The following is a 72089-nucleotide window of genomic DNA, read 5'->3' as shown; positions in this document are numbered from 1 at the left end:
AGAGTTGTACAGCCATGAACACTATCTAATTTTGGAGTGTTTTCATTAATCCCTAGAAACACCCTACTCATTAGCAATCACTCCCAGTTGTCCCCTCCCTTCAGCCCATAGCAACCATTAATCTACGTTTTGTCTCCATGGATTTGCCTATTCTTAACATTTCAGATAAAAGGAGCTACACAACATATGGCCTTTGGTGACCAGCTTCTTTCACTTAGCATGATGTTGTCAAGGTTCATCCCTGTTGTAGCATGTATCACTTTATGTTCATCGGGGGTCATAGTCTGGTTTTTCTTACTTGTGTTGACTGTCTGGTTTTGGAATCAGGGTAATATTGGTTTCACAGAATGAGTTGGGGAGTGTCTCTTCTAATTTTTGGAAGAGTCTGCAAAGTATTGATGTTAATTCTTATTTAAACCTCTACTAGAATTTACCAGTGAAGCTATTAGGTTGGTGCAAAAGTAGTTAGGTTTTGCCACTGAAAGTCATGGCCAAAACCACAATTACCTTTGCAACAACTTATTATCTAAGCCTGACCTATTTTTCATGGGAAATTTCTGATTTCTAGTTTAACTTCTTTACTTATTGTAGATTTACTTGTGTGTCTCTATTTACCTATGTCTTTTGTATGTGGATATCCACATTATCTGATTTCTTGTCAGGCAATTGTTGATAGTATTTCCTCATACTTTGTTCTTTCTGTAAGAGTATTAGAAGGAACCCTCCTACTTTCATTCTTAACTTTAGTAATTTGAGCCTTCTACCAGCTAAAGTTTCATTGATTGTATTGATCTTTTCAAAGAAAATAACTGTATTTCATTTATGTTACTCTGTTATTTTTTATTCTCTATTTTATTTTTACTCTCATATTTAATATTTTTTCCTTCAACTTGCTTAGGTTTAATTTGATGTTTTTTTCTCTAGAGAATAAGAGTAAAAAATTAGGTTATTAATTTGAGATCTTTCTTCTTTTTTAGCATAAGCAGTTGCAGCTATAAATTTCCCTATAAACACTGCTTTAGCAGCATCTCATATGATGCTGTTATACGTGCTTTCATTTTCATTCATCTCAATGTATTTTCTAATTTTGCTGTAATTTTGTATTTGATTCATTGCTTATTTAATAATGTGTTGTTTGATTTTGTATATTTGTATATCTTCCTAATTTCTTCTTGTTAATAATTTTTAATTTTAATCCCTTGTAGTCAGAGAACATTGTATAATTTAATCATTTCAAATTTATTAAAGTTTATTTTGTGGCCTAACATCTAGTCTATCCTGAAGAATGTTTTGTGTGCACTTGAGGAAAATGTGTATTTTACTGTTGCTGAGTGGATTGTTTTAGATGTCTTTTAGGTCTAGTTTTTTTATAGTGCTGTTCAAGTCTTCTATTTCCTCGTTTTCTGCCTCATTATTCTACCTATTACTGAGAATGGGAAATTGGAGTCTGTAACTGTTATTAGTGAACGACCTATTGCTACTTTTATTTCTATCATTCCTAGTTTCCTGTATCTGGGGACTTTGTTGTTAGCTGCATATATATTTACAATTATTATGTCTTCCTTATAGACTGGTATGGTTTGGCTGTGTCCCCACCCAAATCTCATCTTGGATTGTAGTTTCCATAATTCCCATGTGTCGTGGGAGGGACCTGGTAGGAGGTAATTGAATCATGGGGGCGGGTTTTTCCTGTGCTGTTCTAGTGACAGTGAAAAATCTCATGAGATATGGTTGTCTTATAAAAGGCAGTTTCCCTGCACACTCTCTCTTGCCTGCTGCCATGTAAGACAAGACTTTGGCCTTCCTTTGTTTTCCTCCATGATTGTGAGGCCTCCCCAGCTATGTGGAATGCTGAGTTCATTAAACCTCGTTTTCTTTATAAATTACCAAATCTCAGCTATGTTCTTATTAACAGCATGAAAACAAACTAATACACAGAATTGACATGTTTATTATTGAGAAATGTTCTCCTTTGTTTCTAGTAATAATTTGTCTTAAAGTCTATTTTGTTTGATATTAGCATAGCCACCAAGCTCTCTGTGGTTGCTGTTTGCATGACGTATCTTTTTCCATCCTCTTGTTTTCAATATATTTTTGTCTTGGAATATAAAGCATAAAGTAGAAAGCACATAGTTGGATTTTTAAAAAATCCATTCTGTCATTCTGCCTTTTTATTAGAGTGTTTAGTCCATTTACATTTATTTATAAGGTAGGATTTATATCAGGCATTTTTGCTTGTTTAGCTTAGTGCTTAGTTAATAACTAGACAAATATCTCCTAACATTTCTTGAGCCAATAAGTCTCCCAGCCCTTGCCAAAGGACTCTGTGTGTTAGGGCACACCTTTAATACTTCAGTAGGCACTTTGTAATTCCATCTTCATCTTAAATCTCTGCCTGCTTGGTGCCCCAAAATCAGCCAGAGATGAGAAATTAGAGTTTTCTCATGTCTTTTCTGGAAACTTGTAATATCTGCACGTGCACATTCTTTTTGTAGATGCCCAGCTTTTAAACTCTAATTAATACCTTATCCCACAGGTTTATCTTTTAAGATTTTTAGTAAAACTTTTGTTTTGCCAACTTGTATTATAGCCTCAGGCAGATGCAATGTTAAATAATTGCCACTGATTGTTCTTGACACATGCTCAAGAATAAGGTGATTCACACGGAGTAAGTTTTAAATCAAGTCAAGTAAAGGCAGTTCCTGTGTATGAAATTTTTAATGGAGCTTCTAAGTGGGTAATATAGTGATAATTCATGGGAGATAAAAATTTTGAGAGCTCCAAATATGTCGTTCCTGTTCCTACAGCTTCTAGGCTGCTGATTTTCATAGCTACCATAGTTACAAGGCTACTATTAATACTATAAATTTTCAAGGGAACTACAGAACTGGGAAAAGAGAATGAGAATTAGTCAAGTTAAAACACAACAAAATTTGCTGTTCTTACTGAGAGTCAATAATTTTTCTTGAATAAGCATTGTTCAGATTGTTATATGCCTTTGTTAATCTTTACAGTTCTAACAAAGCTGAGTTTGATAATATTCGCCAGTATTTTTGTTGCTTTATGAAGAAGAGACTTTTCAGAGGTCCTTACCCCACAATTCTGAAAGTGTTTTTCCTGATTATACACACCTATACTATTGTGTATACCTCTTTTTAGTAACAAAAACATTTCTTAATATATTTTTAGAGCAGTCTTGGGTTCATGGAAAAATTGAGCAGAAAATACAGAGTTCTTATATACACCCTACCCACCACCACAGCTTCCCCCACTTTCAACATTCTATATCAGAGTGAACCATTTGCTCTAATTGATACATTTACATTGACACACCATTAGCACCTGAAGTTCGTATTTTATATTAGGTTGTAGTCTTGGTGTTGTACATTTTATGAGTTTTGACAAATGTACAATGACATGTATCTACCATTATACTATCAAACAGAACAGTTTTACTGCCTAAAAATACTCTGTGTTTCCCCATTCATTCTTCCCTCCACTCCAACTCTTGGCAACAACTGACTTTTTTACTTTCTCCATGGTTTTACCTTCTCTAGAATGGCATATAGCTGGGTTCATACACTACATAGTCTTTTCAGATTGGCTTCTTTCACTTAGTAATACGCACTTAAGGTTTTTCCTCATGATCTAAAAGCTCATTTGTTTTTAGAGTTGGATAATAATCCACAGTCTGAAGATACCATGGTTGATTTATCCATTTACCTACTGAAGAACACTTTGGTTGCTTCTGAGTTTTTACAGTAATGTAGAAAGCACCTAAAACATTCAAGTGCATATTTCTGTGTAGACCTAAGTTTTCAAATCATTTAGATCAATACCTGGGACTGTAATTGCTGGGTTGTATAGTAAGAATGTGTTTAATTTTGTAAGAAACTGCTAAACTGTCTTCCAAAGTGGCTATATCATTTTGTATTCCAGTAGGAAATGAGAATTTCTGTTGTTCTACATCCTTGCTAGTAGTTGTTGTTTTCAGTGTTTGTGTTTTGGTCAGTCTAATAGGTGTGTAGTGGTGTCTTACAGGTGTTCTAATTTTCAGTCTCCTAATGACATATAATGTTAAGCATCTTTTCACGTGCTTATTGACACGTGTATATTTTCTTTGGTGAGGCTTCCGTTCAGGTCTTTCGCCCATTTTTTAGTTGGGTGATTCATTTTCTTATTGTTGCATTTAAGAGTACTTTATATATTTTGTATAATAAAAGTCCTTTATGAGATGTGCCTTTTGCAAAATATTTTCTCCCACTCTGTGTCTTTTCTTATTCTTTTACTATGTCTTAAAATAACGTAACTTTTTAGTTCTAATGAAATCCAACTTATCAATTATTTCTTTTATGAATCAAGGCTTTGGTATTGTACCTAGAAAACTGTTGCCATGCTGAAGGTCACTTAGATTCTCTCCAACATTAGGTTCTAGGAGTTTTGTAGTTTTACAGTTCACATTTAGGTTTATTATATACTTTGTATTTGTATTAATTAGGTTTCTTCAGAGAACCGACACTGATAGGAAATAGATACATATAGATTAAATTTAGATAGAGTTATAGACGTATATATATGAGGGGCTTTATTATAGGCATTGGCTCACATGATTATGGAGGCTGGCAAATTCCACAAGCTCCTATCTACAAGCTGGAGAATAAGGAAAGCCAGTGGCATAATTCGATCAGAGTCCAAAGGCCTGAGAATGGGGCAGGGAGGGAGTGTGGCAATAATATAAATCCCAGTATGAGTCTGAAGGCCTGGGAACAAAGAGTGCCAGTGTCTGAAGGCAGGAGAAGATGGATGTCCCAGCTCAAACCGAGATAGAGCAAATTCACTCTTGCTCTGCTTTTCTGTTCTATTTGGGCTGTCAAAGGATTGGATGATATCTGCCCACATTGGTGAGGGCAATCTTCTATGCTCAGTCTATGAACTCAGTCTCTTCTGGAATATCCTCACAAACACACTCAGAAATAATGTTTTCCCACCTATCTGAGCATCCCTTAGCTCAGTAAAGTTGACACATAAAATTAAACACAGAGTTAATTTTTGTGAAGCGTATGAGGTCTGTGTTTAGATTTTTTTTTTTTTTTTTTTTTTTTTTTTTTGCATGTGGATGCCCAGTTGCTCCAGCACCATTTGTTGAAAAGACTATCTTTTCTCTATTGAATTGCCTTTGGTCCTTTGTCAAAGATCAGCTGACTATATGTATGTGTGTCTATTTCTGTGTTCTCTATTCTGCTGCATTGATCTATTTATCTATTAACAAAACACTTCCAAAGCACAATTTTAAGCCTCTATTATAAGCATGAATCGCAGTTATAATTTTACATAAAATTTGATATATATTGCTTACTTTCATTAAATGGAAGGTTTTTGTGGATCAGATATATTTACTTTAGTTACCATGATACCCCCAACTCTTTGCACTGTATCTGACACATAGCGGGAGCTCAATAATATTTGCTGATTTAATGAATAAATGGAAACCTCTCATGGGAACTCAAAGGTGGAACTGATGAAAGAAATACTGGAAGCATGAAACACAAGTAGGACCTATTGTTATATGGTGAAATAGATTTGGCAGAAAGGTCCAAAGTAATTCTCTCAGGAATCATAAAATGTCAGCAAGAGGCCTGCAGCTCTCTACTTTCCAGACATGTCCCAACTGCCGCAAGTAAAGATGCAGTGGGTCTCAATTCCTTGATCTCCTGCCCCTAAAGTTCCATAGAAGTCTCTATTATAGCAGTAAGAGTGGTGACAGCTTCTAATTTGCATAAAAAATGTGTTTCCAATATCACCTTCTTTTTCAGGTGAAAGGGATGGTAAAAGCAATTTGACATTGTAATCAGCTGAGAAAGGTGTTAGATTGAATAATGACATTGTAGTGAAGCAAAAACAAAACAAAAAACAACAACAACAACCAAAAAAACCAGTTACTATTTTAAGGGACTGGGATTGTGAGTTTGTTAATGATTTGCCATGGATTCATAAAGAAATACTGTCACTTGGGGAACCCCAAAGCCTTGTCTGCCCCACAGTGAGCCTCTCTGAAAAGGAAGGAGGTTCTCACCACAGGGAGACACGACTTCTCAGGTTTGTTTTAATTGCAAGCAAAGTCATTTACTGAGATGCATAAAAATTCCATTCATTTTGCAACTCCTCAAACACTCCAGCGTTGAGCAGAAATTTTTTTTTAGATTTTCATTCCATATAATAACTGTTGCATATTCAGCTCTTCAAGAAGCAAGGGGAACATTTGTCATGGTGCAGCTCTGAGTGAGTGAAAAGTAAAGGAAATACAAAAATGAAAGGAATTGTTCACACATTCTTAAAATACCTGCTAGGACCCTTTCTTCCATTCACTGGGAAAAGAAGGCAAAGCCAGCAGCATTTCAGGTAGCCCTAGAGCAACTTCATCCAGCAAGATATCTCCAGCAAAAGCTAGCTGATGCAGTGTTTTTTTCATAGATGAGATCTACAATACAGGCCAAGGTAGTGGTTATTAAATATAATTCTGCATCCCATTGGTGTGGAATAAGTAGCATGTGTTGTTAAAAGTAAAACACTCTGTTCTTAAAAATCATTAAACCTCTCTATATGTTGCAACTGATATTTTAAAATATAAATTAGACCAGATTCAAGACTATATCGATGATAATATCAGTCTTACCATGTTTCTGCCTATAAGGGTTACTTGGATTTAGAGAAGATATTTTATTTTCCTCTTTTCAAACTGTTTTGCATACTGTTTAGATACATTTTAATTATATGTATTTAACTATGACTTATGAGGCCATGCTATTCTGCTTGATTTCATCATTTGTCCTCAATTTTATCTAAAGCCAGAATGAGGTTATATTTGATGAATCTAACCCAAAGGATTAAAAATAAAAGACTTTGAGGGTTTCAAGTTACCATATTAAAGGGCATCACTAATTCTTATGTAAATATTTTTTTAAATTATTCAAACTATTTCTCAAAACGTTTATAATGGATCAGAAATGTATTTCTTTTAAATAAGAGCCCATGCCACCATCTAATTTGGAGTAAGATAAAGCAAATGGTCTGTTAGAGAGTAATCTTTAGTTGCTCTCTTCAAAATAACTTTTATTTACAGAGCTGTGTTGGGAAGGATGATAAGTGATATGGTTGCCAAGGGAAACTCTTTCCTGATTGGAAGAGAGGTCATCACAGGTTTTTACAAAGAAAGGAGAAGAGATGGCTTTATTTCCTAAGATTTTTTTTTTCTGCTCTTACAGTGGAAGAAAAAAGCAGCAGAAACAAAAATTGCGTTGTCTGCTCCTTATTCACTCTGAAATCACAGAAAGTCTCTAGGTAATGAGCCTCTAGAGGTGCAAACCCCCATGACAAGTTTTCTTAGCATTGCTTAAATTATTATTTGACTGTGATGTTGTTTACCCCTGTGTTTATGTTTGTTCTGTCCAATTAGAATGCATAGTAGGTATAGCTAAGGTTTACATTTCATAATTGGTGTGTTGCCCAAGTGCCTTGTGCATAGTTAGATACACAAAAAATGAATTAACTTTTATTTTATAGTACTTAATCCATAATAATCATAATATAGTTAGAATAATTTTAAATAGAATTACGAGACAGCGCTATGTCTCCCTATTAGTTGTTTAGAAAGGTTAATATATAATGGATCTAGAGACTCATAAACAGGCTCCACTGGGATGTATGCTCTCAGAGGGCAGGGTCTTTGTCTTATTCACTTGTATGCCAGCCCAGGGTCCCCTATCTGGCATATATATAAATACACACACACGCATGCACACACACACATATATTATACATGCTTAATAAATCACTGTTAAATAAATAGATCCCTCTGTTTTTGAGTATGATCAGTGTAAGTGCAAATACAGAATCAAGGACAAAATAACGTTTTATATCCAAGTAGTCTTTAAAAGAAAAAATAAAATTTAAGAAAGATAAATACCAATGCACTTTTAAAATATAGAAAATTTTGGAGGTGACTCAGAAACAAGATAGAGATTTTTTAAACAAGAACAGAAATATGTAGGTAGAAGTAATTCATTTGTAATCACATAGCATATGAATACCTGATAAGAGGCCATTAGGAGATGATTTCTTTAAAAAGATTCTAAGTGGTGGGTTTACCTAAGAACCTATCTTCGTGGTATGGAGACAGTTTGCTTTTTTACTCAACTGACTTTCTTTAGGAGCATTTCCTATCAAGCTGCTCTTTTGCCTTGAAGACAATGACTTGGCTCAAAGAACACCTGGCTGAAATCTAGTTTTCCGGTAGTCATACCCAGAGAATGAGCCCCAGAGAATGACTTTATTGAAGAGAATTCATCCAAAACATGGAAAATACAGTTTCTTATCTAAGTCCAATCCCAAGGCATGTAGGCTCAATAATGAAGACACCAACAGAACTTTAGCAATTGATGGACTAACAATAGGAAATGGCATCTCAGAGGCATGAAGTAACTTAGCTAATAAAACTTTGAAGTAATAGAGTTGACATTTATATTCATGTCTGTCTCACATAAATCCAGACGCCTGACCTCATCCCAGCCAGACCTTTGATCCTCTGTGACTGAGCCCATATTTTCACCCTATTCACAATTTTGACCAATTCTAGTTACTGCCTATTCAACCTCAGGTTTGCTTCACGCCAGCTGAGTCATCACTGAGCTCAACCGCTAACCATGGAAAATAGTAGCTTAGTGCTTGGCCCCAGTGAGTGTTTTTAGAGGGAGACTGGATAGCACAGCGAAAATAGCTTAGCCTTTGGGCTTCATGGCCAGATAGCACTGAATTTACATCTCCACTCAGTAACTTCAAAGCATCCTCAGTTAAGTCATTTCACGTCTCTGAGCCTTAATTTCTCCATCTATAAAATACATCTCTTCTGGAAGTCAGTCTCACTGTTGTTGCTTGTTGAAACCATGGCTGAAACATTGCAGAAGCCACAGAAATTCAGAGCCACCTGGCATTCCTGCAGCTAAGAATAAGGAGGCGGGGGGGCTGAGAGGTTGATGCTCTGACAAGGAGATAGCACATGGATTTCTGTCCCTAGTAACTACTATTCATTTTGGGGAAGGTCAATATCTATAACTTGAAATTGCCCCTGCCGATGATCCAGTGGTCAGTCTGATAATGTGATGCACTTTTTTTCTACCTAGAAATAGTTGGGGAAGATAGTGTTTGTAAGAAAAATGTAAGATTGACCGCTGTCATTGAACGTTAATTGCTGTCACAGAGGAACATGGAAACTAGATATTTAAGATTACACAAATAAATAAGATTTAAGAGACAAATGCATCTGTGACCTTTCTTAAAATACCTATTCATTTATGTGGCACCTCCCTAATCAGGAAACTAGTCATTTCTGTGGTTATAATGACCAACTCACAATGGCAAAAGTCAGATGGGGGATATATAATCCCAGGCATGTAAGTAAGTTTTCGTCAAGATTATTGAGTGTGTGAGAAAGAGCGTTTTAAGGGTTAGTAAAGGTCTCCCAGATGACCACATCCATATTTTAAAATAAGGAGACTTGAGGTAGCCTAATGCATATATAATATAAAATAAGATTTTTTTTTTTTTTTTAGAAAAAGAGAGACAGGAGAGTAATTGTTGTTGAAAGAAGGAGGAGAGCTAGAGTTACCACAAACCTATGATAAAACTATTAAAATTAGGCACTACACATGATGTGCCAAGGCAAGAGGAGAAGCTTAAAAAATGGGCCAAAGAGAATCATATGTTTTTCTTACTTGTTATAAATTGATTTTATTTTATTCACGAGAGAAGGAATCAGGGAGGTACTCTTGCTAAATGCTTACTGTCTGTTGGGAATTATCTCCTAACTTAGAAAATGGTAACAGATTTAATTTTCACAACAATCTAAAGAAATGAGCCTCAGAGGTCAGCAAACTACAGCCCGTGAAACCAGATAGCTGCCTGTTTTACTACGGTTTGTGAGCTAGGAATAGTTTTTACATTTTTAAATGGTTACCTTTTTAATGGTTAAATAAGTACCTACATAATATCCTCCATTTCACCTCTTGGCTGCAAAGCTTAAAATATGTATTATCTGATTCTTTTAGAAAAAGTTTCCCAGTTACTGGGCTATAGTATCATCCCTGTTTTACAGAAGAGAAATTTAGACATTTCTTCTCTTCTGCTTCCAAGCGGTAGGGCTAAGGTTTGAACTCAAGCAACCCATTCTAGATTGTGTATTCTTAACTGACGTATTGCACTGCTACTGAGGGATGAGGAGCATCTCTCTTTGACTATGGCTATAAGAGAAAAGGTCAGTTCAAAATTATGCCCACCACCTAAAGACTCAAAGTCACTTGGGAATTTAATTATAGATACTGACTTAGAGCTCCTGGTGAAAAGCTGAGCCTTGCCACAGGAAACAACTAGCTTTCAGAAAAGGCCAAAGATAGGTCCTAGAGAAACCTTGACTGGAAGGTATTGGTCAAGGGTTAGTCCCTTGACCAGAGGAGTGGGAATAGGGTAAAAATAGAACTCCCATAGGACACTCTAGAAAAAGGACAAAAGAAATGAAATGTGGTCAACACAGTATGGTCTGGACTTCGCTAAGTCTTGGGGATATTGAGAAATGTTCCTTTTTATTTCTAGGAGGTGAAGATCAAGACAATAATGAAGATGGCCCAATGAGACTGCATGGAGACAGTTCAAAGAAGCATGTTCTGACATTGCTGCCAACCCTCAGCTCAATGCCAATGAGAGATCTCCTCAAACAACCACTGAATATCTATGATTGGCTTCCAGACCAGTTCTGAAACCAACATCCAGTGAGCTTACCTCTTTTGAACCTGTATCCTTCATGTGTAAATATTTTTCTATCTTTGCACTTTATGCTACTTAGTTTAAGACCCTTGATTGCAAATACTGGAAATACATCTCTAGTTCCTTAAGCAAGAAGGGAGTTTATTAGAAGGATTCAAAGTTAGGGTGGCATGTGCTTTTAGAAACTAAAGAGGCTGAAGGTGGTGGCTCATGCCTGTTATTCCAGCACACTGGGAAACCTAGGAGTTTGAGACCAGCCTAGGCAATGTAGTGAGACCCTGTCTCTACAAAACCAGAAAAATTAGGCAGGTGGCAAGTGCCTGCAGTCCTAGCTACTTGGGAGGCTGGTGTGGGAGGCACCACTTATAGGTACCATTATAATCCTCCAAGAAATACTGGATTTGTGAAAGGGGAGAAACCAGTACTCTAGCACCTCTTTGAGTGCAGAGAGAGAACCTCTGAATAATTTTAATGCTGTAGACTGCAACTGTGGTGATCAATAAGCAAATCATAATTGGTTAAAGAAGCCAGTGCATAGCAGGATGACAGGAATGTGAGCCCGATTGGTGACTGCCTACCAACAGGACAGGTCACTCCCCAGTGCTTTCCATCAGGAAAACATGGCATCAGGGCTTCCAGCCATTAGGTCTAGACTGCCTGTTTCTAAAAGAAACCTCATGAGCTTTCACCTCTAAAGTGAAAGCAGACATTGATGGTGAGTAGACAGAAGCGGGGACAGGAAGACAGAAGTCTATTTCGTTGGTCACATGGTCATGTGATCTCTATCCCAGGGATTTTGCTATGATAAGAGTGAAATATTTTTGGTACTTTTCTGGGAATATAGAAGGAGCCTCATAAATGTTAAATTCATTATATCAAAATTCTTTTAGTAATTCCTTTTTTTCTTTTAAACACCTCCAAGAAAGATCACACGATTCACCTTAATAAGGCATTAATGGCATCCTAAGCTCTTTAAGATGCTCTGGAATGTGTTTGAGAATTAAATGGTACAGAAAATAAAAAAGGGTCCAAGTTGAAATCCCCTTATCTCTCAGAGTGTTCTGAAGCTAGCAAAGCACTGGTCTCCTCTGTAATGAAAGCCTGTTCTTTGGACCCAACTGTCGGATGCCTGCTTTTACCAACAAGGCAAGGAGAGGCTTTGATTTGCACCATTACTAACAGCTTTGGCAGGAGAATTTTTGTTTGAACTACACTTTAGAAAGGAAAAAAGGACAGTAAAGAAAAATCATGATTCCCCCCCTTCCCCCCTGTTAACCTCTTTCCTCTGTTTTTTCCCCCTTTGGACAAATAAAAATTAAAAAAGAGAAAAGAAGATCAATAAAATGCTGTAAGCTCAAAATTATTGATCTTTCTCCAGCATTTCATTTGGCATCAAAAGAAATTTATGACAGAGAGTAAAAAATTAAAGAAATAAAATAAAACAAGAGGAAAAATTCCTAAGTAGTTGAGGAAAATTAAATTCTATATAGTTTCTCATAGAAAAACCTCAATATTCTGGCTGAAGAAACTTAAAAAGTCTGTTTTCTGTTTAGTCTGTCCTGACTTCATTTTAGCTTTCAAGTACTTAGAAATATCTGGAAGTTTTTGGACCCCTGAACCACAAAACATAAATAAAATAATGCTGTATACATGTAGAGTCTTAAATAAGGCAAAGTTATTTTCTGGCTGAGATGATCTTCAAAGCCAGTTTTCTGCATGCCTGTCCTCCCCACTCCCTTTATAATTGAGACAATTTGCAACAGAAAAAGAACATGATGCCAGCATAAGACAGGGCAATTCAAGTTCGCATTCAACCTGGTAGTATGAAGGGAAGTTTTCTTTACTTGCTCACGGGTTCCCATTTTTCCTGAATATTCTTCCTGTGTTTCATGGCCAGTGAACGTGGTGGAAGCACATTTCCACCCTTTCGTTTGTCGTAGTGAGAGCAGCTTTCAGTAGGGGAGGAAGCCTTCTTTGTGTGCATGCCACACCTGTGTGCATGCCACAACTTTTTCCTAATTTCAAGAAACTTCCTCTGAAATTTGCTTTTTCTACTACTTGGTTGTTTTGTTGTTTTGTTTTTAGCACAGTTGTCACAAAACGGTTGTTCCTCTCAATGCTTTGCCATGTGTTGTGGTTTGGCTGATCCCTACAAGCCCAGCAACCCTATTTCCTTAAACATCACCACAGTGATTGTCAAGAATAGAGGGACAAGCCTGGACTGTGGCCCACGAACTCAGACATCCCTGAAAGACATGGAGTCTTGACTGCTGGTTTCAGGGAGGAGTTTGCTGCAGGGTAGCCCCTTATTTATTTTATTATTATTATTATTATTTTTTACAGCCGAGTTTCAAAAGTTCAGGGGACTTTTTGTGTTTTGTCCAAAATCACACACAAGTTTGGAAAAGAGAGGGAACTAGAACTCAAATCTCTCCAGTCTCTGTCTTCCTCTCTTCCCATGATGACAGAGGACCTCGGCCTTTCCCGCACAGGACCCTTGGATGCAAGTACACATGCACATACACACACTTTCTAGAATCAGCATTTTGCCTTCACAGACCTGGAAAGATTGCCCTTTGGTTTGTCACAGCAGAGCCTGTTGGCAGATGGTGAATCAGCCTCAGGCTCAACGTCAGCCTTTACTTAAAAAGAGCTCCCCTGGTATCCCTCCATCTTGCTCTCTGGAGGATGCCTGTCAGGCTGGTCCCATCTGCTCCCACTGTTTTCCAGGAACTGTGTATCTGGGTTTCACATAGGGCTGCTATGTGCCTGGGAGCATTTTTCCTGACTACATTGCATATGCTCATTTCCTTCTTTGGCTCTCTCTAGAGCAAATGTTTCAGTATATCCTCCGATTAAACTTTGAATAAGACAAGGACTTCATTTTCCCACCACCAAATCCACCAACCTCCCTTCCATTGGGACCATACTCCACCTTCCTTCCCGTTGCAATGACTGCACTACCTCTGTTCCCACAAAAGCCAAATCCACAACTTGAACATTGTACCTTCATCTCCTTGAGACTCCTCAAGTCCTTTGCTCTTGCAGTCATATCCTCTCTCTCATGCATCATCAAGTTGACACTCCCTAGCGTGCTTGTGGTCATTCCCAGCAGCACACTATCTTATACAGTGATATATAGTCCACTAGAAGAACACACCTACCCCTCTGCTTACCACCTGAAAACTTTATTCCCCTAATAGCAAAGCTCATAGAAGAGTGGTTTATACTCACTATTTGTACTTCCTTGCCCTAAATGTCTCTTTTTGGACTTATTCCACTTTATTCCCTGCCATTCTGTCAATGTCACTCCATCTTTTGTCAAGTTCACCAACTACATCTAGATTATAACACCAAACGGTCAATTTTCAATTCTCATCTTCCTTGGCCTCTCAGCAACATTGATCACGGCACATGTTCTTTCTTGTAACACTTTTTTTACCTGGCTTCTAGGCTTCTCCACCTAGAGAAGGTGCTATCTTATCACGTTGCTCTTTTTTTTTTTTTCTGTCTTCTTTTCTGCCTCCTCCCTTTCCTACCGACCTTAAAGATGTTGGTATTTCTCAAGTTTGTTCCTTGCTCTCCTTTTCTCCACTAAATGCTCTTCCCGAGTAATCTCATCCTGACCCATGGCTTTAAGTTACTCTCAGATATGTCTCTATCTCCAACTTCTCCCTGGAGCTCCAGGTATATATGTACTTCTTACCTGAAACTTGTCAAAAACAATTCTCACAACCACACCCTGCCCTCTAGTTGATTTCACTTCTAGCTTCCTCTATTTCAGTAAATGCTCTCTACATTCACCTAGTTGCTTAGGCCAAAAAAAAGGTACAATTTCTCTTTCCCTCCTGGCCCATATTCCAACCCATGAACAAGTCCTGTTAGTTGAAGCTTCAGAACATTTCCTGAACACAGGAAGAATACTTTTCATATCCTTTACAATTGTATCTTATTGAGAGCCAGCATTAAGGGTTTTCCAAAGTACTTTTACTTTTGTCCTGCTACAGTTTATTCTTCACACAGCAACTGGAGTACTCCTTTTATAGTCAAAATAGCAAAGAATCCTCCAATAGCTTTCCTTCACACATAGACTATAATCCTAAAATCGTGATCTCCAAGGCCCTATATTATCTCCTTTGCATTTGCTAGCTCCTCTGCAGAAAATATCCACTCCTGCTTTCAAATCTTTACATGGCGTGATCCCTCACTTCATTCAGAGACTTCCTCAAATTATATTCACTCAGAGAGCACTTCTGTAGCCCCCCCCATTCAAAACAGCCCCCATAAATGCCTTTATCCTGCCATTAAAAAATACTATCTGAAGTTATATTGTAATGTGTTTATCAATTAGTATATCAATTAGATTATATCAATTAGATGTTTATTTGCAAATTGAAAATATTCCTTCAGGAAAGAGACTCTTCTGTCTCTTTTTCACCCCTAAATCCTGGAGCTCAGAATGGTATTTAGCACCCTGGAAGTGTACTCAATTAGAACTTGTTTAGAGAAAAATAAACACATTTAAACACAGGTACTATGAGACACATGATAGATGATTCAATATGAAGTGCCTGGGTTGAGAATGAGCCTGCCAATCCAGTTGATGTTAAAGATAAGGGAATGATTATTGTGAGACGTCAGAGATTATGTTCACCCAATGTTCTCCTCCTAAATGATCCAGAAAAGTAAGTTGATTTTTCAAACAAATGTACATTAAAAAAACATATTCCTTGTGTATTGACCTGTGTTAATTTTCCCAAAATGCAATATAATTGATACTACTTTTATTTTATTTCCTAGTGTTCAGGTCACATTTTTCGGCCTGCCAGACCAAGTAAGACCATTGTCAAGTGACTATAACGTTCTTGTCTTTGGCTATTTCTCTTCTATCATCATTCCCCTTGTAAGTGACTCAGATTTTATATGGATGTGTATATACTTGAACTATGCCCTAAGTACCATATATCATCCTACTTCTTAAAAAACTGACAACATATCTCCTTTCTATTCTTTGTTCTAATAGCATACACCATAAAGACCTTCCCTGTTTCTGAATCTCAGAGCTTCCATAGCAACTTCTCTCTACTTCTTGTAAGTCACTTGTTATTTTCTGCTTAGTAATATAGACTAGTGTTATATTTTCTATTCAAGACTATATCTTTTTGAAAGCAGTATAATTGTATACCCATCAACTCGGAGGCTGTCTGGCAAATAGATGCTCAATGAATCACTATTAAATGAACAAATAAATCATTAAATACATAAAGAACTATTAAATAAAATAAGATTATTATCTGTAAGTAAAAGCTGAGACCAAAGAATAAAAAACTTGGTTATCATTTGGCAGTCTGGGTTGCCTCTGCAGAAGCTCGTGAATATGGTACTAACTACCAAGCAGTTCAGTAACCACACACTCTTCAACTGTGAAATGCCATCCATCCTCAGAAGTGTGTGTTAGTGTGCATGTAGGTATGTGTGTGTATGAGTGAGTAGTGGCGACAAAAACAGGGAGATCCTTGGTTTAATCATTTTTCCTTCTCATTTTTGGTGCAAGAAATGAATTCTATATCTGATTTCCTGATGAGCCCCTCTGCTTTCTCACACACTGATGAGGAATCGTGGAGTTTTTTTTTCAATTATTATTTTACTTTTAAGTTCTGGGATACGTGTGCAGAATGTGCAGGTTTGTTATATAAGTATCCATGTGCCATGGTGGTTTGCTGCACCTATCAACCGTCATCTAAGTTTGAAGCCCAGCATGCATTAGGTATTTGTCCTAACGCTCTCGCTCCCCTTTCCCCCCACCCCGCTACAGGCCCCGGTGTATGATGTTCCCCTCCCTGTTTCCATGTGTTCTCATTGCTCGACTCCCACTTATAAGTGAGAACATATGGTGTTTGGTTTTCTATTCCTGTGTTAGTTTGCTGAGAATGATGGTTTCCAGCTTCATCCATGTCCCTGCAAAGGACATGAACTCATTCTTTTTTATGGCTGCAGAGTTTTTTACAAAGAAAATCATCCCTTCTATGCATGGCTCTTGCCCAATAAGCTCCTTCATCAATTAGGAGAGGGCTTGACAACCTCTCCCATGATAAGGGTCTGCATCTGATTTCAGTGTTGCTCTAGGTTAAAGTCTCCTCCGCCCTGCACATCATGGAGAAGAGAGAAGATCTGAATTCTCTGGATTGATTTCTGTCCCAGGCCACAGATTTCCACTATTTGTTACTATTGTAAAGGCTGTGTTACTTTTGGGGGCTTATCCAGGTGTCTGAAATCCTAACAAGGGTCGCCGAGTAATGCATTTTAAACAACAAATACAAGTGTTGCAGATTGACTTCTTAAAGCATCTTACAATCTTACTTTACTCTATAAACTGGTAATATTTTTTGATATAGGAGCCATTTGTAATGATGCTAACCATTGTAGTTACAGATGAATTTGATATTTAATTTAAAATTTATACACCCTGACCTTGTGATCCACCTGCCTCGGCCTCCCAAAGTGCTAGGATTACAGGCGTGAGCCACTGCAGGAGACCGAGACCATCCTGGCTAACACGGTGAAACCCCGTCTCTACTAAAAATACAAAAAATTAGCCGGGCATGGTGGCGGGCGCCTGTAGTCCCAGCTACTCGGGAGGCTGAGGCAGGAGAATGGCATGAACCCGAGAGGCAGAGCTTGCAGTGAGCTGAGATCCCGCCACTGCACTCCAGCCTGGGCAACAGAGCAAGACTCCATCTCAAAAAAACAAAAAAAAATTTATACACCCAATAGTGAAATGTATGAAGTCAAAAAAGTAGATGGAACATTCTTCCAGCTACTTTGTGTGGTCTGTAATGTTTCAGTCCCTACCACCAGTGCCATGTATGATTTTTGGAAACACGTACTAAAGGGAAGCCATTGAGCTATTACCTTCACTTGGAATGGAAAGTGAAAATCCTGAACTAAAATAGAGGCACCAATTTACAAAATGGAATGACCCATGACAGGGAAGTCAGCTAACTAGTCCCTCTGGAAATTCCTGTCCTTGAAGTGTGAAGCTCAGGGCTGGTCTGAGCTCCACAACAGTAGATGAAGGGAGGCATCTTGCCCCATTCCGAAGGAATTTCACCATTTCAGTCATCATAGCACTTAGAATTGAGGGAGAAAAAAAAAGCACCATGGTCTTACTACAGGCAGCAAAATCCCTTCATTTCTTAAGGATTAATAGTAAATCTTTAACAAAGTGTTTCATATTCCCAGTTAATCTTAGAACACAGGTGTGCTTCCCCAAATGGCAAACCCGGACGTCTTCTGGCTGAGCTATATTTCATCTGTACATGGGCAAATATTTTTGTGTTGACAGATGCAGGCAGGCCTTGCAAGCAACCCCTTTTTGCCTTGGACAAGTCAACTATATATTGTTCTTCCAGAGTTTCTGGTGAGGGCTGTGAATGAAGAAGAAACGTACTTCCTAAATAGCTTGTTTTGAAAGGCCTCTATTTTTTCAGTTTAGAACCTGAAGATATTACTCCTCCTCCGTATGGGATTTTCATAATGGCGTATACTTAGGCAGTACTGAAGCCTGCCCTTGTTTAATAGGTTTGGAAATGGGAGGCTGACACAAAAGCGTCTTCTGAATATCTCCTATCCTAAATTTGCCTGCCGTTGTGGCAGGTGCCATCACATCATCGTGTGACCTCTGGGGCTTTGTGTAATTGTACAGCTTAACACAGAAGACAGAGAGAGGGAAGCTTGCACAATCAGAATGATATGGAGAAATACAATAACTTCTCTTAAATGCACTTTGTATTTTTCACACATGCATACATCTATATGTAAATTTCATGTGGTAGGTTCTTTTTGCTCTACATCCCCTAAAAGCTGTTATGAAATTAATGATTCATTTTAAAATCAATCATGTCTTGAAATCCAGGAAATATGGCATTATTCTATATTTAACAATCAAATTTATAGTAACAGATATGACAAAACATGTAATATAAATAAGGCTATTAAAAAAACAACTGTGCAAACTGTCTGACTAAACATAAACATCAAAATGGATCTTAATATAAATTTTGGAGTTATCCCCAAATATCTTGTGAGTTTACCTTCCCCTGTTTTTCTGCTCCACGGTTGGCAGAGCTTCTAAGAGATTCATTTGTTTGGATGCCACTATAATTTGCAGAAAACCTATTGCTTGGGAAAACTATTTCTGGCTTGTTCTTATGTTTCAGGCTTGGAGTCTTTCTATTAGCTTGTTTATTTGGCCTTAACTAGGATCAGAGTTGCTCCAATACCTTGGGCATTTGTGATCACAGATCCAGCTAAAGCTTCCCTTCATGCTCTAATGAGAACAAAAACAGCTGTGTGTCCTACTTCATTCCAAATGCAACTCCTCCTACTTCTTCAGTGTAGTAGCATTGGCCTTGTGATGCTTTAAGACAAAATTACTGGCCTGGCATGGTGGCTCACGTCTGTAATCTCAGCACTTTGGGAGGCCGAGGTGGGAGGATCACGAGGTCAAGATATCAAGGTCATCCTGGCCAACATGGTGAAACCCCGTCTCTACTAAAAATACAAAAATTAGCTGGGCATGGTGGTGGGTGCCTGTGGTCTCAGCTACTCAGGAGGCTGAGGCAGGATAATCACTTGAACCCCGGAAGCAGAGGTTACAGTGAGCCGAGATTGCACTGCTGCACTCCAGCCTGGTGAAAGAGCGAGACTCCATTTCAGAAAAAAAGAAAAAAAAGAAAAATTATAAAGGATGTTTTGTCTTCAGTGTGACCAGTCTCTGACTCTCTTTTTTTCCTGAGACTGACCCCACCCCTTCCCTTATATATGAATCACATTTATATTAAATAACTTTTGAGCATAAATCCCTTCAATAGGTAGTTGCATTTGAAGTTTTTTAACCTTAATTATAGAAATGGAAAATAGAATTAAAAACTATTTCCTTCTTAATGGAACTCCATGCATCAGCAGACCATGGAGAATTGGAAGAAATTGATTTTAACCTTAAAATCATAAATCAATATTTTGAATATGTAAATCCCATCTAGGCATAAATTTCTAAAAGCCTTTTTTTTGTGCAGTGGGTAAGAGTGAGTAGGAAAGAAATAAAAAATATGGTCCATTCTCACTCCTCTCCACATGTCCCAGTGTCTTCTTGCAGAAGACTAATGAAGTCAAACTGGCTGTGGCCACTTAAAGACTACATGTTCTTGGGAACTATTAAAGGAAAGGTAATACAAGTTGAATTAGGAGCTGCTTTCTCTTGCCCACCACCATCCAAACTCAATGATAGCTGAGAGATGAACCTGCCATTATCTGCCTCTCACCCCGTACTCTCCAAAGACACTGCAGCTTGCATTGGAATAACCAGGCCCCTTGAAAGGGGCATATTTCCTGGGGAGGAGCTCAGGAATCAGAATTTTAATAAGATAATTAGGTGATTATTAAGTACACTATTTTTCTTTTTTTTTTTTGGAGACAGAGTCTTACTCTGTCGCCCAGGCTGGAGTGGAGTGGTGCTATCTTGGCTCACTGCAACCTTCACCTCCCAGGTTCAAGCAATTCTCCTGCCTCAGACTCCTGAGTAGCTGGGATTACAGGCTCCCACCACCATGCCCGGCTAATTTTTGTGTTTTTAATAGAGATGGTATTTCACAACCAGGCTGCTCTGGAACCCCTGACCTCAGGTCATCCACCTGCCTCGGCCTCTCAAAGTGCTGGGATTGCAGGTGAGTCACTGCACCTGGCCAAATACACTAAATTTTGCAAACCTCTGCTTTGTGCCAGTTCCTAAATTTCCTAAGTTTTTCTCATAGTTTTCTTTCCTGTCTGTCTCTTAACCACTCTTGAGTTGACCATAACATTCTTAGGCTTACCCTATCACCAAATTTGGAGATATAAATTACGCAAAGCCCTTTTCTAATTTTGTCTGCTGCTTGTCCCATCCTTTCTTCTGACCCATCTGTGGAGGGAGATCACACCATCACTTCCAGCACAAATACAGACAGCTTTGTGATCTCAATGCCACAGAATCTAAGAAACTGTAAGCATGATAAACAGAGGAAGCCGAATGTGTTCCCCAAGATCATCTCTTAAACAGAAGTACACTACGAAATCCAAAATTCTTTGCTATAGCTGGTGGTTGCACGAGAGGTAAAATAAGGACCTGTGGCTATTGAGGTCTTAGATCCAGGGCATTTGTTCATACAGATGGTGAGTCAGGATGATGATGCACATAAGAATGATGGGAGAATTACTCTACATGTAGATAGTGTCTGAAAAAAAAGTGGTGAATACTGATGCTAATTTATATTAGGAAAGATTTGTTTTTTGAGCTGTAATTGTATGTTTGTTTATGTAAAATCAATGTTAATTACTGTCATCGATATCTACAGTTTACAATTTTGGCCTAATTGCTGTGTAGAATGATACTTATTATGCATATCACAATTATATATTTTTTTCATTTTCATTAGTATATTCATTTCTTAAGGGCAAGGACAACAGTTATGTTTTGTATTTCTGCACCCTCCAAGCCACTATAGCAGTAGCTCATATATTTTATTTTCAGTAAGTCATTTAATGAATTAATTAACATGTAAGTCTTACTCTTGTTACATTTGCATCTACGCATGTTTACCTAAGTGGCCTCAGGAAATTATTTAGTCTCCAAATCACCACCACAGATGCATAAATGCTTTTTCTAGCATTCCTGGTTATGTCAGAAGTAGAGGGTAGAGACCTTTACCTTAGATACTGCTGTAAGAAGGAGCCAGCAGAGGAGGAATACAGAGAGGAAGAGGATGGAAGGACATGGGGCCAAAAGGAAGGATGAAGAGAATTACGTTTGAAGTAGTAACTGACAGAAAATGCTATATAATGCGTACAGCAATTAATAAGCATATAGTTGCCCAAGTCCACACAAAAAGTCTTGGACCACCACAGCTGTGTATGTCCCTTCAAGCACATCAACACTCTGCTCGTCTCTCAAATTAGAATGTGAGACAGAATTGTGTTTTCTTCTCTGTTCAGGACACATTGTTTAACAGTCTCCCTCTAAGGACTGCAAATACTAATTTTAGTCTCCTTCAAGACCCATACGGGATATACCTTTCTAGTCTGTAGTCCCAGCTACTTGGGAGACTGAAGCAGGAGGATCACTTGGGCCCAGGAGTTGTAGGCTGCAGTGAACCATGATCATGACTGTGAATAGCCACTGCACTCCAACCTTGGCAACACTAGCCCTGTTTAGTGGCATATGTATGATATGTTTTTTTCTTTCTTCCTTACCACACATTCTCACAAGCTTTAAATAGCAAATCTTAGAAGAAGAAAAACAATGGAGGAGGATGAGGAGGAAAAAAAGGAAGAGGAGGAGGAGAAAGAGGAGAAGAGAAAGGAGAGCACAAGAGGGGAAGGGGGAGAGGAGGAGGAGAAAAGGAACACACACCATGCACACAACCACGCACACATACACAAAATCAAAAACAAACAACAAAAAAATTTCAACAAATTCTGATCCATCCCAACAAATAAAACCTAGTCATCAGGCGTTCTAATTATGAACTGCTCCTTATATATATTTCAGAAATTCAAATAATATATTGCTGGTTTTCCAGGGTCTCCATGTGGAAATTGAACGAGGGATTTTTGTTTCTGTTGAAAATTGTCATTGTCAATTTTTCCTTTATCCCTCACCACTAGCCACCCCTAAAATGCTTTATAACCGGGAGGCATTACTTCCACCCCTTTCAAATTCATTCATTTCCCAACAAATCCCAATTTCTTTGTCTCTGTATCTCCCATGATGCAAGACCCTGAGTTTTACGTTTACATGATTAGAGGACAAACTCTATTTATGGATGTTCAGAATTCAGAGATATTGCCCATATATGGATTTCTGTCCATAACTTGGATGAATGAATGAATGAATGAATGAAATAGGGTTTACGAATCTCTCTTTCCCAATCAGAGAAAATTTATTTTAGCTTCCTTAGCCACCAAAGTGTCAATCATTCTCTCCCCATGACAAATCCCTTCAGATTTCACATAGAGCAAGATTTTAAAAATAGAATTATTTCACAGTCTATTTAACTTCTAGAGTTTATTAACAACAAACTTTCTACCAAGTTGAATAGTTTCTTAAAGAAACATTTCTTTTTTTCTTCATGAACATTTTAAAGTTATTTGAATTGTACAAAACAATTGTGAAGTGCAATTTTAACCTAACAGGCATCTGAAAGATCTCAATTCCTCCAAAAAGGAGGATATAGCTTTCTTTCTATAAACAACACATTAAAAATTAAAATGTTAAAAAAACACAAGTTATTTTGTAAATATATTTTGTAAATTTACATTATATTTACTGATAGATATAAATATATGTATATAGATAAAGATAATAGAAGCATAGAGTATTGATATCAGGATTAGTCAACAATTTAATTACAAGATTAAAATGTTAATTACTTGAATACAAGCAAGTTGGTGTTGTTTTAAATCATAGGTGTAATAAACCATGCATAATGGGAAGATTGGAAGATCAGGAGCATGGACAAAGTGACAAAGAAAACTCACAAGTGCACTATGAGAAATAAGTAGTTGTAAGTTTTTAATATTTTTCCTCACATATATGTAACCATACTATAACACAGTTTTTCATCCTAATTTTGGATCGATGCTACACTGAATATTTTGATACCTAATATTAGTTCATTGCGTGGATTTTTAATTTTTTTCTCCATTTATTGCAGTTTTTTATTTATTTTTGTTATTGTTACAAGGTTGTTGGAGATATTTCATCTTGACAGATATTTTATTTATTTAGTTAGTTGGTATAGAGAAGTAGAAATATAATTCCTAGGCCTGTAGATATGAAATTTGAAATATTAGTACATTCTCGACTACATATTTTCCCCAAATATTTTTACTATTGATGCATTTTTGAGAGGCATGTGACTGTCTGAATAACTTCAACCTCACCAACAGTGGATATACTTCCATTTTCTCCAAATTTGATAGGGAAAAGAATATCAGATTGTGGATTTTCTTTTTTCATTTATTCATCTGATACCAACCCATTTTATATGATTTATAGCCATTACTATTTCTAATTCTGTGAATCAGATGTTAAATTTTTGTACTTTATTAAGAACTGCTTATTTATAATAATGAAACATTTTCTTTCTAAATAGTTGATATTCTAAATTTCTCTTGTGAAGGGAATTTTTTTCATAATTTTAAACTAGTTTTCCACATTTTTATTGGCCCTTTGAGATTCTTCTTTCATGATTTGCTCATACGAATGCTTTGATCCCTTTTATTTTGGCCTTTTATTTGTGATTTGTGTATTACATATTCATATTCTTTCTATGAATTCTTTATTGGCTATATACATTTCAAATGTGTTCTAGATAGTGACTTGGCATTTTTGTTTGTTTTGCTTGCTTAGGATATCTTTTCTGTACAGAAGTTTTAAAGTTTCATATACACAAAATATTCCATTTGGTTTAGTAAGATGTATTCTTTTTGCAATTTGTTTAAGAAATTAAATTTATTTGTTCTTCTTTGAAGGCTATAAGTTATTATAGTAAATACACATTTTTAAATGTTTTAAGTTTTCCTTCTAACATATGTCTTTAATTCACCTGATATTTATTTTGGTGTGGATATGAAGTATGTGGCTAATTAATTTTTTTTTTTTTACAAATAGATAATCAATTGGCCCAGCATTACTTACACTCTAGCCCCTCACTGATCAACAATTTATGCCTTTGGGGAGGCTGGGGTAGAAGGATTGCTCGACACCAGGAGTTCAAGACCAGCCTGGGCAAAATAGTGAGAACCCTATCTCAAAATAATAATAATATTATGTATTTATCAAGTTTTTGCATATATATGTTTTTCTACATGACATAGTTTCTATTTATTGATTCCCACATCAATGAGACACTGTTTCCATTAATAAAACACCAAAGTATTAATTTATAATATAACAAGTCTGATTTTTTTTTTCTCAAAAGTGCCTTGACTATGTTTAGCCCTTCCTCTTCTAGGTAAATTTTAGAACTAACTTTTCAAAGTCAACAACAGTAAACCACACATTGAACTTTAGAATAAATTAACTAAATTTACAGATTATTTTCAGAAAAATTGGTGTCTTCATGACATTGAATTATCTCTGACTCTCTAGACATGGTATATCTCTCAAGTCTCTTTTATTATCTTCAATAATATTTTACAATTTTCATCATAAACATCACATACATTCTTTTAGCTTTACATTATGCTCCGTTATAGATTTTTGTTGCTATAATTATTGGATTTTTTTTCTTAATATTCTGCAATTGTATATTACAGGTATATAGAAAAACTACTGATTTACTTATGTTGATATTGCATCTGTCAGGCCTCTGAGCCCAAGCTAAGCCATCATATCCCCTGTGACTTGCACAAACACATCCAGATGGCTGGTTCCTGCCTTAACTGATGACATTCCACCATAAAGGAAGTGAAAATGGCCTGTTCCTGCCTTAACTGATGACATTATCTTGTGAAATTCCTTATCCTGACTCAAAAGCTCCCCTACTGAGCACCTTGTGACCCCCACTCCTGCCTGCCAGAGAACAACCCCACTTTTTCCTTTACCTACCCAAATCCTATAAAACGGCCCCATCCCTATCTCCCTTCACTGACTCTCTTTTCGAACTCAGCCCGCCTGCACCCAGGTGAAATAAACAGCTTTATTGCTCACACAAAGCCTGTTTGGTGGTCTCTTCACACAGACGCGAGTGAAATTTGGTGCCGTGACTTGGATCAGAGGACTTCCCTTAAGAGATCAATCCCCTGTCCTCCTGCTCTTTGCTCTGTGAGAAAGATCCACCTATGACCTCAAGTCCTCAGACCAACCAGCCCAAGAAACATCTCACCAATTTCAAATCCAGTAAGTGGCCTCTTTTTACTCTCTTCTCCAACCTCCCTCACTATCCCTCAACCTCTTTGTCCTTTCAATCTTGGCACCACACGTCGATCTCTCCCTTCTCTTAATTTCATTTCCTTTCATTTTCTAGTAAAGACAAAGGAGACATGTTTTATCCGTGGACCCAAGACTCTGGCGCCCGTCACAGACTGAGGAAGGCAGCCTTCCCTTGGTGTTTAATCATTGCAAGGACACCTCTCTGATTATTCATCCAGGTTTCAGAGGTGTCAGACCACGTAGGGATGCCTGCCTTGGTCCTTCACCCTTAGCGACAAGTCCTGCTTTTCTGGAGGAGAGGCAAGAACCCCAACCCCTTCTCTCCATGTCTCTACCCCTTCTCTGCTTTTCTAGAAGAGAGGCAAGAACCCTTCAACCCCTTCTCCTTCACCCTTAGCGGCAAGTCCTGCTTTTCTAAAAGGCAAGAACCCCCCAATCCCTTATTTCTGCGCCCTGACCTCTTATCTCTGTGCCCCGATCCCTTATTTCCACACCCCGACCTCTTATCTCTGCACCCCAATCCCTTATTTCCATGCTCTGACCTCTTATCTCTGTGCCCCAACCCCTTCTCTGCTTTTCTGGAAGGCAAGAACCCCCCACCCCTTCTCCGTGTCTCTACTCTTTTTTCTCTGGGCTTGCCTCCTCCACTATAGGCAAGCTTCCACCTTCCATTCCTCCTTCTTCTCCCTTAGCCTGTGTTCTTAAGAACTTAAAACCTCTTCAACTCTCACCTGACCTAAAATCTAAGCATCTTATTTTCTTCTGCAATGCCGCTTGACATTACAACTCGACAGTAATTCCAAATACAAACTCGACAGTAGTTCCAAATAGCCGGAAAATGGCACTTTCAGTTTTTCCATCCTACAAGATCTAAATAATTCTTGTCATAAAATAGGCAAATAGTCTGAAGTGCCTGATGTCCAGGCATTCTTTTACACATCAGTCCCTCCCTAGTCTCTGTTCCCAATGCAACTCATCCCAAATCTTCCTTCTTTCCCTCCCACCTGTCCCCTCAGTCCCAAAGCCAAGCATAGCTAAGTCTTTCTAATCTTCCTTTTCTACAAACTCATCTGACCTCTCCCCTCCTCGCCAGGCCGAGCTAGGTCCCAATTCTTCCTCAGCCTCCGATCCTCCACCCTATAATCCTTTTATCACCTCCCCTCCTCACACCTGGTTACAGTTTCCTTCCATAACTAGCCCTCCCCCACCTGCCCAGCAATTTCCTCTTAAAAAGGTGGCTGGAGCTAAAGGCGTAGTCATGGTTAATGCTCCTTTTTCTTTATCCCAAATCAGATAGCATTTAGGCTCTTTTTCATCAAATATAAAAATCCAGCCCAGTTCATGGCTCATTTAGCAGCAACCCTGAGAAGCTTTACAGCCCTAGACCCTAAAAAGTCAAAAGGCCGTCTTATTCTCAATATACATCTTATTACCCAATCTGCTCCTGACATTAAATAAAACTCCAAAAATTAAATTCTGGCCCTCAAACCCCACAACAGGACTTAATTAACCTCACCTTCAAGGTGTACAATAATAAAGTAGAGGCAGCCAAGTAGCAACATATTTCTGAGTTGCAATTCCTTGCCTCCACTGTAAGACAAACCCCAGCCACATCTCCAGCATACAAGAACTTCCAAACGCCTAAACCACAGTGGCCAGGCATTCCTCCAGAACCGCCTCCCCCAGGAGTTTGCTACAAGTGCCAGAAATCTGGCCACCAGGCCAAGGAATGCCCACAGCCCAGGATTCCTCCTAAGCCATGTCCCATCTGTGCAGGACCCCACTGGAAATCGGACTGTTCAACTCACCTGGCAGCCACTCCCAGAGCCCCTAGAATTCTGGCCCAAGTGTCTCTGACTGACTCCTTCCCAGATCTTCTCAGCTTAGCAGCTGAAGACTGACACTGCCCGATCGCCTCAGAAGCCCCCTAGACAATCATGGATGCCGAGCTTTAAGTAACTCTCACAGTAGAAACTAAGTCCATCCCCTTCTTAATCAATACGGAGGCTACCCACACCACATTACCTTCTTTTCAAAGGCCTGTTTCCTTGCCTCCATAACTGTTGTGGGTATTGACAGCCAGGCTTCTAAACCTCTTAAAACTCCCCAACTCTAGTGCCAATTTAGACAATACTCTTTTAAGCACTCCTTTTTAGTTATCCCCACCTGCCCAGTTCCCTTATTAGGCCAAGACACTTTAACTAAATTATCTGCTTCCCTGACTATCCCTAGGCTACAGCCACACCTCATTGCTGCCTTTTCCCCCAATTCAAAGCCTCCTTCACATCCTCCCCTTGTATCTCCCCACCTTAACCCACAAGTATAAGACACCTCTACTCCCTCCTTAGCGACCATCATGCACCCCTTACCATCTCATTAAAACCTAATCACCCTTGCCCCGCTCAGTGCCAATATCCCATCCCACAGCATGCTTTGAAAGGATTAAAGCTTGTTATCACTCACCTGCTACAGCATGGCCTTTGAAAGCCTATAAACTCTCCTTACAATTCCTCCATTTTACCTGTCCTAAAACCAGACAAGCCTTACAAGTTAGTTCAGGATCTATGCCTTATCAACCAAATTGTTTTGCCCATCCACCCCATGGTGCCAAACCCATATACTCTGCTATCCTCAATACCTCCCTCCACAATCCATTATTCTGTTCTGGATCTCAAACATGCTTTCTTTACTATTCCTTTGCACCCTTCATCCCAGCCTCTCTTCGCTTTCACTTGGACTGGCTCAACAAATTACCTGGGCTATACTGCCGCAAAACTTCACAGACAGCCCCCATTACTTCAGTCAAGCCCAAATTTCTTCCTTATCTGTTACCTATCTCAGCATAATTCTCATAAAAACACACGTGCTCTCCCTGCCAATCGTGTCTGACTAATCTCTCAAACCCCAACCCCTTCTACAAAACAACAACTCCTTTCCTTCCTAGGCATACTTAGATACTTTCGCCTTTAGATACTTAGTTTTGCCATCCTAACAAAACCATTATATAAACTCACAAAAGGAAACCTAGCTGACCCCATAGATCCTAAATCCTTTCCCCACTCCTCTTTCCATTTCTTGAAGACAGCTTTAGAGACTGCCCCCACCTCAGCTCTCCCTGACTCATCCCAACCCTTTTCATTACACACAGCCAAAGTGCAGGGCTGTGCAGTCAGAATTCTTACACAAGGACTGGGATCGTGTCCTGTAGCCTTTTTGTCCAAACAACTTGACCTTACTGTTTTAGGCTGGCCATCATGTCTCTGTGCAGCAGCTGCTGCCGCCCTAATACTTTTAGAGGCCCTTAAAATCACAAACTATGCTCAACTCACTCTCTACAGCTCTCATAATTTCCAAAATTTGTTTTCTTCCTCACACCTGATGCATATACTTTCTGCTCCCCGGCTCCTTCAGCTGTACTCACTCTTCGTTGAGTCTCTCCCAATTACCATTGTTCCTGGCCCGGACTTCAATCCGGCCTCCCACATTATTCCTGATACCACACCTGACCCTCATGACGGCATCTCTCCGATCCACCTGATGTTCACCCCATTTCCCCACATTTCCATCTTCTGTGTTTCTTACCCTGATCACACTTGGTTTATTGATGGCAGTTCCACCAAGCCTCATTGCAACACACCAGCAAAGGCACGCTATGCTATAGTACAAGCCACTAGCCTGCCTCTTAGAACCTCTCATTTCCTTTCCATCGTAGAAATCTATCCTCAAGAAAATAACTTCTCAGTGTTCCATCTGCTATTCTGCTACTCCTCAGGGATTATTCAGGCCCCCTCCCTTCCCTACACATCAAGCTCAGGGATTTGCCCCCACCCAGGACTGGCAAATTAGCTTTACTCAACACGCCCCGAGTCAGGAAACTAAAATACCTCTTGGTCTAGGTAGACATTTTCACTAGCTAGGTAGAGGCCTTTCCCAAAAGGTCTAAGAAGGCCACCACGGTCATTTCTCCCCTTCTGTCAGACATAATTCCTCGGTTTGGCCTTCCCACCTCTATACAGTCCTATAGCAGACCGGCTTTTATTAGTCAAATCAGCCAAGCATTTTTTCAGGCTCTTAGTATTCAGTGAAACCTTTATATCCCTTACAGTCCTCAGTCTTCAGGAAAGGTAGAACAGACTAATGGTCTTTTAAAAACACAGCTCACCAAGCTCAGCCACCAACTTAAAAAGGACTGGACAATACTTTTACCACTTTCTGTTCTCAGAATTCAGGCCTCTCCTCGGAATGCTACAAGGTACAGCCCATTTGAGCTCGTGTATAGATGCTCCTTTTTATTAGGCCCCAGTCTCATTCCAGACACCAGACCAACTTGGACTGTACCCCAAAAAACTTGTCATCCCTACTATCTTCTGTCTAGTCATACTCCTATTTGCCATTCTCAACTATTCATACATGCCCTGCTCTTGTTTACACTGCCGGTTTACACTGTTTCTCCAAGCCATCGCAGCTGATATCTCCTGGTGCTATCCCCAAACCGCCACTCTTAACTCTTGAAGTAAATAAATAATCTTTGCTGGCAAGGCTATGCTGAATCTCCTTAGGCACTCTCTAATTAGATGTCCTCGGTCCTCCCAATTCTTAGTCCTTTAATACCTGTTTTTCTCCTTCTCTTATTCCGTTTAGTTTTTCAATTCATACAAAACTGTATCCAGGCCATCACCAATAATTCTAAATGACAAATGTTTCTTCTAACAACCCCACAATATCACCCCTTACCACAAAATCTTCCTTCAGCTTAATCTCTCCCACTCTAGCGATCTATTAATGTTTCTAAGAGTTTTCTTGTAGAGTCTTCACAGTTTTTCTACTTGAGGAAGCACAGTATTTGTCAGTGAGACAGCTTGCTCTCTTTTTCTTTTTTCTAATATCATGTTTTGTGCATGTTTGTCTTTTTGTTTGGGCTCAGTCTCCCAGATAATGTTCAGTGGAATCCTTGAAACCACATGTTTTTCTCTTATTACTAGCTTTTTAGCAAAAACATAATATTTACATTTTGATAGATGAGAACAAAATAAGAGTGAAATGCCACACTGAATTACAGGCTTGAGCAGAATTACCTAAAAGGTATGTCCAATATTCAGTATGGCCTTGAATACTGAAACATTAACCAATTAGCAAACCTTCAGCTGGTTTGAAATGTTAAGCATTCCTCTTCAGGTTAGGTGAGAAGAATAAGAATCCCAGGAATAAGTTAAAACTGAGAAATAGAATTAGAACCATAATTAGAATCAGATTGGAGATAAGACGGTACAAATTGTAATCTATGTGTTTTGATAAACAATTCATTGTATGGGCAGTACTGAATTTTGTAACTGTATCATGTTTCTGCTTTTTAAGATATGCTTTTGATAAAAGATATAGGAGAATCTGGTATGTCAGTCATCTAAAAATTTAAGTGCCTTAATTTATAAACATATTAAACATTTAAGAAAATATAAATTCATGTTTTGATTTGAAATTAGTGTTTGATTAGAATGTTGTTAAAGATAATAGACTATCAATCAGACAAAATCAAACAAAATAATCTTTATTTAGTAAATAATCTTTTCCTTACAAAATTGTCTAATAGTGTAGATTCTATCAATAACTTTTTTTCTTATGAACTCTCCATGTGCTTTGCACATTTGGCTATCCTGTTGTTACTATTTTTCTTCTTAAAAATATGAGCTTTCACAAATTTAAAAAATTAGCATTGTCCTTCATACATTGTTCAAAGATTTTCCCTCATCGCTGCTTGCCACTATACTCAGTTTTTAGCACTTTTGATAAACAGAAGATTTTGGGTTTCATTTGTCTTAAATGTTACAAAATCAACATTTTCATCCATTTTCTTTATGACTTTAATGCATTAAAGTTTATCAAATAACGTTTATTGACATTTCTCAATGATCAACAACAAAACCAAAATAATAGATTTTTCTTTATGTATGACAAATAAATAACTTCAGATCCTTGTGATGTTTCCTTATTCAAGTTTATTTATACTTAAAATTTGATATGAAATTAGTAGTTTATATTTAACATCTCATATCAAATGAATCTTGTTCACTCAGAGAAGGTAATTATTTCACAAATTTTCTTAGAAAATATGCACATTTGAATATTACCATTGCGCACCAAGGAGACTTTGGCTGGATATACAATTTTCAGATTATTAGCCATTTTATCTAAGTATTTAGAGATTGACATAGGTCTTACAGAAACTTGATATTATGAGAAGTCTGAAGTTAGTGTGTTTTGTTTAGTTTTTAAAAATTTTGTTATGCAATTCCATACAGGATTCTAAACTTTTATCATTAAAATTATAAAGAAAAAGCTAAGAAATATCTAGATGAGGTTTCTTTGATTAACTTTGCACAAGCAGCATTTCTTTTCTAATTGTAGCTTGGGTTTTTTTTTCAGTTTTGGAATTCTTTCTATGTCCTCTTTGATTATTGCCTCTCTTTATATTTCTTTGTGGATTTTTTCCACAAATACTTCTAATCGTTAAATTGCATCTCCTCTCTCTTGCCACTGTATTTATAATATTCTACTTTTTGTTCATATCTTTACCCTGCATTTTATGGGGGAACCACTGGTGTGTCCTGTGCATAGCTGATCTACTTGAAATAAGTATATTTCTACTATCATTTCAGAATTTCCCTTGTAGTCTTTTGTTTCATCACTTTCCTTGAACCACCATTTTCATCTGAGTGATTTCTCTTACTATATTTCCCTTTCACATTCTACAAAGGTCAAAATCTGTTTTACTACAAACTTCAAGTAAGAGTTTTATTTTATTTTCATTGATATTACATCTTTCAGATCCATTTTCCTGAAATATGTTCTTTTGGATTTTCTGGGCTATGCACTGTCTCTCCTTATGCCGCAATATGTTTTCCTAAATCCTAGACTATTTTTACTTTTCTCTGTTTAGTTATTATAGAAAGATGAAATATCTATTCAAGCTTGGCATTTTCCAAAACATTGTAAATGGGGATGGAGGGTTAGTTAGCGTCCTTATCTTCTTCCAATAGCCTCTTAGATGCTAGCACCGAACAGCTATCAGATTTAGATACAAAAGACACACACAATCCCTTGATAAATTATAGTTAGCATAATTTATTTGGAGTGAATCTACCACTACTTCCCTTACTACTACTATGTCTTGTAAGTAAGAGAATCAAAAGCGCATTGTGACATTTGTGTTATGCGAAATATAAAAGCCACTGTTCCCAGTAGGCATGCCCTTAGAGCTATTTTTCTCTTGCTGTCCTTGCCTTTAACACTTTACTGCAAATCATAAAAGATCCCAACATGGGAATAGCACTGCCTCCCTTTCCTCCCACCCCCAATTTTTGGTATGCCGTGTGTCAACACACGCAGAAAGAGAGATCCATTGATGAGAGCACAGATGTTGAGTTTCTGCCCATCTTGCCCCTCGCATGCACTCTATGGATGGAGTTTGGTGGCTTGTTTGCCTCCCTGTGAGATCCCTGCATTCTGGATTTAGGGGTGTAAAGATGAGAAAGTGATATGGTTTCTCCACCTTCTTGGGTACTCTCTGGGCTGTATTAGGTGAAAATGGGTTTCAATTGGCCAGTGGTACAAGGGCATATGCCTTGGGCAACCCCCATTAATATGGCAGCTAATAAAAAATTATCTAAGCATTGATATGTGATTTGTTCTTAATTTTAGTTTACAATTCTTTCGTTAAAAATAATTTTGCATTAGAAGGAGCAAGATTACAAAAATTTTTTCATTTCTATGAAATATTTTCATTAAAAAATTTCAAAGAGATATATTAGGCATGACCAACGTTAACCTAGAAACTAAACATAGACTATTCATATAAATGACAAAAATAATAATTGCAATTTTATACTGTATATTGACTTTGCAAAATTTGAAACTTCCAACAAAAGGAAATTACCAAAATTTCCCATTAATAACATGTCAGTTCACGAAAGCCATTTCAATGTGTGAGCCTTCTATGAAGGACCGCACTGAATTTTGAGTCCATTGAATGTAATGTTTTCCAAAGTAGGACCTTGGCATCCATTGTAGGTTTGGTATATTATCTAGGAGGTGTTTTTATCTGTGTTTGTACTGGATTGTGTGAATTAATGTGTGTGTTATTGAAATCAGTGCTATAATCCCCATTAATTCCAGTGGGATTTTTTTTTCTTTTTGAAGTAACAAGGGAGAGCAGGTGGGGTAAGTGTTCCATGGACTACAAATAGGAAATCACTTATTCAAAGGGCATAATGGAATATGTGAGCTGTGTATCAATGTTAACGTGATATTTTTCGACGCATAAAGTTAGGCAGTGTGGTGGAAATAACATAGAGTCAGAAATGTTGAATATTCAGCTCTTTCTTGTTGCCTTGGTTCTAGTAACACAGAGATAAAATATGTAGTTTTTCTCTTCAAGAAGCTTATCTTCTGTGTAGTGGCCATTACTTACAGTATGATAAGAATTTTAATGGAACTCACTTCAGGATCCAAAGGGAGTTTAAGGTGGCCAAATTCAATAACCCAAACTGAAGAGACCAGAGTTCACAAGGAAGATTGGGTAGAAAAGGGCTTTTTAAGTCTAAGAGAATAGCATGTTCAGAAAAAAGGAGATAAAACAAGAGTTTGGGAAGTGGGAGTGGTTGGTAAGCCTAAAGAAATAAGGGAAGGGACAAGGGGTAGCTGGTAAAAGCTTTATACACATGCAAAGGAGATATCAATAATTTAAATAGCAAAAAAATCTATAAACAATTCAAATGTCCATTAACAAGAGAATAATATGTAAATTGTGTTATATTTATTCAATGAAATACTATACTATACAGCAAGGGAAGTGAATGAGTTACAGCTATGTGCATCAACATAGATAAATTGCAGCCAGAGAAAGTTAAGTGAAAAAAGCAAATCATTAGTGACAGTAAAAATGCCTTTTTCCATTTAGGTCATTAAAAACATTCTGCCAAACAATTTTCTGATTAAGCATACATATATGATAAATGCACATACACACATACACATGCAAGAAAATCATAAACCCAACTTTTAAGTGATAGTTCTAAGAGAAGAGGCAAGGAGTTGGGAACCAGGAAGCAGCGAATTTCAAAAGCATTAGCTTTATTCTCTATCTTAGATAAGCTGGTAGGTATCTTGGAGTTAATTATGTTTATATTCTTTACTCTGTAAATATATATTAAAATACTTGTATATGTCTATTGAAAATTTAATAAAAGCAATGCAAAAATTTCTATCATAAAATTAATTATGCAAATTAGCTTTGCTATTTCAAGGAAAAATTATTGTGAGTTTTAAGTTTACTATAATAGACAATTTAATAATGTTAAAAATCTTTAGATTCCCAGAAACTTAATCTGAAGGTCCAAGAAATTTTTAAACCATTTTTTTAAAGCAGGAAATAGAAAAGTAAAGGAAAAATACTCAAGTGTCAAAGACAGCAAAGGCTGCATGGTTGAGAACTCTAAAGCCCTTGATTGTATTGTGGGTTCATAGCTTTGGTCACAGAGAAGACTTCACCTTTCCATTTAAAGGACAAAGCAAATGTAAATTTGTTCTCAATCACAATATACCCGGTATTAAATTTAGTAAGAGAAAATTGCACTAACAGCTGAATTTTAGGCTTAACTTTGTGACACTCTCTTTCTTGTATGGAATTGATCAGCTCAAACTGAGAGCTCATGACTGGGAAAATGACACAGTCTGTTCTTGCCTCGTTCTAAATTTTAATGGTACCAGGGCCCACTCTGACACTAATTTTACAGTCACTGTGCCCTCTGATTGTCTAGCAAGAACCAGCATTCTTCCTTTGCTTCCCTGTGAGCAAGGCAGCTGTAGGACCAAGTATGTTTAGTATTAATGATTGCTATTTCCCAGATAGCCCTGTGCAAATGAAATACGCTTTCCTCAGAATGAAGAAAAATGATTATTTGAGGGAAATGTGAAAATGTGAAGCTTTGTCTTGACTTATCCACTTTAGCAGATGTCTTCCCTGATGTTGGATCATCTTTCTTTTTCTTTTCTTGTATTGCTCTGGAAAAAGAAACAGGATTATGTGGATGTGGATGGTCCTTTCTATTTTCCCAAATAACTTATCCTAACCTCATCTTTTGTTAAATGATGTTTAAAAAATATTCTGAAAAGCACAGTAAATATGATATGTTCCACCTAAAATTGATTGCTGGATTAAAATTAAGTTCATGATGTGTGATTACAAGAATGCTTAATTACACTCACTTCAACATAGCTTTCACCACCGACATGATACTATTACCATCCAGATTTTTCAATATTGGTTGCCCTTTAAAACCTGTCACCCATGATCCGGCATATGCTAGAACCTTAGGGACTACAGAGAACAAAGATGATGGTCTGAACTAGCAGGAGCACATGCCAGAGCTCTTCACCCTGACTCAGTACAGAGTAAGCAGGCAAAAAACACCAGCTCCCATCTTCTCTCTAGGAAGGAAAATAATTGGGCCATGCATCCAAAGTCCCAAATTTTCTGGGTGCTATATGAGGAACTGACTTCTGTCTTGCTTGTCTTGGAACACTGATAGAACCTAGCATACGTTGGATCCCTGAGGGTGACAGAGACCAAGGATGGCAATTTGAAATAGTGTGTGGGCACTCACCACAGCTCCTCCCTTGGCTTGGCACGAAGTGAGTAGGCCAAAAGCCCCAGCCTATAAAAGTATAAAACTTGGTAAATTAAATATAAAGATAAATACCAAATACTGTCTTACTGTAATGATGACGGGTAAATCACCTTTAATTCTAGTATAAAAGTTAAAAGACAAAAATATTAAGAATAACTATAAATATAAAAGTATTAATCAATATACACTATAAATAGATGTAAATTATAGCACCAATGACATAAACTGTGAGGGGAAGAGAAGTAAAGTCATAGACAGCTTAACTATAAGATCTTTTTGGTAGTCTCATCATAACTACAAAGAAAATACCTGTAGTAGATACACAAAAGAAAAACAGAAATTAAAGCAGATTATTATAAAAAATAATGAAACACAAAGGAAGACAGCAGGGGGAAAAGGCTAAAATAAATACAAGACAAATTGAAAACAACAAAATGGCAATAGCAGATTCTTCCCTGTTGATAATTACTTTAAATATAAATGGTCACAACCAAAAGGCATTGAGTGGCTGAATGAATGAAAAAGCAAGATCAAGTGATATTCTATCTACAATTGACTCATTTTATTTTACTTCATTTTATTTTTCTCCTTTTTTTCTTTTTCTTTTTTTTTTTTTTTGAGACAGGGTCTTGCTCTCTTGCCCAGGATGGAGTACAGTGGCTTGAGCATAGCTCACTGCATCCTCAAACTCCTGGGCTCCAGTGATCCTCCTGCCTCAGCCTCCTGAATAGCTGGAACTACAGATATGACTCACCACACCTGGCTAATTTTTAAATCTTTAGTGGAGATAAGTTCTCACTATGTTGCTCAGGCTGGTCTTGAACTCCTGGCCTTAAGCAATCCTCCTGCCTCGGCCTCCCAAGTGCTGGGATTACAAGCATGAGCCACCATGCCCAGCCTACAAGGGACTCACTTTAGATTTAAGGATATATATAGGCTGAAATTTAAGAAATGCAAAAAGTTATCTCATGCAAATGGCAACCAAAAGACTATTCATATAAGACAAAATAGTTTAACTTGAAAATCATAACAAGAGACAAATAAAACATTGTGTAATGATAAAAGAATCAATTCATCAGAAAGATACAATAATTACAAATACATATGCACCTATCATCATAGAACATAAATATATGAAGCAAACCTTAACAGAACAGAAAAGAAAAACAGCAATACGATAATGGGAGGAGATTTTAATCCCCCATTTTCAATAATGAATAGAACAATCATACAGAAAATCAATAAGGAAAGAGCAGACTTGAAAACACTACAAACCAAATGGATCTAAAAGACCTAACAGAACATTCCACCCAACAGCAACAAAATATATATTCATCTTAAGCACCCAGTCAACATTTTCCAGGACAGATTACATGTTAGATAACAAAACAAGTTTCCACAAATATAAGATTGAACATTGTATCAAGTATCTTTTCTGACCACATTGGAACAGGACAAGAAATCAACAGTACAAAGAAAACTGAAAAATTGACAAATAAATGGAAATTAAATAATGTGCTTTTAAACAACTGATATGTCAAAGAAAAAATAAAAATTAGAAAATATCGTGAGACAAGTGAAAACATAATATCAAATTTTATGAGATATAGTAAACACATTATTAACAAGAAAGTTTATAACAATAAACACCTACATTACAAAAAAAGAATTAGCAATCTAACTTTACACCTTGAAGAACTGAAATAAAACAGGTTATTTCTGCATAGACGTAGAAACAAACACTTGATAAAATTCAAAACACTTTCATGATAAAAATTCTCATAATAAAAATTCTCATCATCTCATTATAAAAATTACATCAACATAATATAGGCCATATGTGAACATTTAATAGCTAGTATCATAATCAATGGTGATAAACAAAGCTTTTCCTCTAAGATCAAGAGCAAGGCAAGGATATCCTCTTTCACCATGTCTAGTCAACAAAGTAGTGAAAGTTTTGGCTAGATCAATTTGGCAAGAAAAGGAAACAAAAGGAATTCAAATCAGAAAGGAAGAACTAAAATAGTCTGTCTTTGCAAATGATATGGTTTTTATAGAAAACTCTAAAGATTCCGCCCCAAAACCTGTTGGAACTAATAAGCAAATTCAGTGAAGTTTCAGAATACAAAATTAACACACAAAAATCAGTTGCATTTTTGTATGCTGACAACAAACTATCTGAAAAGAAAATTAGGAAGAAAATCACTTATAAAAGTGATTTTATAGTAACATTAAAAAGAATAAAGTACTTAGGAATAAATTTAACTAAGAAAGTGAAAGAATTGTACACTAACAACTACAAAACATTAATGAAAGACATTAAAGAAGACAAAAACAAATGGAAAGACATCCCATCCCATGTTACTGAATTGAAAGTCTTAAATTGTTAAAATGTCTATACTATTCAAAGCAATCCACAGATTCAATGTAATTTCTATCAAAATCCCAGCGGTATTTGGTACAGAAATAGAAATAGACATTCTAAAATTTTTATTTAACCACAAATGATCTGAAACAATCAAATATCTTGAGAAAAAAGAATAAAGCTGGGCATATCACACTTTGTGATTTCAAAACATATTCCAAAGACACAATAATTTTAAAAATTTGGTATTTGTATAAAGACAGATAAAGTGACTAATGGATGGAATGAATAGAGAGCCCAGAAGTAAATCCTCACATATGTATACAGTAAACTGATCTTCAACAAGCATGTCAAAACTACACAATGTGAAAAAGATAGTCTCTTCAACAAATGTTTACAAGAAAACTGTATATCTAAGTGCAGAAGAAAGAAATTATACCTCATTTACACCATACATGAAAATCAACACAAAATAGATTAAAGACTCAAAATATAAGACCTAAAGCTGTAAAACTCCTGGAAGAAAAATAGAGAAAAAGTTTTATGACATTGGTCTTGGCAATGATTTTGCAGATATGACATCAAAACTATAGGCAACAAAAGCAAAAATAAATCGAACCACATCCAATTCAAAAGCTTCTGCACAACAAAATACACAATCAGCAGAGTGAAAAGACAACATATAGAATGGGAGAAAATATTTTCAAGCCACCATGTATCTGATAAGGGATTGTTTTCCAAAATAAAAACAACTCCTACAATCAATAGCAAAAAATACCAAAACTCAACTAAAATATGGGCAGAGGACTTAAATAGACATTGCTCCAAAGACATACAAATATCCGACAGATACATGAAGATGCTCAACGTTACTAACCATCACATAACTGCAAATCAGAATCACGATGAGGTATCTCATCACACCTATAATGATGGCTATTATCAAAAAACAAAAGACAACATATTGACAATGATGTAGAGAAATTGGAACCCTTGTACACAGTTGGTAGGAATACAGAATATTGCAGCCACTATGGAAAATAGTATGAATGTTCCTCAAAATATCAAAAATAAAACTATTATTTGATCCAGCAATCTCACTTCTGAATATTTATGTAAAATAACTGAAATCAGCATCTTTTTAAACTTTTAAGTTCAGTGGTATATGTGCAGGTTTGTTACATAGGTAAACTTATGTCATTGGGGTTTGTCATACAAAATTATTTAATCACCCAGGTATTAAGCCCGGTACCCATTAGTTATGCTCCTGACCCTCTCCCTCCTTCCACCATCCGAGAAGCCCCAGTGTGTGTTGTCCCCTCTGTGTGTCCATGTGTTCTCATCATTTAGCTCCCACTTATGAGTAAGAACATGTGGTATTTGGTTTTCTGTTCCCGCATTAGTTTGTTAAAAATTATGGCCTCCAGCTCCATCCATGTCCCTGCAAATGATCGTGTTCTTTTTTATGGCTTCATAGTATTCCATGGTGTATATGTAACACTTTTTTTTTTTAAATCCAGTCTATCATTGATTGCCATTTAGGTTGATTCCACGTCTTCGCTATTGTTAATAGTGCTGCAATGAACATATGCACACATGTGTCTTTATAATAAAATGATTTATATCCCTTTGGGTACTCAGTAATGAGATTACTGGGTCAAATGGTATTTCTGTCTTTAGGTCTTTGAGGAATCGCCACAGTGTCTTCCACAATGGTTGAACTAATTTACACTCCCATCAACAGTATAAAGTGTTCTTTTTTCTCCACGACCTTGCCAGAATCTGTTATTTTTTGACTTTTTAATAACAGCCATCCTCACTGGTGTGAGATGGTATCTCACTGTGATTTTGATTTGCATGAAATCAGTATCTTGAAGAGATTAATACTTCCACTTTCACTGCAGCAATATTCACAAGACCAAGATGTGTAACCAAACTAAATGTTCATCAGTGGCAGAGTGGGTAAAGAATATATGGTTTATACATACAATTAAATTTTATTCAGCCTTAAGAAAGAAGAAATCCTGCAATATGTGACAACATGAACCTTGAGGACATTATGCTAAGTCAAATAAGCCAGTCACAGAAAGATAAATACTGCATGATTCCACTTATATGAGGTATCTAAAATAGTCAAACTCATGGAAGCAGAAAGTAGATTTGTGGTTGTCAGGGAGAGCCAAATGGGGAATTGCTAATCAACAAGTATGAAGTTTCAATTATGGAGGATGGATAAGTTCTATAGATCTACTATCTAATATTGTGCCTATGGTTAACAATACTGTATTGTCCAGTATTGTTAAAAATTATTAAGAATACAGATTTCATGTTAAGTGGTTTTATCACAAAATGAAATGAAATGAAATAAAATAAAATAAAAAACTTCAATTTCTCTTAACTAAGTAGTTTTTCCATTATAGATAATGATCTCATGGGCTTAAAAAATATGATACATGGGAGGCCAGGCCCAGCGGCTGACACCTGTAATCCTAGCACTTGGGGAGACCGTGGTAGGCAGATCACCTGAGGTTGGGAGTTCAAGACCAGCCTGACCAACATGGAGAAACCCTGTCTCTACTAAAAATACAAAATTAGCCAGGCATGGTGGTGCATGCCTGTAATCCCAGCTACTTGGCAGGCTGAGGCAGGAGAATTGCTTGAACCCAGAAGGCGGAGGTTGCGGTGAGCTGAGATCGTGCCATCACACTCTGGCCTGGGCAACCTGAGCGAAACTCTGTCTCAAAAAACAAAAAAAAAAATGTGATACATGGGAGGTAGGCCATGATGGAAGCTTAGCTTGTAAGTTAGAGACAGGGATGGTATAACCAATTAGAATTTGAGCATGTGGTTTCAGTATGTGGTTGAGATTCCCTTGCTCATCATCACTGGAGAGGTAACATACAGATAGTAAGTAGATTGACTGGCTATGAATTGATACATATTTGGAGCATGAGAGAGAGAACAAGAAAAAGAGAGTAAGAGTGAGATAGAAAGTTTGCACCAAGAAGCAGGGGAGGAATGTACTTAAACAAAATTTTAAAAACGGTTCTCTTAGATAGATTTATTGATTATTTTTATTTTCATTTGTTTTCAAGTGGACTGCCTGTACATTTTCTTTGCCCATTTTTCTTTCGGCATGTCTGTCTTTTTTTCTACTTAATTATGAGGGCTTTTGAAATTCTAGAAATTTTCCTTTGTCATGCATGTTGCTTACATTTTTTTCTGAGTGTCATTTGTTTATAATAGTTGTTTCTATTCTGAAGTTTTTAATTTTTGTTATATTAAATTATATTGGTCTTTTCCATTATGGAAGATTTTTAAAGTACATCACTGATTATTATTTTCAGTTTCATATACAGATGCCATGACTCAACTATTCTATAAGTGCTGCGTAGGAATGTGGTATGCCTTCTTCTTCCCCTGTGCCTTTTAGGATGTCCTTGAGACATATTGAATTCGTCACCCAATACCAAGTTGTGAAGTCGAATAGCTGGCTTGAAACTGAGGAGATGACAGTTGCAAGCAACAAGTGAAACATTAGCAAAAGCACTGGCTTCCTGTCCACAAATGCCTGAGTGGACAGGAGAAAACAATGCACAGGAAAATTAGCTGGTAGCATTTTTTTTCTTTTCTGATAGCATTTTTATTTTTATTTATTCTGTCTGCTTTTTCCTGAAATGCTCATCAATTCTTAAGGAAGGCTTCTGTTATATATATGCACACGCACATTTGCAGAAATGTAAAATAAGTAGTACTCACAATTAGTTTCTGAGTAACTGTTAATTCACACAGATGTAGGGGGCAGGTTTCCTACAGCTGCATGTAATTGAGTTCAGTTCATCACCAGATCTCAAGGAATACTTTAATATTTTACCCGCAAGCAACATTTTCGATGGCAATGACTTCTCCAGATTTACAAAGTCTAGAATGCAAAACCCCTTGTTGAGAGCTTTGAAACTTATCCTGCCAGGTGTAGTTGATAAAGATTACTTGAAAGGTGATGCAAATTAAATCTCCATTGCAGTTATTTCTGCAATGATGTTCTACCATTACATGGTACAATGTTCTTCTTATGACATGCTCATGCACATAATTTTACCGGGTCCTTCAATATCCCTTTGAGACAGTAAGGCAGTTTTTATTTTCCACATTTATCAAGTGAGACAATAGAGAGTCAGAGTCATTACATGACTTGTCCCATTATATCTGTCAAATATTTATTGAGCATATACAATGGGAAGACTGAGTTGACCATCCTGAGTTAAATACAGTCCCAGAGAGCGAAGCGCTTACCACTACCAATTAGAGATGTGATCATTATGCAAATCACTCTATTAGATGGCAGAGCAAGGGTAGCTTTTATGAGAAGTATAAACATCCCACGATGTTCATAATGAAGGGAGAATTTGAGCATGTGGTTTGGAATCATCAAATGCCAGGCTTAATACCTAGGTGATGGGATGGTCTGTGCAGCAAACCACCATGGCACACGTTTACCAATGTAACAAACCTGCATGTCCTGCACGTGTACCTCGGAACTTAAAATAAATGTTGAAGAAAAAAATTATGTTGGATAACAATTTTACATATGTAAACCTCAGTTGCTTCATCTATAAAATGAAGCTTCAATGGGTTGTCAATAAAACATCTTAGAGTCTGAATATTTTTGTTTGCAATCTGCCACCACCGCTTATCAGCTCTATAATCTTTATTATGTTACTGAACCTTTCTATACTTTGGTTTTCTTTCTCAGTACATAGGAATAACAGTACCAAGTCATAGATATTTTGTGAATATTAATGACATAAAGCTTTACAGTTCCTGTTGCCTAGTAAATGCTCAGTGTATATTAGTTGCCATCATTATTACAGTACTAATAATAGAATGTTGGAAACTGAAAAAAGTGGGGGGTCTTGATTGACAATACGACATTGAATAGATTTGAACTGTGGGTTGGATTATGATTGACAGAGAGTGGGGAAAAGGCACAACTTGAAATGAAGCGTGTGCTGAAGAACACCAAGTTATCCTCTGTAGTGTGACATATATTTATGGCAGGTTAATAGAGAGGCATTTAGTCTGGAGAATTGTGATGACCTTTGAATGGTAGTTTAGAAGTTTGTAGTTAATTTGGTAGCCATTTAGAGACCCCTAGCACGTTGTCATCAACAGTTGATTTTGCCAGACTTTGAAATATTTGTCAGTCTGATTGGTGTAAGACTGTTTATTGTGGTTTTAATTTGTTTTTTCTTTATTACCAATGAGATTGTAATTTTTCTTTTTTTTGAGATGGAGTCTCGCTGGTATCCCTAAAACCTATCACTGTTTCTTTGTGTGCATAATCGTTTAATAAATATTTGTTGAATAAATGAGTAAATATATGAATGATTGAAATGAGCTCCAGGTACACACATCAAAGGTACTTTTAACACGCATGTGTAGAGACAATGTGCTTACCGTCTAAGCCAAAGAGGTAACTTTGGTGATGACCCTCTCAGGCTGAGGGAGATGTAACTGTGAAAGATCCATCTGAGACATTCTCTTAGGGGGAAAACTTTTAATCACACTATACAGGCAACCACCTCTACTAGATATATGAAGAGATGGCCCTTTCCAGAAATGAGCATTTTAACCCAGGGAGCAAGGATCACATGATTGAAAGAGAATTACGAACCAGCTGTTTTAGCATGAATTGATTCTAGCCCAGCATGCCAATCCTTAGCAAGAGGGTCTGCTATTTCAAATGGATTCCTCAGCTTTTCCCTTTCCTTAGTGCCTAAAAGTACCTCAGATGAGGGAACCTGTTTTCAAATATAGGTTTTATTATTATACATGTTTGCCCAGGTCAACAGATGAAGATGATTGCCATTGAAAAAAAAATTTGTTATTGTCCCAGATCCCAAGAGAAGGGAGTAGACGATGCTACTGGTAGCCTCACGGGAAGCACTGGGGTTGATAATAAGGCAGAGGGAGAGGGGAAAATGATGGCTAGGAGGCTTCCTTGTGGCTTCCACAGAAAGAAACCATGAGGCAGGGTGAACAGGCTCAGGATTGGCAAATTTGAATAAATTCAGCAGGCTCTGGGGCACAGGGAGTGTCCCTAGTTGTCTGGTACTTTAAAATCTACTATACACTGGACCTTGAACTAGTTGCCTAACAAATTTTTTCAAGAACTTGGATGTTATAGTATCATAAACAAGTACTCTAGATTGTCTCAGACATTTTCAATAGTGGGAAAGCATAAAAATAGTCTGTGAGTTCCAAAGGCAGAACAAGGACCAAGGGGTGAAGATTATGGGAAGACAGAACACAGCCCTGCATATATGGAAGTCATCACACAAATAGAACTATTCAAAATGGAACCTCATGTCACGTGACCTAAAGAAGCCATCATGAGATGTGCTAATTCTATTGCCTGACATTCAGTTGAGAGAATTATTGCCCTGGCTAGATTTTTAAATATAGTGACCCCTAGGGTCTCTATTGTCTTTAAGCTTTCCAAACAATTTCACATTCAAAAAAGCCTTGAAAATTCGAGGCAATTGGAAAATATAATTTGGCTGAATGCTGAATGGCTGGGAGTTAAAGTCAATTTTTGGCAAAAACTTATACTGATGAACTTCTAGGATATAGGAAAAACATAAAAATGTTGTCTCTCTTTCCCCTCCCCCAAAATTAGATGATACAAGGAAGATATCCTGAAATTTAATATTGACAAAGTAGTCTTCTCAAATGGAGGTGCCAATTCAGTTTAACATTTCTGCCAAATAAAAATTTTAAAGTTAGAATTATATTCAAGATTTAAGTTACAGCTAATGCTTCCCTAAACATTTTACTGAATAGTATGGTAACCTCACCCCCTCTCTACACCAATTTCTTATATTCTACATGTTTGATTAAATTACTGATTGGAAGTATAGTGTGTTAGAAGGAAATTTTAAATGATTAAGTATGCACAGCCTGCCCTTGCTAAACCCAAAGTGAAGAAATTTTAAATTTTAACAACATGTTTTAATGATTCTAAGAACATTTGCCAAGTTAACATTTCTACTTCATATTGCATCATTATTTTTAAGGATTAATCTTATTAAAATACAAATTTATCTTCCACCATGAATGTCCATAGCTTAATAAGTGAAAGTATGCAATTTTACCACAATTCATTTCATACTCACGGTGAAATTACATTGTTTCTTTGGAATAACTGCCTATTGGTCTAATGTACCTGAATTTTTCCGCATGCATAGCAACCTCCTAGCTTATCCCCAGAGGAAAAATATTTTTTTCTTAACTACCATCATTTGTCCTTAAAATCAGCAGTCTGTGTACATTATATATGGTAATCCATTGCCTCCACTTATCATCTTAATGCTCTGGTTTCCCTAGAAAAACGTCTGATCCATAAGAGGTACCAATAAATATGTAGTGAATGTCAAGTAGCCACGATCTTTGTCTCATTTGGTAGATCTCAAAGGTCAAGGGGGGAAGAACTTAAACCCAAAAGATGTAGAAATTTATTTCATTCATTTATTTTACTATGTGTGATTACCACTCGATTCCCTGGAAGTAATGTCTCCACATCATCAGCCCAGACTGGACAAGAAAAGGGGCAGTGGGGCAAAATTGAGGGATATTTCTGTCTTCTAAACTGGAAGCCAACATCAGAATGCAGGCCACAGTGCCTGAGAAGGCAGAGCCCATCTGACATCTCAGGGCCCTCTTTATGTAAGCTGTCATCCACTCCAGGACTACCTTTACCTCCTGTGGGACTCAGATTAACTTCAACAAGGACAAGATCATAAAGATTAGTCTGGCTTAAGCTTAATCTTTTTTTTTTTACTTTCATGTTGCCTCCCTGGACTTCATGGAAGTTAAGTCAATGGATTTTTTTTTTCAACTAAACTTCAAAATGAGCATTCAGAACATGACTCGTAATAATAACTATTTCCACCATAACGTTTAACCACTTCCTTTTAGTTTTAATCTCCTTTCACTATCACAATAGCCACATCATATAATAAGGTAGAGAGAACATAAGAAAGATAAAAAGCTGCATTTTGAACTCAGAGATGTTTTTCCTCAGATTTTTCAACCTATCATCACCTTCTTGGATCTTAGCATCTTGAGACCATATACCCAGAAATACTGATATAGGCCAGGATTTTCAGGTTCTCATTTCACTGATGCTGTGGTTTGGGGCCTCTACACAACGACCACAATCAATGGACTACACACATATTGAAATTACAGTGATTGCAAATATTGAATGGGAGAACATGAAGGAAAAATATTCTAACTACAAAATGATAAAGTATGAGATTGGTTTTGTTTATTTGGTAAACAAATGCATGAGTCTTCAGTAATATTTTCGAAGAAATATTAATGAAAGCATCTTTGATTCCAGACACCTGTCTTATAATCACAAATCCTGTATTAGATCCTAAATGATTATCTAAGGTACCATGATCAGATAAAATAAGAAAAAAATGATGAACTAAAGGACCCTTAACAGTCAAAGCCAAGAGTTTACAGTAAGAGCAACAAGAGCTATGTAGGATAAGGAGCCAAGTAACAACTAAACTGCCTTTGAATAGAAAAAATGGGCTTAAATAGCAAAAGAACAACAAATGTTACCACATGACTTTTTGCTGTCTACAGTGGCTTTCTTTTCTATTTATTTATTTGTTTATTTATTTATTTTCAGCAGTTTCTCAAGAAGCCTCTGACATTGACAGGTCAATGTCAATTTATCATCAATTCTTTGATGATGATGTGAATGATGACAATAAAAATAAAGATTATACTGATGATGACCCCTATCACAATGTATGTTAAACACTGTAGTAAACCATAAATATTCCAGGCCACCTGGATTTTCGTCCCCTGGAGGGCTAATGTCATAAGCTGAAATTATTAGCATGTACAGTGTGGTTTTCAAATTCTCTTGGACCTATCTCTTATATGTGAATACAGCATAAAGCTTCAGATATATAGTCAGTCTCTCCTCAAAATATATATTTACACTTGAATATGCATATATATGAGCTGTATACGCAAAAATAAAAAAAGAATATACCACTTCTACAAGCATTATATAATTTATGCTTTAGAGAAACAATGTAAGGCAAATATTTTAATCACCATGTTATATACAAAAAAACAAAGACTCAAGCAGTGTTGACTGACTGTCAAAGACTAGAGATAGTCTCCAGTAACAGCAGTCAAATAGAGGTATCTGTTCCCAAGTCCTGTTCCATCTAAGAGGCGGATAGTTTTTAAAAAGGTCAGGTTTTATCACTATAAGCTTCCCCAGGTAGATGGCCAAGTTACAGCACTAGTTTGTCAGGAAATTCTATCCATATAGAGTTGATCAAGCTCTCACACTAGAGCTGAAAATAAAATATCATTGTAAAGCAAATATATAAACGTGTGACCAAGGCAGCCTCAGTTTTTTTCTCACCTGTAGATATAATAATACCCATTTAATAAATTCATGGTGAGAATAATATATACAACGACTGATGTGATGATGAGGGGTGTAGAAGGCTTGGTATAATGCCTTACATTTTGCAAATAATCATTAAAGTTTAAACACAATTACTTTTATTATTGTTAATGTGATTCAAAGGGTACATCTTGTGCCAACACTGCAGAGAATTTGTGATGTACCCTAGAATGAAAGCAAGATTTTGCTTTTACCTCTTAGGTTTAATACGGATGACATTGGAGGAAAGTGGGCACTAATTCTCCTTAACTTACTATGAGTTGCTACATAGCCAAGAAGACAAGACGCTGCAGTGTGTGGTGTAAAAATAGGCATAACCTCAGATACAGAAGTGCCACAGGCTGAAAAAAGAGGGGCTAATTTTTTCATATAAAAAGATGCAGGATAGATATCTGGAAGAAGAGAAGAACTGACACATTTATGGGTGCTCTGTGACACAGGCTGTATTTAGCCCCTCTGCTGCCTTGTGCCAGTTGATTAAGGCTGGGAACATTTTCCCAAGTTGTGTGAGAGAAGCACAGCTGTCGTGTTCAGGAACTTGAGCAAGAAACGTATGCTTCCTGCCAAGCTTTCACTGGGTACAAGCTCAAAGCTTCACAAAACAGAATGGTTTTAAAAATGATTGGAAGGATTCATTCTCGCAGACAGATGGAAAGTATCAGAGATGAGGGAAGTGTGCTTGTGTGTGCAGCATATATGTGTATATGTGTGTGTGCACACCCACGCTCAAAAAATGCATTTGGTGAGGAGGCTGTCAATAAAACTTGGAAAATTTATTAAGAGCATTGAGCTTCTGTTACCACGTTGTGTTTTCTCGCAAACTAATTTTGTTTTAGGGAACAATAATCACAATCAATTTCCTATGAACCTGAATGGCTGCAGACTAAGAATTTTCCCTGGCCTTGACATACATACATACATATATACATATATATATATATATATATATATATGATAATACTTTGTAAAACCTGTTTCAAAAGCTTAAAACACTCGCATACACAAACACAAAAAGTACACAGACATACAATTTTGCCAACCTGTCATTATAAACCCAAAAATGGCATGCCCACTCAGCAATAAGATATTAGAAAACTTCCCAGAAAAAGTAAAAACCAGACATGATTTTTTTTTCCCCTAGACCCAGCTATTCTTTGGATACTTTAATCTCACCCACCATGTGGGAGAATTATACCAGTCAAGGTAACAACGGCAACAGTCAATCCTAGAGTTGCTGTGTTGGCTGCAGTCTAGGCAATAACCAACTGTCTCATTGCCTCTTTGATTGTTAGCAATTATAGGAGCAATCGATGAAGGTTTTATATGCTCCATGTGACCATTATAATTAAGGGACATTTTAAGGTATATTTTAAGTCTTTCATTTTTCTGGAACCTTAAAGCTAACTTAACAAAATATTCGTGTTGGTGGAGTCAGGAATTATAAATATACATGTGATCTCAGGATCAGAGGATCACCCTTGGAATAATTTTTCTTGGCTGCCTGTTGGATACCAGATCATCAGTGACTGCACTGCAATGACAAGATGGCAGTACTTGTTACCGGGTTAATAAAGCTGCAAAAAGCTGAGGCCCAGATTTATTAATGCTTATAAGCATTATTTGTATGACAATCATCCTTTTGCATATAAAGAAATAAGTATCACTAGTGCAAATAAAATTAGAATGGTCACTTTAGCTTTCAGGAAAAGTAATAAGATGAAGATCTTTGGGGAAAAGGAATATGATCTTTGGGGAAAAGGAATATTTCAGATTCTAAGTTTTGGACCTAATCCCATAACCCTAGGACAAAGATATAGGCAAGAAGTCATTCTTTATAAATGATTTATTGTCTTTGATGGTAGGAATATTCCTCGATCTAGAAATGGGAAACACGAAGCTCTCTAAACCCTGCAATCGAAAGCTCTGGAGAGCTTACTTAGAAACAGAGCCAAACCAGAGGAAGATTGAGTGTTACTAACGCTGCAAGCCAGCATTTTCCAAGATGATTCCCTCATTAGATTAAGGTGCTCATCTTCCTTCTCTATATGCCTAGCAGACAAAAGGCTGAAGTACTTTTCATAAAAATAATATCTTTTGGAACCTCTACATTTTTAAAACACAATATTCAACACTTAAAATGAAATTACCTGGCATATGGATCAACAGAACCAAATAATTGATAAATGAGAGAAAAAAAGATAAAATAGAAGCTGGTACACAAGTTAGCCTCATTTTAAGGTTAGCAGAAAAGACTTTCAAGTAACTCTATGTAATTTATTTTTAAAATAGAAAAATAGTTGAATAGGTAGATGAACACGTAGAAATTTAAATACAGCACTGAAACATAAAAATTAAAATATTTAAAAATTAAAAATAAAACTAATGTTAGAAATCAAGAACATAGAGATTTTTGCTTCTTTCTTTGTTTTGGATGGGAGGAGTAATGACTATAAATATTATTTTAAAAAACAAGCACCAGGCCAGATTTAGCCTATGCACTATAGCTAGCCAGTTCCAATAATACATTTTAAAATAAACCAAATTATGATTATCTTAGTAGATGCAGATAAAATATTTGATTACATTTAAGTTAAAAACTATTAGCAAAGAGGCAGGACTTCCAGAATAGCAGAATAAGAAATTCAGCAAACCATCTCCCCAGCAAACAAACAAACAAAAAAAAACCCCAAACTGAAAATTATTAAAAAACAAAACAAAAACAATCATTCCAAACATTTCTGGAACTGTCTTAAGATCGGCATGCAGGAAATAAAGAACTTTCACTTAAGAAAATCTACTAAATCTCAGTAAGACAGTGATAGTGTTATTGAGGCACGACATATTTCCCCACTCCCTACTCAGCTCTGTGTTGTGGAAGCTCCATCCTGAGTCCCTACTTCATAGAAGTGTGGCCAAGAAGATGGAGGCTCCCTCTTTCCCCAGCGCCCAGTCTGAAGATATGGTTTCACCTCAGATGGAACAGGCTCCCAGTGTTTGCCCCCCTCCAGCCCCATGTCGATGAAGCTCTATTCTGAGTGGACATTTAGAGAGGGCCAATTTCCTTTCTCCTACACAGATCCTACTCAGAGAGGAAGCTTTAAGACACGTGCTGCAGGCCAGGAATACGGGGGTTTGAATGACCCTAAACCCAGCTAATTAGTAGGGGGAATTCCGTGCCAGGAGGATCAAGATGAAAGGACAGACATTGTTGCCATCCCCATCCAATACCCACTCAAAGAGTATAGGTATCACTCTGGGGAAAACAAATACCCACCCCAGCTCTGATGCAGTGTTGCTGAGGGTCTGCCCACCAGGAAGGCAGCCCAGAAGGATGAAGAAGTCAGCTCAGGACCGACAGTATTTGGAACAGAGTATGGAGGACTCCAAGCCAAAGAGCATTGTAGTAACAATGGAGAACTTGTGGAGGGCATTTAAGAAGAGGCTTGTATCACTTAAACAAAATGGCAAAGCATCCAGGAGTTTATTAAGGAGGACCGTGGAAAAAGATAATCAAGAAGAGCCCTTGGAATTTTAGTCAACTCTGAGATTCAGGAAGGCTGAATTCACTCAGAAGCAATCAGAGAAGGAGATGGGGCAGACTTACATGGAGTGGATGCTTAACTAGCATAAGAAGTCTAAACACAGCTCCTGACCAAACACTCACTGGACAGTAAGCTACTCTGACTCAGAGGAGATTCCTAGGAAGCCAGGCATAAACATAAAATGACACTTACTCTTGGCAGTGGGGAATTACGTGACTGTGTTATGTTGTGCCACTTCAGAAGTGAGTAGAGAAAGAATTTAAAACTATGAGTTGCTGGTTGATCATGTGGCAAAAAATGGAAACACCCTGAACTGTGAGAGCAACCTCTAAGTCTCCCACATATTCAATGATAAATGGTAGAAATATAATATGCTAAGGAAGCTTAAACACAACCTTTGAACAAAAACTGAACCAAAGGCAACCCCTTGGTATCCAGAGTAAGATAAAACAAAGGAGGGAAATCTGTCTACAGGAACCAGAGAGTGCCCATTAAGGGAGGAGGGGAAATAGAATTAAAAGAAATAACTAACCAAATCACTAAACAAACTAAAAAATGCCCAAACAAAAACAACAATAATATACCCGAAGGAGAGGTGTGAGAATCAGTATACATATTTGCCATGATATATTATTTAAAATATCCAGTTTTCACCAAAAACTGGGACGTGCAAAGTAACAGAAAAGTATAATGCATACAGAGGGAAAACTAGTAGGCAAAGAAAATACCTTTGAAGGAACACAAATGATAAACATTGGGAGATAAAGACTTTAAATTGGATATTATAAATATGTTCAAAGAACTAAAGAAATCAGTCGAGCACAGTGGCTCATGCCTGTAATCCCAGCACTTTGGGAGACCGAGGCAGGAGAATTGCTTGAGGCCAGGAATTTGAGACCAGCCTTGGCAACATAATGAGATCCTGCCTCTATACAACATGCAAAAGTGAGCTGGGTATGGTGGCACATGCCTGTAGTCCTAGCTGCTCAGGAATCTGAGGTGGGAGGATTACTTGAGCCCAGGAGTTCAAGGCTGCAGTGAACTATGATTGTGCCATTGCACTTCAGCCTGAGTAACAGAGCAACATCCTGTCTCAAAGAAAAAGAAGAACTAAAAGACTCTGTACGTATAGAATTAAAGAAATATGCAAAAATTAATCATCAAATATAAAATATCAATAAAGAAGAAATTATTGAAAAGAACCAAATGGAAATTCTGCAGTTGAAAGGGCTACATTCAAAATGAAACAACTCACTAGAGAGGTGAATAGATTTGAGCTGACAGAAAAAATCATCAGTAAACTCGAAGATAGAGCAGTAGATATTATACAATTTAATAACAGAAATAAAAATAACAAAAAAAAATTAACAGAGCCTTGAAAAAAATCAAGTAATTAAATAGTTGGAGAGACTTTTATGATCATTGATAGGAAGACTCACAATGTTAAGATACTAGTTTTTCCCAAATTGATCCATAGTTTTAATACAATTCGAATAAAAACTCCAGTGTTATTTTGGTATATTGACAAAGTGCTTTTATAGTTTATATGGAGAGGCAAAAATCACAGAAAAGCCAACACAATGGTAACAAAAAGGACGGAAGACCATTACTACTTGACTTCAAGACTTACTATAAAGCTATAGTAATCAAGAAAGTGTGATACTGGTAAAAAAAAAAAATAGATAATAGATCATTGGAACAGAATAGAGAATTCAAAAGTATACCCATACAAATAATAGTCAAGTGATCTTTGACAAAGAAACAAAAGCAATTAATAGAAAAATAATAGTCTTCTCAACAACTGGTTCGGAACAACTGGACATCCACATGCCAAATAAATAAATACATAAATCTAGACACTGACCTTATAACCCGCACAAAAAATAACTCATAATGGATTATAGATATAAGGGTTAAATGTAAAACTATGTAACTCTTAGAAAAGAGCACAGGCGAAAATCAAGATGACCTAGGGCATAGCAATGATTTTTTAGACACAATCCATGAAAGAAATAATTAATAAACTGGATTTTGTTAAAATCTACAGTTCTTCTCTATAAAGGACACTGCTAAGTGAATAAGAAGGCAAGCCACAGACTGGGAGAAAACATTTGCAAAAGACATATCTCATAGAAATAATTGTTATCTAAAATATTTGTTATCTAAAATATACAATAAACTCTTAAAACTCTACAATAAGGAAATAAACAACTCAATTGAAAAATGGGCAAAAGACCTCAACAAACACTTTACCAAAGAAGACATATTTATGGAAAATAAGTATCTAAAAAGATGTTTAACATACTATGTCATTTTAAAAATTTCAAATTAAAACAATAAGATATCATTATAGATAATGATTCTTCTGCCATTCTGCTAATGGTAGAATGCCTCAAATCCAAAACACTGACAACAACGAATGCTGGTGAGAATGTGGAGCAATGGGAAATCTCATTCATCGCTACTGGGAATGCAAAATGGTACATGAACAAAACCAAACATGCCCTTACCATAAGACCCAGCAATCATTATCCCTGGCATCTGCACAAATGAGTTGAAAACACAGAAATTTGCACTGGGATGTCCATAGCAGTTTTATTCATAATTGTCAAAACTTGGAAGCAACCAAGGTGGCCTTGAGTAGGTGAATGGGTAAACTTTGGTACATCCAGACTGTGGACTATTATCTGGTGCTAAAAATAAATGAGCTGTCAGACCATGAAAAAACTGGAGAAATGTTAACTTCATATTACTAAGTGAAAGAAGCCAATCTGAAAAGACTACATACTGTATGTCTCCAACTGGAGATAGTAAAAACGGCAAAACCATGGAGATAGTAAAAATATCAGTTGTTGTCAGGCACTAGTTGGGAGAAAGGGATGAATGAGTGGAGCCAGAGAATTTTTAGTGCAGTGATATTATTCGGTATGATACTATAATTGTAGCTACATGCTATATATTCTTGTCAAATCCCATAAAATGTAAAATAGGAATGAACCCTAATGTAAACTATGAAATTTGGGTGATAATAATATGTTGATGTAGGTTTATGAATTATAACAAAAGTACCACTTTGGTGCATGATGCTGATAGGCTATGTGTGTGGCAGGGGAAAGGGGTATATGAAATCATCTCCACTTTCTCTTCAATTTTGTCAGGAACCTTGAACTTCTCTAACATATAAAATCTATATTTAAAAAAATAAAGGAGCCCTATTGAAATGTGGGTTAAATGTACATCAACATACACATAATAGGAGTTTCAGCAGTAAAAGAGAAAAAGTGACAGAAAACATATTTGAAAAAACAACAGATAAAACTACCTAGATTTGATTTAAAAAAATTAACTTATGCATTCAAAAATCTCAAATAACTTCAATCAGGATAACTGGAAAGAAATTCACATCCACATACACACATTATAGTCAAACGATAAAAACCAAAGGTACAGAGAATGTCTTAAAAGGTGTAAGAGAAAAAATTACACATTATGTACAATGAGAACTCCAACAAGATTAATAGCTAATTTCTCACCAGAAATAAGTAAGGCCACAAGACACTGGGTTGACATAGTCAAAATACTGAAAGTAAAAAAGCTGTCCACCAAGAATTTTATGTTTAGCAAAATTATCTCTTTAAAGTTATGGTAAGATAAAGATCCCCCTTGGGAAAGTAAAACTAAGAGAACTTATTGGTACTAGACCTGCCTTACAAAAATTATGAAAAACATTCTTCAAACTGAAAGTAAATTGATGCCAGAGAGTAATTAAAATGCACATAATAAAACAAATAGTTACAGCAAATACTTACGTAGAAAATTACTAAAGACAATATAAATCCTCATTCATTTCTCTTTCTATGGTTGACTGATTTAAAAAACAATATATTGCATTTCTCTATATTGTTGGGACTATGATATACAGGAAGGTACTATGTTCAATAATATCAGCATAAAGGAGGTGGGTGGGAACAAAGTTGTACTGGAATAAGTCTACAGGAGGAAATGAAGAGGATCAGAAAGAATAAAAAAAGGCTAATGTAATAAATTATATAAATTTTACTTGATCTCTTTTATTTGCTCAGCCTTTTAAACATACATAAGATTGTATACAATAATAATTAAAACAAAAGATTGTATTTGTAACATGTGTACACCTAATATGTATAAAAATGATAGAACAAATATATATATAATAGAACAAAGGAGAAAGAATGGAGCTATATAGAAGTAGAATTTGTAGACATCATTGGGAATATATACAAATATTAAATTGATTATGATAAATTAAGACCAATTCTGAAAGTTTGACAGAAATTGTTAAGAAAATGACTCAAAAATAATCTAAAAATCATTAAAGGCATTAAAATGTTACACTAGAAAATATCCAATTAATAAAAAAGATGACAATAATGGAGGATCAGAGGAACAAAAAGGCATCTAACTTATAAAAAGCAAAATATAAAATCCAGAGGCAAATCAAACCATATCAACAACAAAATCAGATGTAAACGAATTAAATAATTCAATCAAAATTCTGACATTGTCATATTGGACTCAAAACAAAAACAGAATTAAAGTTGTTAAAATGACCATACTACCCAAAACAATCTACAAATTCAATACAATTCTGATCAAAATATGAATGACAGTCATCACAGAAATAGAAAAAATCATCCTAAAATTTGTATGAAACCACAAAAGACCTTGAATAGCCAAAGAAATACAAAGAAAAAAGAACAAAGGTAAAGGCATCACATTACCTAACTTCAAAATATATTACTAAGTTATGGAAATAAAAACAGCACAGTATTGATATGAAAACATACATATGTAGACCATTGGAACACAATAGAGAACCCATAAATACATCTATGCATTTACATCCAACTGATTTTCAATAACGTTGCCAAGCACCTATATTGAGGAAAAGACACCCTCTTCGAAAAATTATGCTGGGAAACTGGATATTTACACGCAGAAAAATGAAACTAGACTTTTATCTCTCACCATATACAAAAATCTATTCATGATGGATTAAATATATAAGGTTAAGACCTGAAATTTTGAAAAGAAAGAAAACAGGGGAAACACCTTAAGACACTGGCGTACACAAAGATTTTATGGCTAGACTTCAAAAGCACAGTCAACAGAAACAAAAAATAGACAAATGGGACTATATTAAAACATTTCAGCATAGCAAAAAAAAAAATCAGTAGAGTGAAGACGCAACCTGCAGGAGGGTGTAAAATATTTGTGAACTATCCATTCAACAAAAAACAAATATCCAGAATATGCAAGAAATTCAAACAACTCAATAGAAAAAAAATAATCCCACTGAAAAGTGAGCAAATAATCTAAGCAGACATTTTTCAAAAGAAGAGATACAAATGCCTAAAAGATATATTTAAAAATGCTCAACATTTAAGCTTATCATCAGGGAAATGAAAATGCTCCACATTTGATATGCTAATCATCGGGGAAATGAAAATCAAAACCAAAATGAGATAACATTTCTCCCCAATTAGAATGGCTATTATCAATAAGACAAAAAATAACAAATGCTGATGAGAATGTGGAGAACAGGAAGCTCTTACACACTTTTGTTGAGAATGTAAATTAGTACAGCCATTATGGGAAAACAGTTTGCAGATTTCTTTAAAAACTATAAATTGCACTAACATATGATGTAGCAATCCCACTGTTGGGTATTTATTTAAAGAAAAGAAAATTAAGATTCGAAGGAATACCTGCACCTAATGTTTAGTGCAGCAATATTCGCAATAGCCAAGGTAAAGAATTAACCTAAGTGTCCACCAGTGAACAAATAGATAAAGAAAATGTGGTATATATACAAAATGAAATTCTATTCAACCCTAAGGAAGAATGAAATCATGTCATTTATAGCAACATGGAGGGGACTGGAAGTCATTATGTTACATGAAATAAGACAGGCACAAAAAGAAAAATATTGCATGTTCTTACTCCTATGTGGGAGCTAAATAGTTTTTCTCATGGAGGTTGAAAATAGAATGATAGTTACCAGAATATGGGAAGGGTGAGAGGCAGAGTAAAGAAAGGTGGGTGAATTGGCACAAACATACAATTAGAAGGAATAAGTTCTAATATTGGATAGCACAGTAGGGTGACTATAGTTAACAATAATGTATATTTCACAATAGCTAGAAGAGATTTGAAATGTTCCTAACACAAAAGAATAATAAATGTAAGGTGATGGATATCCTACATCACCTGCTTTGATAATTATGCATGTATCAAAATATCACATATACCCCACAAACATGCATAATTATTATGTATCAATTGATCAATCAACACATTCTTTAAAAAAATCCAACTGTATACAAGTGACACAATTCAGAATCAAAACTACAAACAAATGAAAAATACAATAATGAGAAAAATAAATTATTAAAAAAACAGAGTAGCTAGCAGATGGGGGAGCAAAATAAACTGTAAACCAAAAACTTTTAGACATAAAGTAGGACCTTTTATGGTAATAAGAAGAGTTAATTCATTAATAACATTAACATTATGAACATAAATGCATTTATTAACAAAATTTAACAATAATAGTTGGGGACTTTAAAACCTCAATTTCAAAAATGGATAGAGCAATGAGGCATAAGATAAACAAGGAAACAGAAAAAAATGAACAACACTAAAAACAAACCAGACTGAATAGACATCTACACAACTCTCCACATCAAAACAGCAGAATACGCATTCTTTTTTTTTTTTTTTTTTTTTTTTGAGACGGAGTCTGGCTCTGTCGCCCAGGCTGGAGTGCAGTGGCGTGATCTGAGCTCACTGCAAGCTCCGCCTCTCGGGTTCACGCCATTCTCCTGCCTCAGCCTCCAGAGTAGCTGGGACTATAGGGGCCTGCCACCACTCCCGGCTAATTTTTTGTATTTTTTTTTATTAGAGACGGGGTTTCACCGTGTTAGCCAGGATGGTCTGGATCTCCTGACCTCGTGATCCACCCGCCTCGGCCTCCCAAAGTGCTGGGATTACAGGCGTGAGCCACCGCCCAGCCCAGAATACGCACTCTTTTTAAGCACACAGAGAACATTATCCAGTTTAGATTATATGCTAGACCAAAAATAGGAGCCTCAATATATTTAAAAGAATTAAATTTACGGTATATTTTCTGATGACAATGAAATGAAGTGGATTAAATTAGAAATCAATAACAGGGAGATATCTGGGAAATTTACAAATATGTAGAAGGTAAACACCACACTCCTAAATAACCAATAAGTTAAAGAAAATTTTGCAAATGTAATTAGAAAATACTTTGAGATAAAGAAAAACATATTTACAACATACCAAAAGTGCATTAAATGCTACTGAAATAGTGTTCACCAGGAAACTTATAGCTGTAAACATTTCTATTAAAAAACCAAAAGATTTCAAACCAATAAACTAAGTTTATACCATAAGAAAATTGGAAAGTGCAAACAAAACCCAAAGGAAGAAGTAGAAAGGAAATAACAATGGGTGAAAATAAATAAATGAAATAAAGTATAGAAAAACAATAGAGCAAATCAATAAAACCAAAGACTAAATTTTTGAAAATGTTGTGAAACCTGACAAATTTTATCTAGACTGACCAAGAAAAAAGAGATTTAGTTACTAAAATCAAGAATGAAAGATGGAACATCAATTAACAAACACAGAATTACACACATTCACACACACATATATATATATATGAATACTGTAAATACTATGAATAACTGTATGCCACTAACTAAGTGAAACGGACAAATCCCATGGATAATAAATTACTGAAACTGACTCAAGAACAAATCAGAAAATATAAATTTACATAACAAATAAGATGAGATTAATAATTTCAAAACTTCCTATAAATAAAAAACAAAGCCTCGATGTTTTCACTGCTGAATTCTATCAAGCAGTCAAAAACTTAGAACCAATTGCTCTGAAACACTTAAAATATAGAGCAGGAAGGGACACATCACAGATTATTCTATAAGGCTTGTACTATCCTGATAATTAGACAAAAACATCAACAAGAAGACTACAGATCAATATCTCTTATGAGCATGACCAAGAAAATAATAACGAACATTAAAAAAACAAATTTAGGAAAATAAAAAGAAAGTATTGAAAGTATTATACACCTTAACCAAGTGAGATTTATCCCAGGAATGCAAGCTTAGTTTAATACCTAAAAATCAATTAATCATAGTAGTGGAATAATGAACAAAAGCTATATAGTCTCTCAAACAATGCAGAAAAAGCATTTGAGAAATCCAATACTTATTTATAATTAAAATATTCAGCAAAATAGAAATGGGAAAGAACTTGCTCAAGTAGCTTGAGGGCATCTATGAAAAACAGATGAAGTTAATATCATACTTAATATTAAAAGACAATGCTTTATCTTTCTCATTGAAAATATTATGCTAATTGAAATAAGCCAATCACAAAAAAGCATGATTGCCACCTCTATTCAATATCAATACTGGAGTTTCTAGCCAGGGCAATTAGGCAAGAAAAAAGATAAACAGCACCAGACCGAAAAGGGAAAAATAACATGATCTTATGTACAGAAAATCATAATGAATCCACCAAAAACTCTATTAAAACTGAAAAGCAAGTTCAGCTAGATTTCAGACAATGAGACCAAAATAAAAAATCAGTTGTGTTGCTTTAAACTAGAAGTGAATATTCTGAAGATAAATTTAAGAAAATAATCTGTTTACATAACTTCAAACAGAGTGAAATACTTAAATATAAATTTAACAGAGGAACTGAAAGATTTTTACACTAAAAATACAACACATGGTCAAAAGAATGTAAGGAAGGTTTGAATAAATGGAAAAGCATCACATGTTCACAGGTTAGAAGACTTACTATTGTTACCAATAATAGACAGAGCCAAATCATGAGTGAACTACCATTTGCAATTGCTACAAAGAGAATAAAATACCCAGGAATACAACTTACAGGGGATCTGAAGGACTGCTTCCAGGAGAACTACAAACCACTGCTCAGGGAAATGAGAGGGCACAAACAAATGGAGAAACATTCCATGCTCATGGATAGGAAGAATCAATATCGTGAAAATGGCCATACTGCACAAAGTAATTTATAGATTCAATGCTATCCCGATCAAGCTACCATTGACTTTCGTCACAGAATTAGAAAAAACTTCTTTAAATTTCATATGGAACCAAAAAAGAGCTCTTATAGCCAAGACAATCCTAAGCAAAAAGAACAAAGCTGGAGGCATCAGGCTACCTGACTTCAAACTATACTACAAGGCTACAGTAACCAAAACAGCATAATACTGGTACCAAAACAGATATGTAGACCAATGGAACAGAACAGAGGCCTCAGAAATAACATCACACATCGACAACCATCTGATCTTTGACAAATCTAACAAAAACAAGCAATGAGGAAAGGATTCCCTCTTTAATAAATGGTGTTGGGAAAACTGGCTAGCCATATGCAGTAAACTGAAACTGGACCCCTTCCTTACACTTTATACAAAAATTAACTCAAGATGGATTAAAGACCTAAACCTAAGACCTAAAACCATAAAAACCCTAGAAGAAAATCTAGGCAAGGACATAGGCATTGGCAAAGTTTTCATGACTAAAACACCAAAAGCAATGGCAACAAAAGCCAAAATTGACAAATGAGATCTAATTAAACTAAAGAACTTCTGCACAGCAAAAGAAACTAGCATCAGAGTGAACAGGCAACCTACAGAATGGGAGAAAATTTTTGCAATCTGTTCTTCTGACAAAAGTCTAATATCCAGAATCTACGAGGAACTTAAGCAAATTTACAAGAAAAAACAACCCCATCAAAAAGTGGGTGAAGGATATGAACAGACACTTCTCGAAAGAAGACATATGAAAGCAAACATATGAAAAAAGGCTCATCATCACTGGTCATTAGAGAAATGCAAATTAAAACCACAATGAGATACCACTTCATGCCAGTTAGAATGGCAATCATTAAAACGTTCAGGAAACAACAGATGCTAGAGAGAATGTGGAGAAATAGGAATGCTTTTACACTGTGGTCTGGAGTGTAAATTAGTTCAACCATTGTGGAAGACAGTGTGAAAATTCCTCAAGGATCTAGAACCAGAAATACAATTTGAACCAGCAATCCCATTACTGGGTATATACCCAAAGGATTATAAATCATTCTAGTATAAAGACATGTGCACACGTATGTTTATTGCAGCACTGTTCACAATAGCAAAGACTTGGAACCAACCCAAATGCCCAACAATGATAGACTGGATAAAGAAAATGTGGCACATATACACCATGGAATACTATGCAGCCATAAAAAAGGATGAGTTCATGTCCTTTGCAGGGACATGGATGAAGCTGGAAACCATCATTCTCAGCAAACTAACACAGGAACAGAAAACCAAACACACATGTTCTCACTCATAAGTGGGAGTTAAACAATGAGAGTACATCGACACAGGGAGGGGAATATCACACACTGGGGCCTGTAGGAGGGTATGGGGCCAGAAGAGGGATAGCACTGGGAGAAATACTTAATGTAGATGATGGGTTGATGGGTGCAGCAAACCATCATGGCACATGTATACCTATGTAACAAACCTGCATATTCTGCACACGTATCCCAGAACTTAAAGTAAAATAAAAAATATGACAATAATTCCCAAATTGAATTATGGATTTAATGTAATGCCTATTAAAGCCTAGCAGGCTTCTTTGCAGAAATTGACAAACTGATCCTATTATTTGTATGAGAATGCAAGGAATCCAGAATATCCAAAACAATCTTGGAAAAGAACAAAGTTCGAAGACTCATACTTCCCAATTTCAGAGTTTACTATAAAGCTATAGTAATCAGGCATTGTGGCAACTAGCAAAAATATAGGCATATAGATCAGTGAAATAGAATTGAGAATCCAGAAATAAACCATTACATCTACAATTAGTTTTCCACAATGGTGGAATGAATAGTATCTCCAATCAATGGTGCTAAGAAAACTGTAAATCCACAGAAAACAATGGACATGTTCACTTAACTCACAATATATACAGAAATTAATTTCAAATGAATAAAAGGACTTAAGACCTAAAACTATACAACTATTAGAAGAAAGCATTCATTTCCTTGGGTTAGGCGGTAGTCTTAATACGACACTAAAAGCACAGCAAATGAAAGAAAAAAATAGATGAATTGGACTGAACTGCATAAAAATTAAAAACACTTGTTCTGCAAATGATATTATCAATAATGTGAAAAGACAATCCACAGAATTAGAGAAAATACTTTTAAGTTATATTTCTGATGAGGGACTTGTGTTCGTACATGTAAAAGATTCTTATAACTCAACTATTATTTTAAAAAACAGATTATCCAACTTTAAATTGGACAAATGATTTGCATAGACATTTCTACAAAAAGTATAAGCTAATGGCCAATAAACACATAAAACCATGCTAAAATTATTAGTAATTAGGGAAATGCAAATCAAAACCTTGATGAGATACCACTTTATAACCATTGATATGACTACTTAAAAAGGCAGGCAAAAACAAGTGTTTGTAAGGATATGGAAAAATTTGAATCCTCATCTATTGCTGTTGGAGATGTTTGGCAAATTTTCAAAATGTTAAACATATAGTTATCATATGACCCAGGTATTTTACTCATAAGTATATACCTGAGAAAAATAAAAATATACACACAAATATGCTTACAAAAATGTTCATAGAATTTATTAAACGTGGAAATAATCCATATGTCCATCAATTCATGAATATGTAACCAAAATGTGGTATATTCATCCAAATGAATATTGTTCAACAATATAAATAAATCAAGTACAGCTACATGCCACAACTGGATGAACCTTGAAAACATTCTGCTAATTGAAATAAACCAGTCACCAACCACCACATGTTGTATAATTTCATAGGCAAATTTATAAAGACGGAAGATAGATTGGTGGTTGCCTCCGACTGGGGTGAGAGGGGCATATATGTAGTTACTGCTAGTCGGTAGAGGTTTTCTTTAGAGGCGATAAAAATGTTCCATAATTAGATTGTGATGATGGTTGCACAACTCTGTCAATATACTAAAAGTCATTGAATCCTACAGTTTAAATTGGTGAATTGTATGGTACGTACATTGTATCCCAATTAAGAGCAAGAAAAGAGTCACAATCTCTTCTAGCCTAATCATGAAAGTTACATTATTTTAAATTTGCCATATTCTATTGGTGAGAAGCAGGTTAGCAGGTCAGCCTGCATTAAAGGGCAGGAGATTACACAAAAGTGTAAATTCCAGAAGGCAGGGATCACTGTGGCCATGTTAGAAATCTGCCCACTATGAAAAGCTTTCCTTTTGATATCAGAGAAAAATGTAATAATTATCATGATCACTACTGCTATTTGATACTTTACTGGTGGTGTTACCAACAATTAAATATGACACTCCCCCAAAATGGTATAAGGATAGATCTGAAAGAACAAATCTCTCATTATTTGTAAATGAAATGAATGTGCAGATAGAAAATGCACAAATACCTGCAGATAAAAAATCATAATAAAAAAGCAAAATAAAATTGCTACAAATTAGTATGAAGAAATTTATTACATTCCTATATGAGTTAGCTTGAAGATGAAATTCTAGTATATTGTACAAAGAAATGGCAAAATATATAAAGTATTTTTAATAAATCTATACAGAAAAAATATGAAAAATTTTAATAAAAAATTCGCCCAGGCATGGTGGCTTACATCTGTAATCCCAGCACGTTGGGAGGCCGAGACATGCGAATCACCTGAGGTCAAGAGTTCCAGGCCAGCCTGGCCAACATGGTGAAACCCCATCTCTACTAAAAGTACAAAAAACTTAGCAGGGCACGGTGGCGGGCACCTGTAATCCCAGCTACTCGGGAGGCTGAGGCAGGAGAATCACTTGAACTCGGGAGATGGAGGCTGCAGTGAGCCGAGTTCGTGCCACTGCACTCCAGTCTGGGTGACAGAGCAAGACTCCATCTCAAAAAAAAAAAAAGATAGCATGGTATTGGTGGAAACGTAGACAGATAAATGAATGGAACTGAACAGAAAGCCCAGAAAGTGACCTACTTTCTGATAGAGTTGGTATTTAAGATCAGTAGGAAAGGATACACTTTAAAAAAAATGTTTCTAAAACAACTGGATAGTCTCATCAAAGGAAGAAAGGAAGGAAAGAAGGGAGGAAGGGAAGAAGAAAGTGAAGCACTATCTCACATCATATATAAAAGAAATTTCCAGATACATTAAAGAAGTTAATATAAACATTAAAATTATAAAGATCTTACATGATAATACAGGAGAAAGTCTTCATTATCTTAAGATAGGAAAGAATACCTTCTGCTCATGAAAAGATACCATGAAGAAAGTGAACAAAAAAAAATAGACAAAGTGGAAGACTCTGTAATTTATACAACTGGCAAAGGGCATGCATACAGAATAGGGGAAAATATAGAAAATACGAAGTGAAATGAACAAACGCTGTGAATGGGTGCTTCACAAAAGCAGAAATCCAAATGATTAATAAGCACTTGTAAAAAGTGTTTCATCTCATTAGTGATTAGAGAAATACAAATAAACCACAATGAAGTACTACTAAACCACAGTGAGATACCACCAAATTGCCAAAAACTAAAACATCTTAGGGTTCCATGGAGTCTGTGAGAGAAGCCTGGCTCAAAATAATACATATAATACGATTCCAATCATATGGTTTGCAAAATGCAAGCCAAATACATATATCACTTTCTACATAAAAACATACACACATAATTTTGTAAGGGATGCATAAACAGATGGAGTAAGATTTTAAAAGAGAAGCAGGAAATAGCTATCACTAAATCCAGGAAAGTGAGATTATGTTCACAGAGGAGTACAATGAAAGAGACATACAAACAAAAGAAATAAAAATAAGTATTAGTTTTACAATTAAGTGCTAAACTAGGAATATGCTTTATTTTTCTGTACTATATTATTGATACCACAAAAGAAATTACAATAAATGCTTAGAGACACAAAATTTACCTCTTGTTGAGGTAAAAGAGAGCATAGCATGGAGGAAGTTCCAGTGGCTACAATGATATCTACAGTTTATATTTTTTAAGCTGGTGTCAGTTACACATTTTTTCTTTTTAATATTATGTTACATCTTTTATATATGTTAGGTATATACTTTTAATATGGAAATTATTTTATGATTAAAAATCCTAACCCAGAAAAATCGACTGCACAGTATTGTCCCTGGTGTTCAAGAGCCACTCAAAAATGTTCAGTTGTTATTTGAAATTGCAAGTTAAAAACGAATTGACTCTCTAAAGCAGGGGTGAGCAAACTACAGCCTGCAGGCCACATCTGGCCCGCTACCTGCTAAGAATGGCTGAGAGCTAAGAATGGGTTTTACACTGAAAATCATCGGGGGGATAAAGTCAAAAGAATAATATGTTATGACAATGAAAATTACATGAAGTTCAAATGTCAGTGTCTATAAATGAAGTTTTTTGCAGCAGAGCCACAGATATATTGCTGTCTGCTTTCTCTACATCGGCATAATTGAGTAGTTGTGGAAGAGGTAGTAAAGTCCACAAAGCCAAAAATATTTACTACCTGGGCCTTTTCAGAAAAAGTTGGCCTACTCTGTTCTAAAATACTTTATGGTTGTCCCTTGCTTTCAGAAGCCAGAGGGATGAGTGGCTCCCCATGTGTTCAGCTGCCTGAGGAAGATGCTCTCCTGAGCTGGAGCAGCTTGCATGGAGATGAGCATCATCACCTACAACAGGGGCTGCTTTTGCAAATTACCTACAGCCTCCATCTCTTTGTTCCACCCTCCACCAGGAGCCCTCACAAGGGCTGACAGGGAAGCTGGGAGCCCTCTCCAAGAGCACAGTAAATTTTGATTTCTGTAGGGGATGCTGCTATATGGAGCTTTGGGCTGAGTTGAGAACTGAGAAAAAGCCAAGGCTTCTAGGTTTGAACTGTAACTCTGTGGTTTATCAGTTATGAAATTACAGGAACTTTGTTTTTTTTTATGGTTTTTGGTTTCTTTTTCCACAAAGGGACTAAGACCCATTTTAAAGAATTTTTATGAGAATTAGGGATACAACATGCAAACTTTCTGCAAATAGTAGGCATTCAATTAAAATAAGCTATTAGTATTCACAATTATCAATTCAGGAGGTATCAGGGCAAAAGAGAAAAATTCAAACTAGCCTCTGTGGTATTACTAGATTTCAACTCTAAGTCCTTAAAGACCTCAGGTGCCAGGAAATGGCACAAGAGTGTAATTAATTAATTCAGGAAGACAGGGCTGGGAAGTCCCCAGCCAGCTCTTTCATCATCCTAAGTGATTTACCAGCCCCTTATCTAGACTCTGGTCTGAATTCAGTTTTATAGGGCCCCTCCCAAGGCACTTAGGCACCTCTTACTCAAATATCTCAACTCACTTTACAATTTCAGGTGATCCTCATTGTATCTAGGGCACTAAGGTTAAGAGCCAAGGTCTCAGCAAGTTACCCAGAAAATAAAAGTCTTCGAAAATACATCACTGTGAAGAGAATTCCTCAGACAGAGGCTGACCTTTTAGGGCCATTCAGGATGAAGGGCCGTTTCAACCTTAACTATAAAAGAAGATGAGAGTCCATGGCATTGTCTGTTTATTCATATTAAAATACTTGATAATTAGGATAAAACATGGATATTTAAGAATGAGAATGACTGTAATTAAGATGACACTGAATTCAGCCTGCTTTCAATTTAACTAGGTATAAAATTAGATTATTAATGTATTGAAACACGACATAGCAAATTATCCCTGTTGCCAATTCTTGGAGTCTTACATTAGCTGGCTTATTTGAAAGGATTAGAAGTAAGTGAGAAAATTATTTCGACATTATGTCAAACAAAGCCGGACATCATGTAGAGAAAAATGAAAGGTCCTTATTTCTGGGGAGGTGACGGTGGATTAGGAGATAGAGTTGTAAGAGCCCCACCCACACACAAGGTGAAGAGCCTCCCAGAGAACCACAGTTGGAGGCTTGGGCCACTGCCAACAGAGTTCTCCTTGCCGTATGTCTAGGAGTGGAGTCCAGACGTAAAGTCTGTGGAGATGCCTCTACATCTGTTCCTCCTGGGAGAAGCCTAGAATAAAAACACAGCCTCCCTTTGCACTTCTTACTCTTCATGGATGAAGGAAGAGCCGACGGCCTTTTCAGATACCTCAGAAGTCTCAGAAATAATAATGGTGAGAACAAGAGCCACAACACTCATAGTGTCCAGGGGGTGTTGCTGTGCTGGGACTTGGGCTAGGTATTTCACATGCAGTATCTCATCCAATCTACAAAACAACCTTATGGGAGCCTAAAAATGTTCCTGTTTACACACGAGGAAACTGAGGCTTGGTGAGGAGGAGTAAATTCTCCAGGGTTCCACACCAAGCAAGTGACAGTTCTGAACTCTGTCTCCAAAGCCCGTGGGTTTGTCTTTACACTACTGTTGCCCTCAGACCCTCCTCATGCACCTCCCTGATACACGCTCACCATCACCCTTGTGGCGGGCAACGGTTCCATTCCATAAATGCATGTCACTGCAATATAAGAATATCTGCAAGTCCTGGTTTGTTTTAGTTTCACCTGGTTTTTTGTTTTATTTCTTTTTATGATCTGCATCCACAACTGTCTGTGACACTGGCTATTTATTTCTCAGTTCTTGGAGATCATAGATTGTATTTACAGAACTTTCCTTATATACCATTTAGCTAAGTGTCACACACTAAGAGATCAAGAAAACATGTTTTTCTGGTCAGAAGGATGTGCCTTTGCTCTATTCGATACCTAATTCTACTTCTCAGGGAGAAGGATAGAGAGTCCAGCCATTGTCCAACATGGAGTGCCTGCCCCTCAGATGATGTTACTCTGAGCAAGTCAAAGAATTTGGCTGTGTGACAGAAGAATAGGTGGCTTTCAACTTATTAGGAAACTGTACCCGAAAGACTCATCCCGTGTACCATAGCAGCCTAGACCTAGGATTGAGTTCTGGCTTGACCGCTTACTGCATTCTTAACTTCGATGGAGTTACCTAATCCATCCAAGCCTCAGCATTCTCATTTGTAAAATACAGGTCCGCTGGTGATTTGACCGCTTGTTCTCCAGGCTGGGTCAAGATCAGCTGGACCACTCTTGCTGACCAGGCTCACTTTATCTCCTCTGGCACTGTGGAAGCCCTTTTGGTCCTGGACTACGTTCTTCATCACGTCTGAGGTTTAGACTAAACACTTGCAATGGAGATGCAATGGGGACATCTCTCAGCCAGACTCAGCATCTCACTGGCAGGCCCCAAGCCTCTGAAATCAGCCACCTCTGCTCTTCCTGAAGAACGTGCAGAAGCCCATAGAGGCTGACTCATGTCTTCTCTGCCTGAATGTGCCACATTTCCACTTTTGCTACTGATGCCCATGGTGCTTGTGAGATGACCCTGAGGAGTGGCTCCTCGTAGATGCACTTAAGGAAGGGGCATTTACTTCTTCATTTTTAACTCTCCCATCAACCTGCCTAACTCTACCCTTCCAGGATTTTCCCTAAAGCAGGAATACGAATCCTGAAACCCATGCTTCTCGGATGACTGCCTCTTCTGCCTCACATGTACTGTCTCAAAACCGGAAAGGCTTCCTTTTCTCTCCCTTCTTCATGGAGATAATCTTTCCTATAGCGCGTCCTCCTCAGCAAGAGGTGGCTCGTGCCTTAAGGTTCTCAAGGATCCAAAGGGCAGGATGGCTGTAGGGGAACAGGACTTGTGATTGGGAACATGGGGAAAATAAAAATTAGTATATATTTAATATCTTGACAATATTATTCTCATCATGTACTTTTTCATCTAACAATCACGGTAATCCAATGAGGTAAGCCTTATTCTCCTTTCACACAAAAATACTGAGGCCCAGGGAGACTCAGTCTCTTCTCTAGGTCACATAGCATTTGACCTCTGTTTTGCCTAAGTACAAAAGCCTTGCTTTTAGCACTCCACAATCCCATCTCACACCACTGAAGATATCAAGCAGAGGACAAACACTCCCTTACCTTGTCTTTTATTCAGGTGGTTAAACTAGTTGTTAGAAATTTGAACTCAATGACCTCTGAGGTCTTTCTAAGGCTGAAATTCAATGTTTCTATATTTCTGATTCTCTGTTATGTGAGTTTACAGATTCCTGTGACTCTTTTCCCTTTTCCATCTTCTCTTCAAAGAATGTCTGAAAAGCCCAAAAGACGTGGATTAAGTCCCCTTTAAAACTCTCTGAAGGACCCTGCAATCGCATCATAGCAGCCACATAACAGTCCTGAGGGGAGATTTTCTCCATAATTCACTCCATGCACTGGAGCTGGATAAGAGATACATAATTTATACAGGCAATTACACATCAATTGGTTATTAAAAGTGCCCTCATTGAGATGTACTGTATTGAGGACACAGAGATAAATCTGGTTCCCCAGGTAACCGGATCTAGCTCGCAGACAGAAGACAAATTTTCTGATTTGGGATTGGCATAACTTCTCCTGACCCTGCTGGTCTCTGCCTGCAGTGCGGTGCTCTGCCCGTGTGTGGGTGGGTGAAGGCGGGAGCAGCCGTGAGAAAGCCACAGTATCAATACTACTCTGGCACTTTTCTCGGGGCTCTTTTCTCCTAGGAAAAATAATTATTTTTCTAATTAATTAAACATTCACTCAATCATTCATTTATTCATTAATCCATCTATTTAAATAATAAATAGTAATACTAACTACCGAGCTAGATGCTGGGGAGACATAAGGATGAAAACGGTGCTATTCCTCCCTTTGAAGAACTGACTGTTAGCGAGGAAAGACACAAGCAAACAAATAATTGCGAATATTTTGAAAAGTACAGAAGTGGAGTGAAATACAAATGAAAATGTGGTGGAGGGAGCCATTTGCTCTCTCCAGGGCAGCTGGAAAAGGCTTCACATAGGAGGTTAGAGATGAGCAAAGCCCTATGGTAATAAATGAAAGATCGCCACACAGATAGTGGAGAGGCAATCTAAAAAGAGGAAGAAGGAGGTGCAAAAGAACAAAGTTTTACATCTAATTAAGGGTATAGTGTATATCTGGAGGAAATAACTACAGGTATACCTTGGAGATACTGCAGGTTCAGTTCCAGACCACAGCAATAAAGCAAATGTCACAATAAAGCTAGTCACACAAATTGTTTGATTTCCTAGTGCATATAATAGTTACATTTACACTACATCATAGCATATTAAGTGTGCAACAGAATTATGTCTTAAAAATGATATATATATATATCTTAATTTAATAATACTTCACTGGTTTAAAATGCTAATAATCATCTGTGCCTTCAGTGAGTAGAAATCTTTTTCCTGGTGGAGGGTGTTGCCTCCGTGTTGATGGTTGTTTACTGGTCAGGGTGGTGTTTGCTGAAGGTTAGGGTGGCTGTGGCAATTTCTTAAGATAAGACAATGAAGCTTGCCACATTGACTGATTCTCCCTTTCATGAAATATTTCTCTGTAGCATGTGATGGTGTTTGGTAGCATTTTACCCACAATAGAACTCTTTTAAAATTGGAGTCAATCCTTTCAAATCCTGCCACTGCTTTATCAACTAAGTTTGTATAATATTCTAAATCCTTTGTTGTCATTTCCACAGTGTTCACAGACAGCATCTTCACCAGGAATAGACTCCATCTCAAGAAATCACTCTCTTTGATCATCCATAAGAAGCAACTCCTCATCCACCAACATTTTATTATGAGATTGCAGCAATTCAGTCACATCTTCATGTCCCACTTCTAAGTCTCTCACTATTTACAACACATGTGCAGTTACTTCTTCCACTAACATCTTGAACCCTCAAAATTATCCATGAGAGTTGGAATCATTTTCTTCCAAACTCCTGTTAATGTTTATATTTTGACTTCCTCCCATTAATCATGAATGTTATGAATAGCATCTAGAATGGTGAATATTTTCTAGAAGGTTTTCAGTTTACTTTTCCCAGATCCAACAGATGAATCACTATGTATGTCAGCTGTAGCTTTACAAAAAGCATCTTTTAAATATAAAGACTTGAAAGTCAAAATTACTCCTTGACCCATGGGCAACAGAATGAATGTA

This window comes from Gorilla gorilla, chromosome 9 (genome assembly GCF_029281585.2).
Source record: "Gorilla gorilla gorilla isolate KB3781 chromosome 9, NHGRI_mGorGor1-v2.1_pri, whole genome shotgun sequence".
NCBI lineage: Eukaryota > Metazoa > Chordata > Mammalia > Primates > Hominidae > Gorilla > Gorilla gorilla.
This window is presented reverse-complemented; position numbering follows the sequence as displayed.